Source organism: Pogoniulus pusillus, chromosome 29 (assembly GCF_015220805.1).
Source record: "Pogoniulus pusillus isolate bPogPus1 chromosome 29, bPogPus1.pri, whole genome shotgun sequence".
NCBI classification, from domain to species: domain Eukaryota; kingdom Metazoa; phylum Chordata; class Aves; order Piciformes; family Lybiidae; genus Pogoniulus; species Pogoniulus pusillus.
In genome coordinates, this window is record NC_087292.1 from 10,270,177 (window position 1) to 10,336,443 (window position 66,267).

At 42.1% G+C, this 66,267-nt stretch overlaps 1 protein-coding gene across 4 annotated transcripts; it reads left to right on the forward strand.

Moving 5' to 3' along the window:
* The first annotated feature begins 9,192 nt into the window (after positions 1–9,192).
* On the forward strand, positions 9,193–54,653 carry DOK5 (docking protein 5). 4 transcript variants are annotated; one of them, XM_064167591.1, is made up of 9 exons: positions 9,193–9,395; positions 29,973–30,080; positions 40,660–40,774; positions 40,854–40,994; positions 41,696–41,885; positions 43,261–43,396; positions 50,019–50,081; positions 50,269–50,389; positions 53,999–54,653. In XM_064167591.1, exons 1-9 carry the CDS (start codon positions 9,330–9,332, stop codon positions 54,064–54,066), a joined length of 1,008 nt encoding a protein of 335 aa, XP_064023661.1. In that variant the 5' UTR covers positions 9,193–9,329; the 3' UTR covers positions 54,067–54,653. The 4 variants fall into 4 exon arrangements, with proteins under 4 accessions (XP_064023661.1, XP_064023662.1, XP_064023664.1 ...); XM_064167592.1 differs by having other exon boundaries at positions 40,875–40,994; XM_064167594.1 differs by lacking the exon at positions 50,019–50,081.
* Positions 54,654–66,267: the final 11,614 nt, after the last annotated feature.

Sequence of the window (66,267 nt, forward strand, 5' to 3'; positions counted from 1 at the left end):
GTGGCCAGGGGTTCAGACTGCCCCCCAAGAGCTCACACCAGCCATATGCAGATCCACTTGTTACATCAGAGAAACTGCTTGTGTTTTTATCAAGTGACAAAGGCTCTATTTGCCCTATGTGTAGTTGTAGGATGTTCAGAAGAGGAAACAAGCTGCCAGAAAAATGTCTTAGTTGGTGACACCTAGCCAAATCTGAGGGATTGCTCTACAAGGAAGCTGGTAGGAAATGTGTTGATAGCCAAGAGAATTGCCCTGACAGCCTGCATGAGGTTATTGGTGCCCCTACTTTCTGTATTAAAATCCTACCTCTTAGGTGAACTCCTGCAGTAAAAGATTAATTGTGGACAATTACTTGACATCTTAACTTTGGAGGCTGTGAAGAAAGCTTCCAAGACAAAAGATAAAGACCGACATGTCTGCTACTGCAAACTGGCATCATTCAGCTGAGGGGAATGAAATTCTGCCAGTTTAGATTTACTGAGACTCCAACCAAAAGCTCCTAATAAAGTTACAGTGAGCAGACACCAGTTTCTCCAGAAAGAAAAAAAAAACAACAAACAACCACACCACCAACCCAGTGTTATTGATAGAGAGTTAGAGAGGTCTCAGAATTACTCATCCATCACTCAGGGAATGAGGCCCTGGAACAGCCATCGCCTGAGCACATAGCAAAACTTATTACATGAGTAAGACCATTAATTTATAATGTCACTGTGGAACTGCTTGAAGTTAGGCTCACCATTAAGGCTCTTGATGAGTCAGGGCTGTAGCATTTAGTGCTTGTGGTTAAAAATTACCAAGAAAAGATGTGCAGAAGAGAAATGAGTCCTTCCCCCACATCAAACCTGACCCAAGGCCAGACTCCCCAAGGGAGGCAAGGAAAGGGTGAGGGCACTGAGGCACCTGTTTTAAGGACATTTCAGCTTCTTGGTCAGGTGTGTGCTTTCACTACTGCCAGGTTTGCCTCTTGTCCTGTTGATACAGCCCTGCCTAAAACCTCTTTCAAAATGTGATAAACAGGCTCTCAGAAAAGCCTGACAGAGGTCGACATCCAAACCCCACTGAAAATTCATTAAGAGCTGGGTTTCCTTAAGCTCTTCTGAAAAGCCCAATGCACACAAGTGATTTCTGGAGCATGAAAGCAATGCCCAGTTCTGCAATAGTGCCAGAAGCAAAGGATGCTGCCAGTTTTTCACTCCTGCTTCAAGCTCTTGCAATCAAAAGGGATAGGTAGCAGTGTTATAGCAAGATTAGTTACAATTTAAAAGGTACTTTTCCTCCTAGTCTTTTGGACATAGTTTGTTTTGAAAAAGAAGGCTTTTTAAGCTCAAGTATGTATGTTTAGAACAACTCACCTGGAACGACCACAATTTGAATTTCAATGCTTAAGGACAGATGGCAAGTTTAGTTTGTTCATAAATTGCACATAAAATACTCCTATCCAATTTCCTGTTGTTCTCTAGAACGTATGGAAAAGGATCAATGCAAAGCTGGAAGTTTCAGCAAATGGTTTATTGTAGAGTGTGGAGCACACAGGTTGTGCAGTGTGTTAGTAGTTCTTCAGCACAACGTTTTATGGTAACTTCTAACCTTCTAGCTTAGTGCTTTTGACTATCCAAATTCACAGATTCTTAATATCCATTTAACGTTTTTGATGTGTCATAAACTACTTACTGAAAGAACGTTAACATAAAGTGAGATAGATGTGTCTAGCCACAACGTTAGACTTTAATTAATCTAGCACTTAACTATCAGTGAGGAAACAACAGCACTGCTGACAAGACTTGTTAATGTCGAGCAGTGCATGTTCCTCAAGTTGTCTTTGTTGGTTTTGTTTGTGAATGAGTGCTCTTTATATATTTATGCTGGTGCTTTTCTCTCCCTCTCTGTTCCTGCTAATCAGTGTGTATATCCACCATTTAGGACAACTGATGAGTCCCCAGAGCCAGCTGAGCCTTGGCAAGCAAAGTCACCTGTGTTAATGAATACTCATTTGAAATAATTTACTTGAGAGATGCAATTTACAATATTTTCTGTGTAAATTGCATGAAAATCAAGGATAATTGGGCATTAAGTCATTCTTCTCAGTTCCTCAGGGAAGTAGCTGCATGAGAAAGGTCTGTAAATTCCACCCAGTACAGCCAGATGTTCAATTTATGGCATCCTTGTTAGGAAACTTGTTAAACTTTGGGTAATAGTAAGCAGGCTTGTGGGGGTTTCTTCCTCTTCTTCTTTTTTAAACCTGTACATTCTACAGTCAAAAACCCTAACTTTTGTTTTTTGCATTGCTTTTGAGTAACCTGACATGAAATTGAAATTAACCCTTTGGCAAACCTTTCCTTCTTCCTCAATTAGATAATCTATGCCTGTGCTGAAGTCTGCTCCTCACAATATTGAACAGCAGCAATAATTACATCCCTCAGGAGGTATAAGCATGTGGAATGAATTCTCATGTTATTTCTGACCGGGACCCCAGGAAATCCGACAAATCATTTAGCCTTTGAGAATCCTTTGCCATTTGTGTGCCAGACTTGCTGGCACAGTTGAGTAAGAGACTAGGAAGCACTGTGGCTGAACCCAGACAAGTCCCCTTAAATCTTCATTAAAGACTTTAACTTCATTGTCAGTGCAAATGCAATTCATAAATGATGCCCCACAAAGAAAGGTCACAAGTGACTCAGTTTAAGGTACTTACAGTTGCTGGGCAGTTAGCAGAAGCTTACAAAACTTGTGTTCTACACAGAGCCTTTTGCTGCGTGGTGTTATGGGGTCATGCAAATAGCTCTAATCACTTCTTGAGCAAGTGCTTGTCATCTGCATTTTGCCACTCTGAAAGCATTCATAATATTTTTACTTCTACACTGAAATACAAATTCCAGATCTGTTTGCATGTCATAAAAAGAATGACTTGCTGTTCTGGTGTCTGCCTTATTTGAGTTTATCTTTGTTTTATAATGACTGTTTTGAATTTCCACCTTCAAGGTTAAAGAAGAACATCTGTAAATTTGGGCTGCCTCCTCAGAGAAGTGGCATGCAGGATTTCACACCTGAGCTGAATGTTTCCAATTGGATGTGAAGGAGGGTGACTGATGCGCTCCTTTGTCTCAGCTCTAGTTAAGGAGAGTCAGAAAGTACATCTTTCTAGTTAGCTATCTTTTCTGACACTTTGATGTGAAGATACTGTGATTCGGCCATCATTCTTTCCTGGTAATTTGTCTTGCTTCTAGAGGGAAATAACCTGCTTCAGCCTTTTAGGCTAAAGCACAACAGTTCTTGTACCGCCTCCATGCAAAGGGGTTGGTATATTTGGACTATGACATGGAAAACAAGAGCTACCCTTTATGCCTTCCCTGTTCAATAGGGCACTGTGAGAGCTTTGTTTTTTCCTACCTGAAAGTCATGCTGCAATGGGAAGTGGTGTTTGTGTCCATATTCATTCATTTTATTCAAAGGCCCAGTTCTGGAAAATGTTCATCCAAATTTAACCTTGAAACTGCACAATAAAATGTTAAAACCCAGCTCCCAAATCTACTGATGATATAAAGCAGCACATAATATCAGACTCTGCATTGTAAACTGACACTATTTGATATCTTTTCCAAATGCCATCTGCAAATACTATAATTAGAATATATACTTTTTTCTAACTCATTTAACAGCAACAAAAAAGATCAAAAAAATTGCAGGCATAAATTTTCAGCAGCAATAAATGCTTAAATATGCACTGAGTCAAGATAAGAATTTGCCTTGTAGACATATTGTAACCACAGACATCAAATTAGCTTGACATTGGCTTAGTAATGAGTATTTAGGGCAAAACAACAAAAAATAAATTTCACTGAAATCAATCTGTATTGCAATATCTATAAATATAGACACTGAAGTCCAATTTAGAAACCGCTTCTCACATTTGAAATTGTGATGTAATGTAAGGAAGCTTCTATTTGAATTTTGAAGTGAAAACCTTAACATTTGGGTTTCAGCTGAAACTTAGCTGATGCTTCTCTTGCAGTGCAGTAATAGTGAATTATCTATTTAAATACACCGTAAGAGCAGCCAGCTCTGATGAGGCATACCACATCCTGAGGTTTGGGTTCCTATACAATGTCTTCCTTAAAAAAAATCAGATACCATTATATGCTGGCTCCAGCTTAAATATTTTCCTGGGTGGCATTAATACTTTCCAAGCCCAGTTCCTTTGTGAGCATACAATAGGCAAAACATCCCTTTATGGTATGATTTCTACACTTCTGCCTGTTAACTCTCACAGTTTGGTGTTGGCAGTTTGAGTCTTGAGACATTCTTTAGCAAATTTGCCTTCACTGTCTTGCAAAATGCTGCCTTATCCCAGAACATATTGATTTAGCCATCAGTGGGGATAGGTTTTATTGTGAAGGAATGCCTTGGGAAAATGATGTGGTGCATTGTGGGGTTTGGTTGGGCCAGCTCCAGTGACAACCATGTATGTTGTGCAGTGAAATCTACCCACACTAGCAGAGTAGTTAAATTCAAACAGACAAATGTGAATGAGTTTTTCATGTGCACATGGTGTCATCCAAATTTAACTGTTCTAGGTTTGAGCTTTTAGCACTGTTGCATTGCCTACTCATGGCTCAGTAAAGACTCCAGTCATATTTTGGGACCTACTCTGGGATTAATGCTCTTGAGCTGGCTCAGTCAGGAAATATCAAACAGGCAGGCAGGAAAACTGCAATTGTACAGGCAATATCACAGCCAATAATCAGAGTGAGCTGTCCCAGAGCTGCTCTTTGATACACTGCAGACTCTGATAAATTACCTATAGGAAAAGGCAGGATGGATGGTGACCTTGTGACCCACCACTCAGTGCCGCTTAATCCCTCCAGCCATGTTCTGCAGATGCAGGAAGGTCCCTTGATGTATGTCTTCAGGAGAGCAAGGATGAAAAAGTTGCTTAACTGCTTGTAACTGTCACAGAAATACAAAGCAAGCAAAATGAATGCTGAGTTTTTCAATAGCTAATGTTACCCTGGGTTCATTCTGCTTGCAGATCCAGTCAGCACGTATTTATTTCTGTCTTAACATTCACTGTGTTGACAGTAATTTTGTAAGGGACAAAATATTACAATCGGAATCAGAGTTTCCAGTAAGAGGATGCATTGCATTTGCTGCTCCCCTCCCTCCACTATCTTTTCTGCCTTTCACCACCTTGGCCTACATGAAGGAAAATTACTTGAATGAATTGTACAGAGGCAAGGTAATTTCAGTGCCTGATACTGTAATATTCCTGTGCAAAACGACATGCTATCTCGGTTAATAGATTATTTATTTTCATTAAATATTGATTATCAGTGGCTTATGCTGGCAGGCACTTCCTTGTTTACTGTGCAGGGAGCTCTATGCCTACATTATATGATGGTTAGGCTTTTGGGTTTTTTTAAGTTAACTGTTCAGTCTCATGAATTTTCATGTTTTGGCACTGACTGACATCTGCATAGTGATTCTGCCAATAAGTTATGTGTGCATTTCCCTAATGCAGTTTTATGCCTAATGCATTCCAAAATCCCAGGAGAGAGTGTGGATGTTTTAACCAAAGGTCTTGCCTTCACCAGGTAATTGGCCTCAAAAGACTAGCCCAAATTGTACAAGGTTTCCCAAATTCTGTGACCCCAACACAGTGCTCCTCTGCCTCAAACCTGGCAGTGCTGGCGATTGCGCTGGCGTCTTACTGTCACATTAGAAACAAAGATGTAACAGCAGAGAAAACTATCTGAGAAATCTTAATTTCTGCAGAATTAATTCACTCAGAATCAATTAGCACAATGATATGCAAGTGATGAAGGAAGAGACTTTCTGAGCAGTTTTGTGCAGTGGATCTGGCTTATGGATCTGGCTTATGGTTTTGGGTACAAGAAGCCACAATTACAAAGCAGAACTAACCAAATCTCTGCATGGTGAAAGGAGTAAATTCAGAATAAAATCACATGTTTATTTTTCCAGTATTGACTGGGGCTGGCCCAATGATCCAAGGCAGCACTACGAGCTTGACATTGCAAAAGAAGAATAAGGGATCTCATAGTTTGCAACAGTACAGGAAAACCCCACATTATGTAAATAATGACACTCATATCTTTTTGCTCACTATCTGTTGCATTTCTGTGCAGCTAGAATTACTCCCAATTCAGACTTTCCACTGGAAAAATCACAATGATATGTCAAAAATTTATCTCACACCAAAACAAAATTAGACACAGGAATGCCAAAAAAGCTTTTCATGGAGATACTGTGTCTGCATTACTGCATTCCAGTAACCTCAGAGTACTTGATAAGGTCAGAACACTTCATTGTGACGTTATCATTTCTAAACTACTCTGAAAAAAATCAAAATAATAGTGGGAAAATATTGGCATTTTGACCTTATGGAGACTAAATGTTATGAGTGCTTTTTATTTAAAAAAATAAATATTGATGCATGATATAAATTTCCAGAAAACCAGTTCAGGATGATCAAATGAGAAACTTTTTTTTTTGACAGGAAATGCTTGACTAGTACCAGCTCCATCTGTTCAAGGAAATAACTTCCACAGAAAATATTGCTTCCTTAAAATGGCCTCTGCAGCTTTCTTATTCTTTAACTTGGTGAGTCTCAGGGATGTTTGTCACATTTTGCCTGTAGATTGTGATGAAGTACTATTATGGACACGGGGATAACATACTGCAAATATAATAAGGTGAATGTAATTTCTTTTTAAAATGTCACTATGGCATTTGGGGAAAAAAAAAAGCCATTTTCTGTTAAAATGCTTAACAGGGATTTCTTGTTCCAGAGCCCCAAAAGCAACGAGCTCATTGTAGGGCAATACAATGATAGTTATTAGGAGATTAGAATATAACAATAATCCGCTGAAATTATTAACAGCAGGCTGGTACTTCAAAGTGACCCTTGGCTCTTATCTTAATCAGAAATAATAGAATAACATTGTCATTAAAAGGAAAAGAATTTGAATTTCACTGAAAGCTTATTAAAAGGTTTTACCCATTTTGGAATATAAGTGTGTGCAGCATTTCCTTATAGGGAGCACAAATGGTCGATAGTCCCCTGGGGAAATGAAAGGAGGGTTCCTGTCAAAACAAGGAGCACACATTTGCATCAGTATTGAAAACCTGGTAAGCAGAATTTTTTTTCCTAGTGATAGTATTGGGTTGAAAACCTGAACAATGAGATTTTTCTGGCACATCCTTGAAACATATTGCACACGTGGGAATTAAAATGTTTTCGCTTTGAACCATAGCATGTGTAAGGGATTTATGTTGTTCAAAGTGAAAATGTAAGTGGATGCTAATATCCTAATTCATCAAAGAATAAGCACAGGCTTAAATCCACCTTTACTTAGCAAAGCTCTTAGGAATGTGTTTACCTGCAAGAATATGCTGGTGGCTAATGAAATCAGCAGTGTGTGTTTGCAGGTATTGGAAGGGATTAGAAGAAACGTCTAAACTTGTTGGAAAGACATTTAAAGTGACTCTGTAATTTGTTTCCAGCTACAAATATCTTTGAAACCCTCTCTGGGTTTTTTTTCTGAGTTCAGAATATGCTTGATTCTTCCAGAATTAGTGTATTTATAGTGCTTGAGATTGTGAAACGTGTTTCTGTGACATACGCTTCTCTACAAGATGAAGCAGGCTGGTGTCTGAACTTTTCCAGCTTTCAGGCAGCAGTGAAGTCTCATGAATGGTGCCATGGAACTGGTATTAGTAATGCTCTTGGGTCTGTGTTATGTATTTAGCAAAAAATACATTACTTGGGAATTCTGCGTTTAGGAACCTCTGCTTTCTGATGTGCAACTTCTGTGATGATTTAGGGCCATATTATCCTAGTGGATGGAGTTAAAATATTCTTCTGATTTCTGGAATATTTTGATGTACGGCTGTGAAAGTTTTTGCTGTTTCTAGCCGAAGGTGTTCAATTTTACACATTCTGTAGAACAGCTCAGTGAAAATGAGGGAAGTGTAAAATAATAGACGCTGAGGCAAGGACTGCAGACTTGTCTCCTTCATCCTAAGTGAATTAGCCCTTCAGTCAGAGAGTCTTACACTCTATCTGTGTAATCCACTCCATCAATTAATATTTTGTAAAGCCTTGCAAAGCATAATCACCTCTTCAAGTGGGAACTGAAAGCATCACACTGTTACTACAGCAGAGCAACCATCACCAATTCTGGCTGCTCTGTGAGTGGAGAAGCTGCATATTTAAAGCAGAAAGGGGCCACTTTTACCACAGGTGAGTTTTGTAGTTGTTGAACAACTAAATAAAAACAAGCCTCGCTTCTGCACCCCATATAGTTGTGAGCTGCTCTCCCTTCTATGCCCTTTGATGATCCTGTGCTCTCCCTTTCTCCTTGCTATCCTATGTGTAATTTCCATGGCATGCTAATTCTCAAAGTCACAGACTCTGTCTGGCTGACCTCTCCAGACTGCCTATATTTGTAGTGCTATTAAAAGATCTTATGAAGATATGAACAGTCCCTCTTTCCAGGACGTGGCATTTATAGTGTACCACTAACAGGTAACCCATGTAGAAATAGTGGAGTCCCTGGAACTGCTCTCTCCTGGGCTCGCTAGTGTACTTGGCAATGCTTGCACGTACTTGGAAGAGGACAACTTGGGGGACGCAGAAGGCAACCCCAGGGCTTGGTGCCAGGCAAAGTCTTTCCTTACTGCAACTGCACATTGCGTAGAAAATGAAGCATATGCTGGTGTGACATTTCCACGACATGAAGTGCACCACAGGGCAACAGCTCAGGTTACCAGGCTTTAGAAGGAGATGCCAGAGCTGTGCCACTTGGCAGACTTTCAGGCATCTGAAAGACTTTCTGGGAAACTCACTTTACGGGGGAAAATCTGAGGTCTTGGCCACATCACCTCAGCATGATGTGGCAGATCTGATTGTTCCCAGCTGACCCACCTGCACCTGGAGTGATCTACACACCTGGTACATGGTAGGGCAGCAGAAAGCATTTAAGCAGCCGAAGATGCCGTGTGATGGTGGTGTTTAGAGAGAGGTTTCGGCGTTCTGCTCCTTAGAGCTGAGTTTTGGGAGACAGTATCACAGCCCCCGCGAAGGGACGGCCCAGAGGCGAGTGCGGGGGTTGCTGCGCGGGGGGCGGGGGTATGAGAGGGCGGGCGCGGGGCGGGCGCTGCTGGTGGCCCTTCCCCTGCTCCGGGCCGCCGCAGGGACGGGGCGCTCCGCGGGGTGGTACGGTACGGAACGGGGCGCGGCTGCGGAGACTGCTGCGCGTCATGCGGGCGGGCTGAGCGGCGCCGGCCGCCGCCAACTTTGCCGGGGAAGGATGGCCACCAATTTCAACGACATCGTAAAGCAGGGCTACGTGCGCATCCGGAGCAGGAGGCTGGGGGTGAGTGCTGACCCCGGCCCGGGCTCGCCCGACAAGCACCTGCGTTTAGGCTTCTCTTTTTCATTTTTTTTTTTTCTGTGCTTAATTTTATGGTTTTGTGTTTATTTCCTCCCACTCCTTTGTCTTCTTTTTGTAAACTGAGCTCCTCCTCAGTGGAGCCACGGAGCAAAATAATTGGAGGGAGGGGAGAAGAGTAAAGATTCCTCAATGCGCATAGTGTATATATATATACATTATACATGTGTGCTTGTGTCTGTACCTGTTTTCTTGCCTCCGCTGGAGGATGGGGATGCTGCCCGCCCGGAGGGCTGCGCTGCCTCCACCTCCCGGCTCTGCCCTTCAGACCGTGCTCCTCGCAGCCGCGCATCCGCCGCCAACTTCGGGCCGGAGCGGCTGCCTCGGACGGGAGGAAGATCGGGGCTGGGGCTGCCCGTGCCCTCGGAACTGGGTGTCTAGGAGTCCGGAGAAACTTTGGGTCGGGGTGAGGGCTGAGGGCGGTCCGTAGCTGCTGAAGTACTAGGGTTCGTGGGAGGGGGCTGCTGCAAGGCTTTAAGGTCTAGTGTGGAACTGGTGAAGACCTTATGCTGTCTTTAGGGGGTTTTAAATTCATTTGAGTTGCACAGAATGAAAATGCAGGAAGACCCCTTTAGCTCCGTGTTTAATATTAAACTTATTTTAAAGTTGTTTTACAGCCAGGGTGTGTGCCTAGTCTGGGCTGCGGGCTCCGGATACGCCGTAGTGGCAGGGCAGTTTGCTGTAGTACCTGCTTTGGCATATGCTCTGTTCCTGCGGTCTGTGGGCTGCTGCTACCTGCTCCCCTGAGCGAGCTACCAGAGTTGCTCGGGTAATGAGACTCGTGTGCTCCACACCTCCTGTTCCTCTGAGCGACCCAACATGGCTTAAGTGGGACAAAGACTGGAGGGAGGTTTTTTGTGTATAAAATGCTTTAATTGGTCTGTCTGTCTCTAAGGACCAGAAAAGAGCTCATCTCTTGTCTTTACTGAGAACTGATGGGTTGACAATTCAGAATTGTTCATAGCTTGAGTTTTGCATCAACATTTGCTCTGTGTGTGTGCAGTCATCTGAAAGCTTTTGCTGGCTCATTACAAATATAGCTTAACTCTCCTGCAGTATCCATATTCAATGGCTTTGCTGCACTTTGGTAACTTGCATCTCCCTGACTTTTTTGTTTTGAAATGGGAAAGCATTTTAATGTACTCCAGCAGGTTGTTTTTCCGTATCTGGACTTGCAGGAGTAGTTCATTCTGTAAGATCCATGTGATTCTAGGGCAGATGGAGATAACATCATTATGAGAGAACTTGTAGTAATTTTGGCAGAATTAGTGTATTGTAACTATCCTTTCGTTACTGAACGTGCATTAGTATTCGGTTTGCTCCGGCATAAATGAAGAGTGAGATTAAACTTTGACTCATCATTGCAGGCTGTAACAGTGAAGCCCAGTGAGCATGTGAATAAGGCACATGTACCTTGGAGATGGGTACAAATTATGTTAATGCCTCTGTCTTTCCTTTGTTGAGGCTTTCCAACTTTGAGAGTGGTGGTGAGGCCCTGTTCAGTGCTCTTCCACGTGGAAGTACACTTGACAGCTCAGTGCACAAACATGAGGAGAAATGGAGAACACCACCAAGTCCATGGGAATGCTGTCTTTGGAAAGATAATTTGTTTATTTGATCCTAGTCCTTCTAATTCCAAGTTTGTTTTCTTTTTATTATCAGTGGCTGGAAAGTGCTTTTGTGGAGAAGTTCAAGCAAAGTTCCAGGGAATTCCTATGGCCATAGATTTGTTAAAATGAGAAGTCCTGAGTTTGTAGCCTAAACTGACCTTGATTGTGGGAGTGCTGTCCTAGTGGCTTTCCAGAGCTGTGGAGAATGAGATGGAAAGGTAATAGCTGCTGTGATCTTGCTGCCACTGCTTTAAAGCATGTGATGGAGTCCTGAGCTACCAGAGAGAAGTCTTGCTCCTTTTGTTTGGAAATCAGTAGTTTCCTCAGCAGTAATGCTTTTCTCTCCTGGTAGCTTTCAGTTTAGAGGATTGGCCCAGTACTTAAGAACAGATGGTTGAAGCATGGCTGCAGATTTCTTCCTGTAACTTGCGTTTTCTGTAAGCTGCTTAAAATCCCAGTGCCCTGATTTACAACGTCCAAGTGCAGATGGGTAATTATTATTAACCTAAGTTCTTCAAATTCAGGATGAGTTTGTGTTGCTTGTGGCAGCAGGGTGACTGTCAGGACCCACTTCTAAGTATGCAGTGACAGCTAAAATGTGCCCTTAGTCCTCGGTGCATTTTCCTCTGGTGCAGGTGAAGATGGGCATGGGTGGTACTAAAGCTGGATGAGTAGATCGAGGCTGTGCCTGGCTTCATCAAAAGCTTGACCTGGGTCTTGCTTTGTGGCTAATTGGAACTTGGCTTCTTTAAAGGGGAAGGAACTATGCAAACAGCCTGTTTTCTCGCAGCTGTGCTAGGGGCAGCTTCTGGACATCCAGAAGCTGGAATCATGAAGGAGAAAAAAAGTACTTGAGATCTTAAAATACTAACTTTCAAAGAACTTTCCTATACTGTGAAAGGACTAGGAGTGATAAGCCTACTCTAGCCCCACATAGGACTCCTGTTTAATTGAGAGGATTTCAGTACTCTGTGTGTGGTGACATAGGAGTGGGAGTTATTAAAATACATTCCAATATTATAGTGGCACAGCTGTAATCAGTGCATTGTCTTTTCAGAGTGAATTCAGCTCCTGGGTTTTTCTCTATAATGCTGTGGTAATTTCATCACCAAGGGAACTAGGAGGAGAGCTTGTATCTACAAATTAAGTCAAGAAATGACTTTTCTGAATAACTGAGATGCAGGTGCTATGTTTGGAAAGAAAGGGGTGCCGAGAAGCAGCTCGCTTTAAACCAGACATCTTTGAAAAAAGATAGAGGACAAGTCTGGCCGACCCTACTTTTGTAATTTCAAGATTGAATTTAGGCTAATTAGTTCTGTACCTGGACTGTCTTTACGCACTTTAAATATGCAAATTTAATATTATTTAATAGAATAGTTTCCATAGCAACATTTGTATCACATGTGTCTTCTGCAGAGCCAAATATATTCAGGAGAAAGAAGGCTCTTCCAGATTCTTTTCATCCTCACAGGGAGAAAAATAATTCCCTCAGCAAATGGACTCCCTCTGTTATGTCATTAGCAGTGACACAGAGGAGGTTGTGTGCTAGAAAAATGCTGACAGTGTGAAAATATAACCTTCTAGAGTTCCTTAAAATAACCACAGTAAAAAAATTGGGTTTGCTCAGTGCTTCCACCAGCGACCACTAGTGACCACTGGATCTGGTTTGGGGCAAGAAGATCCCTTGTTGCACTGAGTACTTTTACTGCAGTCACCTTTCATCTTTCATCTGACCAAGAGCTTGGTCAAGTACATATGAAATGGGATCCTTTTGTGGCCTCTCTACCTGAAAAGATGATTTTTTTTCTTTTTCTGCTTATGACTTCCAAATGGTGTCTTGTTCTGCAATGCATACCCCCTCAGAAAGGCCATACCTGTATTGGAGAGATGTTCCCTCTCTGTAATGGAAAGGCTAGTTCATGTGGTTTTATTTAATGGGTGCACGTGCAGTGCTTGTGAACACACTTGGGCTGGCTCAACTGAGTGTTCAAATAACAATTAAAAGCCAAACTAGGAGCATATCTTTGAAATAGAGAGCCTTTGTTACAGTGGTGAGCCTGAGGAACTTTAAAGGAAAGGGGCATTTGACAGGTGTCTTTGAGGTGAAGCCAGCCTCCCTCTCCTCCTAGAAACTCCCAGTGGCACTGCTTGTGGCCTCACACTCATATTTAAGTCCCTGTTGTTAAGGTTTACCTTACCCTTCCCCTGTCCACACCTACACCCAAGTTTCCTGGAACCCAGATTTCAATTTAAGCAAGAATTATGGAGCACTGAATCTGTTCTGAGAGTGTCCTCTACTGTCATTTGCAAGGTGTAGCCAGGAGTACTGGAGGCTCCAAGTGAAAGCAAGTAATGTTCCTGAAGCCTGATCCTCAGGGTACAGGCAGTAGTGTTTTGCTTTGTCCATGGCATGGCACTTGGAGGGTGCTGGCTGCCCTTCTGCATGCAATGCTTTGAAGACAATGCTCTTACCCTCAGAAGACCCTGCAGAGGTTGAAGGCATCTGGCCTGTCCCTGTCTCTTGATGTATGGGAGACTGCTGGAGCAAGATGCCATGGGGTTAGCTGTCAGCCCTTAGTTTCTGGTATGCCAGTAACACACTTGGAGTGTCTTGTTGCATTAAGTGATGAAGTACCATTAGTGTCAGAGGGAAACAATCTCTTCAATGAACAGCAACTGCCTTGAGCTGTCTGCAAAATAATGCTGATGAAACAGAAGTGCCTCCAAGAACCAGCTGAGATGTGCTGGTGGTGAGCAGAGATGTCTCTGTTAAGGAGTTGTATGTACTCACAGCTATGTGAAGTCTTCTAGAGTCTGGCTTGGCTCTTGATTGACTAGAGAATGCTGGTTTCCAAAAACATTCTCTGTGGCTTGCTTGGAAACTAGGAATCTTTTTCCCAATAGAGGATTTTAGCTGTGTTGGCTTAGCTGTTGATGCTTTCCAGGAGGGGTAGAATACCTTTCTGAGCATATCTTAAGATGGCAGCAATATGACTATGCTCTTTCCCCCGAGCTTTATGTACCATGAATGCTCATGTGCAAATATTTCTACTATATCCCTATTTCTCAGAAAGCATCACTTTGAAACTCATTAGCATAGCAGGTATATCTAAATGTGAGCTTCTTTCTGAGTACTGTGACCTGCTATGGTACAAAGCAGATCAAAGCTCTGCATATGCAATGTAAGGAGACTGTTACTGAACAATCTTCCAGGAAAAATCCAGCAGCAAGGATGGACAGCACCTTTTATGTTTTTAAGGCTTTAATATGGATGTGGAGCCATCTACAGTAGTTTGTGTTCTCATGTGTTCTTCCCTCCCATCACAAACTTCCCAATGCTGAGACAATCCTTATCTATCTTACTAATAAAATCCTTAAAATGTCTTTATTCTGGAAGAATTCGGATAAAAGAGGTCTATGTCATAATCTAATGCAAATCCAGGCTGAAATAGGGAGTGAATTATGGTTGGAAAATGGAATGTCATTGTTTGCATACTTATTTCTTTCATTATAAATCAAAAATGTGTTCCCTGGCTACTTCAGGTTGTCTGTCTTTTTTTTCACTGTGAAGATGCAAGAGCTGAAGCTGTAAGGCAGTGTTCGCTTGCACAGATACAGAAGTGGCCTTCCTGAACTTAAATGCATGCTTTCACAAAGGAGACAAGAAAACACTGAAGATCATATGTACTTAAGAGCAGAATGGGATATTCTGAAATAATTTGCATATGAAAAATTAAGGTGACCTACATTCTAGGAGAGGATGAAGGTTTTTTGCCTTTATAAAAGGCAGAGTTGTTAAAATGAGAGAAGTGTGGGACAGCATATGCTGCTGAACTAATAGTCATAGTTTACTGCTTCTGCATGACATAAGTACTTAAAACAAATGTTCCTGGCAATTTGTTTGTTAGAAAAGCCTTGCAAAGTATTTATCTTTGTAGAACATATATTGTTGCTAACTAGGTACACTGGATGTTTACAACCCAGAAAAAAACTATCTGAACTCTAAAAATAATGTGTGGAACTCTCAAAATTGGATGTTATTAACAAGCAGCCTGATTTGTTTTATTATTTCCCTGATTTTATGAAGGTATTTCCTGCATGTGGAGGTCTGGGTGTCTGCTCCACAAGTTTACATTGCTATCAAATTATTACAGGCTATTGAAAAGGCTCATTTGGGAGGATCCATTGACTTTAATGGAGATGTGCAAACTGCTAAGTGTCTGTTCCTAAAAATGCAGTTCTCTCCTGAGACTACCGTGTCTGTTTGTCAGAGAATGAAGCTCACAAGAGAAGAAGAAGGGGATAAAGTGGATTTTTTTTTTTTTTTTAAACCTAGCAATCTGTTTTTTGTACCTCTGTCTGGCAAAGGAAATGCTGCTAACAGATTTTTGCAGCATGCTGTCTCATGAGGTATCTTCCACTTTGCACTTAGGAGGCGAGGCACAGAACTCTTCTTGCAGTCGTATCTGTTTAACAACACCTCTAATTAAATCTGCAGTCTGCACAGCCTGCTCTTGGGGTTGTCTGTAACCCCATCTGTTGGAGGCACCTCCTTGTCATGCAAGGAATGATCAGCCTTATCTATATATTAGAGTAGGCCCTCCATGGAAATTTGGGCTGCATCCAAAAAAAAAGATCTAAGCATCCAGTGTAAGGGTTAGTGAGGTTTAGCTGCTGCAGCCCCAAAGTGCGATTCTGATCCCACTCGTGTTCATCCGTGAGAGTTTCCTAAGGACACAGAGATCAGACATTATCCTACTTTAGTCATGGCAAGCACCAGGTTGTCCAGAATCTGCCATGTTCCTGCAGTCCTGTCTGAGGGGTTTCTGTAGTTATCCTCTGATGTGTCCAGATCTTTTGTGGGAGACATGGAGTTTTAAGTTACTGCTTTCACCACTTGTGTTGAAGATGGAGAAACTTCTGCCTTGTTAGTCTAGTGACAGGGTTAGAAGATGAGCTAAGGTAAATCTAGATCTCTTTCTGTTAACTTCTTTGGCAGGACAATTCCCCAGCTGTGGTGTAGGTAGGGGGAATCATGAGATTCAAGCTTTTCTCCTTGATGTCCTTGTCCTCACTGATTGGGCAGCATAATTTGATTGTTTTCGCCTCTTCAACTTGGGCATAATTAAATGCTGTCTTATTCAAAGAATGGCCTTATGCAAGTGCTGAATGTTACTGGAAATGTGACTACTAAGTTGAACCTGGCTTCTTGCAGCAGAGAGGAGAAAAATCAAAAGCTATGCATGTGAAGGCACCTGGGTTGATAGCATGGATCTCACTGGCGTAAGTATCATATTAATGTATAGTAGAAAATGGTGGCGTGCTTGCTGTTGTTGTGAATGCTGTTTAACACTGATTTGAACTAACTTGACCAAATTCAGTAAGTCTTGTTCATAGTGGTCAAGGAAACTGGAAATTATTAGGTAACGGTAGTTATGCCTCATCTGAAAGATGTGACTGCTGAAATAAGCTGTAGACTAGTTCCCTCTTTGGTATTAACCTTGTGGAGGACAGAAGCTAAATCTGTGCTTGTCAATTTCCCTTACTTGATGGGTCTGACCAGCCCCAAAACTCTTAATCACATCAGTGTGAAGGAATGTGGTTTAAGTGGTGTCCTCCTGCGCAGAACTCGGGCTCTCCCAGCCAACCCCATAGCAGGAATTTGTAGTACTTTAGCCTTCAGTTTGTGACAGAGAAGGGAGCTGACTTCATCACAACTTTGGAACTAGTTGCTTGTTTCTAGGGAACAAAACTCTACTTGCTTAAGTGGAGTAATGTGAACAGTACTCAAATATTTCTGGACTGATTGAAAAACTCAATGCAAAACCATTCTTAGGTTTCTGGACTGAGTGCTTCCTACTTGTAATATTGCCAGTAAACTGTTAACCAACATTCACCTGAAATTGGGAGGATGTTACTTTCTTGTAAGAGAATTTACATGTTGGACAGTGGCCATATGCTAGATTTAAGTGGGAAAATGCAATCATTTTGTGCTACAGACTGTTCCTCAAGAGGTACAGCATTGACACTTACTGCATACATTTGTTTTAGGTCATGCTGGGAAAACTTCTGATTTGTGCTTAGAAGCTTTGAGGAAAAACTTCTATACAAAGGTTTTGGCCTTTTCTACTTCAGCATTTTTTGGTTCTCTTTCTTTTAAACTTTAGTGGAAATTTTTGGTTGTCAAAAACTGAAAAGAGATGAAGCTTTCGGGGTTTTCTGTTCTCAATTTTAATTAAACTGGCTTCTGTAGATAACTTCATTGAGAAGATTGGTGTTGAACATTGAAAATTACATGTACTTTTGCAAGTTTTGCATAGCACTGGCTCTGTGAAGCCCTGTGGGAGGAGAGGTAAAATGGAGGAGAGACAATCTGCAGGACTAGAACCATATGGTTGAAGAGATTGGTGCTTGAAGAAGCGTGCCAGAAAGTTAATGTGGGGATTTTAGAGAATGAGCTGTGAAAACTTGGAACAAGAATGATGTAAGGCTGAGGAGAAGTGTGGGGGGGGGGGGGGGGGGTGGGGTGTTGAAGGAGAAGAAGAAGTTGTTTGCCTGTATCTATGTATGAAACAGCTTTATTAATAAAACTTATGTGTTCACCTAGAGAGCTCTTTTCAGTCTGGAAGCATTGAGACAGAACAAAACTGAACAGATTTCTTAATATACCAACTTCAGCCTGCAAGCTATTAAGCCTACTGGATATTTGTGGTTTTAGAAACCTGTTAAATAAGGTGTTGAAACATATTCACAGATATTAAGAATTCTTGCTGCTTAGAACTTGTCAGTGTCAGTAGAGACAGGATCCATGCTTAGAAAGTTTGAGCTTTTATCCTTGAACTGATAAGAAGAGGAATACCCCCAAATGTCCTTCAGGACCTAATGCAGCTCCATCTGGCTGCTGGCACAGAGCCTATCAGCTCATGAGCAGGTCCCCTTTGAATTTCCTCTGGCACAGAGTTAGTGGGATTTGAGTGCAAGTCAGTAGGTGTTTTGACTGGGTTACCTCTGGAATCAACTCAAAGATCCTCAAAGCAGAGAAGCTCAAGAAAAGTGAGCGGTGCTTGTCTTTGGGGTGCTGCTCACCCTGTGTGATCTAGATGTCAAGGGACCAGGGTGCTTAGCACTGTATTCAGGGTGAGTTAAAAGGAAGCTATCCAACTCGTATGGTAGAATTACATTTTATTTATTCTCTTAAGGTACCTTATTTTTTGCCTTGTGAAAACAGGATGGAGAAATAGGAGCCTGATATCTTTCCCATGGCTCCCACTTCTCACCACACTGCTTTTCCTACCTGAGTTTCATCTGAGGGCAGCATCTGTGTTTTTGTTTTGGGTATCAGTCATAGGCTAAGCTGTTACCTGAATTGAACTGGAAAATCTGGACGCTTGTGTATCTTACAAACAGGCAATTTTCAGAGTTGTGTGAAATGAAAGAGAACCTAATTTGTTTAAAAATACCCACCAAAATCCCTCCAAAAGACTTAAGTTTCACTTTTTCTCCAAGAGATAGAAGATGGGAGATTATGCATCATTTGGAGTATGAAATTCCTGTTTTGCTGGTGGCCCTTTTTAGGAGTAGGAACAGCTTTTCTCCTGCTTTCCAGCATATGTTTTCTGGTAAATTACTTTCCATGTTTTCTGGAAGATGGGTTTAGTTTGTGAAGCAAAACAATGAGATTCTGAATTTGCCTTTTTTTCCCCATAAACTGAATTAACTAATAAACAAGTACTTCTTAACCCTTTTGCCATCTTGCTTTGAAGATGTAGTTTTTATCTTAACAAGTATCATGCGAACACCATTTTTCTTCTGCTATTATTTCAAACCCTTCCCTCATTTCCTGCCAGTTGTGGGTCCCAGTTTTGCATTTTTACCCTTTCTTAAACAGAGCTTTTTACAGTTTCTGGAGCTGTCTGCTCAAGCTACTCTACATACAAGAGGGTATGCCAAGAATTACTGTAAAGGCAGTAAAAGGAAAAGAAAACCCAATTATAAACAAGTGAAATTTAGTCTTTTGTGACTTTGATGCCTTTTCATCATCAATTCATTACATAGTGTGAAGGTAATTCTCCTGTGGTGCATCTGGGCATTGCCCTGAAGTTAGATCAGTGATAAATTAACATTTTGCAGTGTTTGTGGAAACACTTCAAAGAAAGTAACAGATGTAAGGTCTGCACCTGAGACTGACATCTTAATTTGATGTTTGTGTAGTTTTTAGGTATACCGTGGAAGTTGATGGACTGTTCCTATTATCTTCTTGTCTGACTTCATCAAGGTCTGTCAGAAATAGCAGTGAAAGTTCAAGCTATTGGAATGAGTAGTGGCAAGTCTTTTTCCCCTTTACTGAAAATAATGCTTCAATTCAAGGTATCAATATGGTAAAACCAGTGATATTTCTTCCCAATAGCGTTAATGTGGGAGATTAAGTTGTTCCTTTACTTACCAAGTAATATTTATCTGGGGAGCTATCAGTGCTCTGTGACTGGTAAAGGAAAAATTCCTCTTAATGCTCTTACTAATATCTCCTCACCAGTGAGGATGGATGTTAGCTGATTGCACTGAATTAACTGCCTGCTATTGAGTGGTGTGCTCTTGGCACAGTGCTTATGGTGAAATACAAGTGGCTGTTCTCTGGTAAATGAAGTAGTACGAATTAAGGCAGTATTCTGCTAAGCTTTCATAGACATCTTTTTGTGCAGCAGTCATCCTTCCTTGAGGATGGAGTCTGCCTAAGTGTGTATGAACTCTTGAACCCTTTCTTTTTAATGCTATGTATCTGGAACATGAGAAATTAATAGAAGCTGAATTGTCCATTCAAATTAATGCATGGATTAACGTACATGAATGAAAGAGCACTGCAAGAGGCAGTGGAAAGCTGGAGCCTTCCAGGGAAATTCTGTCTCTGGAACCCTAATTTTAACCTGTGTTTCTTAAAACTTGCTGGTAGTCTCTCACTCAACACAAAACAGAAGTTAAAAAAAAGGTGAGTGAAGAAATCCTGCCCCCAGCGTCAATTGCATCTTTACCAGAAAACTGACTGAAATTGTTTTAAGGTATTGGGCAAACTGGTGAACATTTCATTTGGTAGCTTTAAAAGTTCTGGGGGAGTGGTAGAGCTCTTCTCTTCAGTTTATACCCAGAATAGAGTCCTGGGTCCTCTGCTCTGACTTCTATAACTCAGGATTCACTGCAAGTTATCACTCCAAAATCAGGGTGACAAAGTACTTGAAGAGGGAAATATATTTTGACTGCTGTGGACTTCTCCCTGCAGCAGCTTCAGTCCATTTAGCAGTCTAGGCAAATGACTTCCATTCTTTGCTGCAATCCTGTGAGGCAATGCTAAATTGCTTGTTACTATGATTTAACGGGCTGTAATTCTGTCCCTTTTAACAAAGCGCTGTGTTTTGGCGAAGTCCAGCTTTCAGTGACTGACTTGGTGCTATTTGCTTTTGCATGCAGATATGCTTTGATTTTAAAACTGACCCAGGCTCCAGAGATACTGGGGGAATGACTTATGACTGCATGACTGAAAGAAAATTGTGGAAGGGATAAGATGGTTTTACCTTGTGTTGGGACAGCATGATGGACTAACCTTGAGACTCACTTGAGATGTCTGGAGGGATAGGAGGTAATGTATTTGTTACAGGAAATCTGTGATGCTCTCTGAAGCTTGCAGTTAAATTAGTTGGTGAATGGCAAAGAATGACAGCAGGCCAGAAATGGGCACTTATACCCATCTGTTAGTTATGGGCTTGCAGGGCATTTGTCATCCTTGGCTCTCCAAGCAGTGCATAACAAGCATCATTAACTGAATTTAACAGGTGGGCAACTGGCAACAGGTACAGCTGAATTGTTCAAGTCATACACTGAAGATTGAGAAACTCAAACCCTTCTCCCATGTCTGGCTTTGGATGCTGGCAGCTTACCACTGAAGAATTTACTGAGATAAAGGCCTAATTCATATGTGCTTTCTGGGCTTTTTAAATCTTAAATCATTAAATTATATGCAGCCTTGTAGTTACAAGTCCAGTTCTGAAATGCAACTCCTACAAATGGTTGTATGCTTTGTGGGGAGGGCTGAAACAAAGCCTGTTGCTGGGAGTTTGTGAGCAAGTGGTGTTTATCTCCAACCATGGAGCAATTCCCACCTGTGCCTTCTGGCAGCCAAGTTCAGGAGAGCATCCCCCTAGCATGGCTTAGCAGGTGAGCTCATGTTCTTGTTAGAGCTGTGTGCGGCTGTTACCAAGTGCTAGCACGTGTGTGCTCTGCAGCCTCTTTGCATCTGATGTACTAATTAGTGAGCTCTGTGAACTGGTAATGAGCTGTATCAATGCCATTTTCCCCCTATAGCCCATGTAATTAAAATAACCAAATTAGGTACTTAGTGACAAAAAAGGGAATCATTTCAAATCATAATTCATCACAGTCACTTTAAGTTATTTAGCAGTTACCTAATTCTAACACAGTACTAAATTGTGTTAAATCACTGGACCACACTAAGGGCCTGACCCAGCAGAACAACACATCCAACTGCACTCTGCAGAGCTCAGCTAGCAGGAGCTGGCTGCACTGAGTCAGTTTTTAGCCTGCATTGGAGCCCTTTTTTTTCCTCTCTCTTTCTTTAGTAGTTAAGAGTCCTAGGCTGATTTTTCTCCTATCCAGTTTCATGCCTAGAATTAACTGTGCCCATATATAAAGCTGAGCAGATGTTTGAGGAACCAAAGCAGATACTTAGCTCCAGCAGGACTTTTTTTAAATTGCCACTAGCAAGAGAGGGCTTCTGCTGTAAGTGCTTCTTGGCACTTGGAGGCACTCTCCTCTAATGGCCTTACACAGCCCAGAATTAAACCTTTTCTATGTATGATTTGAAAAAAGCCAACAGTTCTACAAAGTAGCAGCTCTCTATGGCCTTCCAGCCTTCAAAGTAAAGAAGGGCCAGAAAGTGGAAAAGTAGTTCAAGTAATGCTGTCTTTCTAATCATACTGCATCCAGCTCAGTGTTTTTTTGCAGGAAGAGTAGACTGAAAGCTTTTAAAACCTTTTGGTTTCTGAAAGTCTAGTCAAGAACTGTATTGTCCTACATCACAACTACTTAGCCCGTGCAGCTCCTCAGCGGTTTGTTACACTGTGTAATCTGTTTACACATTAGTTTATCAACAAGCCTCCTGTGAATTGCATATAAAGTGCACCTGCCAATACAGGTTCAAGGCACCATGCACTGAGTAGAGAAGGGAAAGGACTCCTTTGCAGACCAGTAAATAATACTCTCCTGCTATAAGCAAGCCATAAATTCCAGCCCTTGGTAATCACCTTTTGCTTTTGCAGCTCTTACTACTCTGTTCTACCTACCTCTTGGGTGTCCTGTGTTCCTGGAGCACTTTCCCTACCCCTTGAACTCCAGAATGCTTGTTTTGGGTGGCCTCTCAAGTCTGGTGGTTCTCTGCTCTGTCTGGTCTGAGCTGTAGTGTCCTTCAGACGATTGTATGTCAGGGAGATTTCACTGGTAATGTTCTTAATCATCTGGCCAGGATCTGCAATTAAGATGCCTTTGAACTCTGGACTTCCCAGCTGCTGAGTGCATCAACAATTTGAAGAGGTACATTGCTTCTAAACTACTGTATTGGCAGTTGCAGTGATTCACTGTGAAGGGCTCTCCTAAACTCCCAGGTGTCCCTTTTAATTTTTTCTTTCTTCCATTTTTTTTCTTATTAATTCTTCTACCAGGCTGGAATGTATCAGCAAATTCCTTGTTCTCTTTTAATGAGTCCATTCCCTCTTGAAATCTGCCAGAGGTGACCTGTACCAGGAGCACTATCATTTTTGTCATTTGAGGTTTTTTTGCCCTTTGTCTAAACCAATAACTAGTAGATAGCAGTTGCAAGCAATTTGGAGGCTTTGCCTGTTAGTGTTTCCCTGTCAGCATCCATTGTCATAGAGCATAGCACAGAGATGAAATAAAGGCTCCATTACTGAGCTGTCAGGTTATCTTGGTTAAACCATTTTGGCCTCTGTGCTTAGATGATGGTCCTCACCACCCTGCCATGGCTTGGACAACGTGCTCTAGGTTACAGCTTACAGACTTTTCACTGCTGAGGGTGTTATGGCAGTAAGTAAAAATTTCACCTGTGGAATGAATCCTGTGTAATCATGAAGGACCACAGGGAGAAGAAAAAAAATAGGAGAAAGTTGCCTTCTGCCTAGCGTGCCAAATGGGAATGCATCTGTAGGCTCAAATCCAGCTGTTTGGTGTTTTAAACTGAGGCTGGAAGAGCAGCTTTGAGTTCTGAGCTTGAATCATTAACAAAAATCCCACTTCTGGTTGATGCAATGCCAGTTGGGTGGGAAGGGGTAGAAAGAAAGAGGTTTTGAAGAGGAAAGACTTATTAAAATGCCTCATATTTTAAAGCAGTAGGCATCTGCTGTGACTTGCATTAATGAGCCTCAGTAAAAAGAAGTGTATGGCTTCAAATTATAGCAAGTTCTGGTCGCTGCCAAAGACAGGTTTTGTGACTTGATAGGAAAAAGTCTTGCAATAGTAAGCAATATTGTACATTCTGAACAGGCACAGAGAGAAGATTACAGCTACATTCCTTATTAGCAGCTCTGGATGACTTCTTAGTATAAAATATTGTTTCTGAAGACGTATACTGAATGAGAGGAAGGAGTGAGGTTTATCTCACCACAAATGTATTTCTCAGGGGAAGAAGAAATCTAGATTATTTTCTTTAGTCCCCTAGAGAAGAAGATAGCTTGATGTAAACCAACTTTGATTTATGTAGTCATTACAACCTGATCACAATGAATAATGTTATATCACTTACTCATAACACACATTAAATGGGTATTCTGGGAAAGGGAAATTGTCTTGTTGCCAAGCGCAGCAATCTCTTTACAGGCAACATGCAGACAACTTTGCTGCTTATTTTACAAAGCCAGTGAGCCAGTCTACATTTTTGTGCACTGCTAAAGTCATGCTATACACATTGCAATACAAATTAGAGAAGTTTATAACTATATGTGATGCTTTCTAGCAGTCCATCTACTTGTTTTCTGCTTTGTGTTTTTCAGAAGGAAATAGCACTGAACACCACTGCCAGTATGGGAATGAAGTGGGCAAGGGACAAAACAGGGCTGCAAAAAGTATATTCAAGTCTTAACCTTATGGAAGAAATACATTCACAGTTTGTGAAATCATGGGAAGGTTGTGGAGTCTTCATTACAGCCACACAGTCCCATTCAACATGATACAAAAGGAGCTGTCAAACTTGCTGGTACCTACGCCTGTTTACTAGAAAGCAGTCCTCTAGTTTTTCACAAAGAAGCAGTTATGTAGTGGAGATCTGTCATGTCTGATGGGGAATATAATCAAATGAACGAGCTGCAGCCTGCCTTTCTTGGCAACACTTAGTTTTCTAGATGCAAAGAGAATCGTAGAGCCAGTCCTCACACTGATTTCCTTCAGGCTAAGAATTCTGTTCAGGGCTCTATACCACTTCTTGAAGCTTAAGTGTCATATTAAGGCATTTTGTAAATAGAAGAATTAAGAGCCAAAGACTTAGCATGAACTCCCTCATTTCCTGCATGAGCAACTTCCCATTGGAAGGGACCTTGTACCTGGAGCTACAGTCCACTGGCTCAGCAAAGCACTCATGATTTTCCATGTGTGACTGAGTTATATCAGAGCTGCATACCAGCCTTTGATAAAGTGGCAACCTTTTCTTTTTCTCTACCAAAAAAAAACCCAAACCCAACTTTGGAACATAGTGTGAGAAGTCTTTTGTGATGCTATGCTGTGCCTTTACTAGATTATCTGTTTCTAGAGGTTAGTAGAGTCAGAAAGGGCAGGTTCCTGGCAATAGCTCAGACTTTCTGAAGTATCTGCAGCTACTGCTTTTGAGGAATCAAAGCTGTGTTTATTTGACACCAAGTGCATTGTTCCTGTAAATGCAACTCATTGGAATTCTTTGTTTTAGGGCAGGGAGCAGAAAAACACAACATGGGGAATAAAATAAAGCAGTTTTCCCTGAAGGTTCGCTTGTTCACAAAGGAGAAATTTGCCAGATGAGACTTTGCCCTACTGTCTCTGACTTCTGTGTCCCTTTTAACTAACAAACAGGAGGTGAGATTGTTTGGTCCTGAAGCAAAACAGGCTTTTGCCATGGTGTGGTGGAAGCCACATATTTTTTTGTGTGTGTTTTTAATAGCCAGTGTTTTTTTTGTGTGTGTTTTTAATAGCCAGTGTTAAACCTCCTGCCCAAGGCACGACAAAACAGGCTCACCTCTTCGGTTTCTAAATATTTGGCTATTTCAAGTGTTTTTTAGATCACTTGGTGAACAAAAGTATTGAGGGGTGATGTAAACTTGCTTTGGGCAGAAATGCAAATTTGAGTTTCTAAATCGAAATACTCATTTCTTCTGTGGAATAGTTCATGTTTCATGTATGAGGAATGACATTTCAGGCACTCAAAAATCCAGGGTTTTGTCCTCTTATGTTTCTGGTCAGCTGGGAGGTGGTGCCGGCTGACAGATCTGCCTTTCTACACTGGTTTCCAGAATGGCCCATTGGTTTGGGCTCTCATGTAGAACAGCAAACCTCTGGATTCTGCTTTCCTCTCCACATGAGAGTATTCTCAAACCACAACTGAACCATGAAACCCAGGAAAGTGGAACAAAGTTCATCCATTTAACTCAGCCAGATGCTGTCCAGCTCCAGCTAAGTTCAACAGTTCCTTTGCTACCCAATGTATTTCCAGCATCAGAAAGTGCATGGAGATAGCTGAGCAATCCTGCCTGGTTCCTAAGGCACACAGCACTGAGAATCCAAATGCTCAGATTGCATCATTCCTTTGAAGTCATTCCTTTAACTTCAGTCGTGGTAATGATTTATATCAGCTGATCTTAGGAGCCCAAAATAGTACTGTTGTGACATGACCTTGGACATGCATCTTGGATCACCTCTCTGGGTTTCAGATGATCATCTTCATAAACAGTCACATTATTTCTCTTGAATTTTACACTGCTGCCTGCTCTGTGGGCTGTTAGAAGCTGCAGTTTTCAGGAGAGCACAGAGGAAGTAGAAGCTGATTTTTATTTATTTATTTTTCATACTGGAATTAAATGTTGAGTTTGGCTTTCTCAGAAGATCTCACAGGGAGAGCTGTCTAAGTTTTAGGTGTTATGCAAATGAAGCTATTACTGTTCTCTCAGCACATCAGATCCTGATTTGCTGTTTGGATTATCTAATCACTGTCAGTCCAAGTGTTTGGAAGGGAAGTAATTACGGCAGTACTTTCAACTAATTCCTATTCATAGATAGTAGTGAAAATGTTGAGCTGGGGGATAAGTGAGCTAAATATTCATGAGGCACCTAAGAGCATTTGGGCCTGGTTCTTGTTGCTGCTGTCAAAACTGCTGTAACAAAGTAAACACTTCACCTGCAGTCTTCAACTGGAAGAAACACTGCGTTGCCTCAGACACATGCTAGATCATGATGGCATCAAGGACCCAATTACTTGCTGTGTAATGTAGCTCATAACAAGGTCTCTGATTAGCTGTCTTGGCCACATTATCTCTTCTGTGCGTTGACTGTGGTGAAGGGTTTTCAGTGTGCCTAGGCAGATGCTGCTGCAGTGGGTGTTCGTAGAATGGTTTGGGTTGGAAAGAGCCTTTAAAGGTCATTTAGTCCAATCTCTTCTTTATTTACAGTTGCTAGAAGGTTAGGGTATCATGTACTTTATGCTTAGTTTAGGATGGTGTTGGATGTGTCCCTTGGGAACATAGAAATGAAATTACTTTATTGATAGCTCCATTATCTTGTTTTTTCAAGCTGCTAAGCAGGTCCTTTCGAACCCAAACCATTCTGTCAAATCACTAACATTAATGGGATTCTGAACTGTATATTCAGGCAAAAATAGTGTTTGTTGCCTGTAAACAAAATGCTTTTTGTTCTCCTTTAAAGTACCAGTGCAGTAGAATCTCTACCTAGAGATTCCATGAGGAGAGAGCTGACGGGCTCATACATAAGGAGGAGGAATTTCAGAGGAGGGACCTTTATGACCTGGCAGTTTGCCCATGTTAGCTTCGTGAATGCCGTTTGTTCTTTGCAGGTGGAGTTACTTGGATGATGTTGTTGTCTTGAGACTGGCATAACATATTCTAACCTTGGGACTCTTTTGTTACAGAAATATTATAATATATGAGTGGAACCAAAGCTGAAAGACCAGTGTTTATATTGTAGGCTGATTTGGCTGTTGCATCCTTGGTGATACTTACATGTAATAGTTTCTCAGTTCACTTGTTTGGCTGGGTTGTTCTTTTGTGGTGCTTTTTTTCCCCTTCTACAGCTGTGCTCTGATTCAGATCTAAATTCAAGAGTTAGTCTTGGATTAGTCATTGTTGAACTACAGTAATAAATTCCAGTGGCATCTACTTAAAGCCATCCACCATGCTTGAGTGGAGTTGCTAATAGTACTTACGCTCCTAGTGGCATTTGGAATAGCAATAACCATCCTGGATCTGTGCCCTGTTGGAGGCAGCACGAAACTTTATTTCCTCATTTGTATTACAATGTTCTGCCCCCAATTCTATGTGGTGGTGAGCTCAGTGTTGTAGCTACAGCTTTGTGATGCTTGCTGACTCAGTTGCTTCTGAGTGCAGATGGTCTGAGTAGAACATCACCATGTTGTAGTTGTCCTCATGTGTGTTGTACAATGGCAAGTGCATTGCTAAAGGATTCTGTTCTCTTGTATGGGCTTCTAATTGCTAACTTAAAACTGTAGCCTTTTGAAAAGCAAAAGAACTGAATATTCAAACTCAGGAAAATGTCTTTTGGCTGGGATTTTGGAGAATTTTTCTTGTCAGGTGTAAAGAAGTTATCTGGGCCTGGCAAATGAGATTCTCAAAGCCAAATGTAGAAAGTCTCTTCCAGTGAGAGTACATCTCTGCATTTTTGGTGGTAAGCCCTTATTTTAGTCAGTGTCTAGTAATTCTTAAACAATTCCATTCAAATGGAACAGACTGAGTGGCCAATAAGCTGGAAAATTGGAAGAGAATCTTGATGGGTTCAGCTGGTGCTTGGCATCAGAGCAGCCTGTACATGTGCTAAATGGTTCTGCAGCCAAGTGGACCAGGAGTATGAGTGTCCACATGTGAGGCAGGATAATAAAGCTGAAGAGGAATAATATGGTTCCCTGGACATCTTTGTAGAAGCAGCTAAAACTGGTAAAAGAAGCACAGCTAGGCAACTAACAATTATTTCTGGGCACAGAAATAAAATTACAACTACTTTTTGTGGAAAGGATTGTTTTGTACTGAATACATTATGTAGAAAGCCATCAAGGGTTCAAAGGATGGAGTTCATTTGCTGGTTACCTGTTGGCATTGGGTTAGCTGGAGGCAGTGAGATGTTTTGATGGGTCTTGTTGCCGATCACTCCAGTGAATTTGTGCTGCTCCAGAGCTCTGCTGGAGCTGTGAACTACTTGATAATTGCTGATCAGATATTTTTCCCCGCTTTGAAATGACACTAATTTTAGTGGCAGTTTTATTTCTAACTTACCAGGTGTTACTTTGGAATTACTGATTAAATGTAGGCTGTGAACAGTTGGCAAGGCTTAAATTTTTTTCCCTTCTCTACAGCCAGTATGTTATCTAAGCTGAGAGCTATGGGTTTAAATGTAAGAGGATGGTAGAAAGTGCACCACACTTAAGGAATAGGTGGGAAGATTGCAAGAAATGGAGGCAGGAGTTTTGAGAGATGAAGAGGCTTAATGCCGCAGATGGAAAGGTGTTTTTTCAACTGCTCTACACAGTCTGCTCCATGTGCCTTGAATTTAAATTCAGTTGGACCTTGAAAGCAAAATGCCAATTGCCAGGATGGTCCTGGGTTCTACAGTTAAATGCTCTGTCTTTTCCATTACCTGGTAGTTCAGTTCCTTCTCTCTTATGGATCCTCATTTACCCTTATACATAGAATATACACTTGAGAGTTTTATCTTACTTGTGTGGTAGAAGTTCCATTCCTATCTGTTTGCTCAGGGTTTATTCATGTCTGTCTTAAGCATGCAAGAATGGAAACAGTAACTAATCTACATGGAAAAATATGTCCTTTTTAAAGATGAAAAAAAGCTCTTCTAGAAAGCCCTGCATTTGCAAGCCCTACAGCCCTACACCATCTTTCAGTCAGTGTCTTCAGAAGAATTTCTGATTGTATCAGAGTTCTCTGGGTTTCAACTGGGACAGAGTTAATTTTCCTCCTAATATCTGGTACAGTGCTGTACTTTGAGTTTATTGTGAGAATGTTGTTGATAGCACACTGATGTTTTAGTTGTTGCTAAGTAGTGCTTATCCTGAGTCAAGCACTTTCCAACCTCCCAGGTTTTGCTAGAGTGCAAGAGCACAAGAAGCTGGCAGGGAGCACAGCCAGGACAACTGACCTAGACTAGCCAAAGGCATGGCATAGAATGTCATGCTCAGTATGTAAAATGGGGAGAGTTGGCCAAGAGGTGCTGATTACTGCTTGGGGGCTGGCTGGGCATCAGCCAGTGGGTGGTGTCTCTTTTCTGGGCTTTTATTTCTTTCTTAGTTACCTTCCTATTCATAACAGCAGCTTATTACTTTTTCTTGTTTCTCCTCCCTATGTCACAGAGGTGGAGAGGCAGGAGTGAGCAGGCAGCTATGTGGTGCTTAGTTGCCAGCTAGGGTTAAACTATGACAGTAATTCAAAAGAAGTAGGACATAACTACCCATTACCTGAGTTTTGTTTTTCATCTAAGCTACCAAGAACCATTAATTGTAGCTCCAGAGCAAAAGCTGATTTAAGAATTTAACTTCTATGCAAATACTAGTGATGTTCAAGCAATTGGAGATGCCAAGTTTATTCTCTTGTGTTTCTAGATTTACCAGAGATGCTGGTTAGTATTCAAAAAGGCTTCAAGCAAAGGGCCAAAGAGGCTGGAGAAATTCTCAGATGAACGAGCTGCTTACTTTAGATGCTATCACAAGGTAAGGCTTGGTAATACATTTGTTTCTTAAATTTGTTTCTACATATGTTCAAGAATACAACCTGAAGTTGTTGTATATTAGTGGGCCTGAAAATGAAAACTTTTTAAACTATCAAAGTCCTAAAGCCACTTTTGTCTTCCTTCATTTGGTAAAGCGGAGGCAAAGTAAGCGTTCTGGTTTTCCGCTTTGTAGCAAACATCTTGCTAAGCTAATGGGAAATGACTTTATTTTCAGAGGTGGTGCCCTTTCCTCAGCCCTTTAAAACCAGAGCTGAAATACTTTTCAATAACTGTTGCTTTTCATAGTTCCAGCAGCAAAAACCCAAGGTAATGTGTGAATTAAAAAATGGGTACTTGAAGGTTTCCATTTCACTAGGAATTTGCATCTGTGGGAAACAGACAGCTACAGATACGAAGGACAGCATGTGTGTGTTTTGTGCAGTGGTGATGTGAGAACTGCTAAGTTCACTGGCATTTAAGGAATGAAGTGAGGTTTTCCCCCCCCTAATCACTTCTCAGGAGCTATGTGCACATTTTGTATTCAGCAGAGAATTTACATATGTAATTCTCCTGGGCATGGAGATGGAAATAAGAAACCCTTTAATTTATAATCATTGTTGGCAAAAGCTTAATACATTAGAAGATTAGGAATTATGTGCATAAATTCCTGGGAGTCAGTGAGCACAGCTCAGCTTGAGGCTGATCTGCACTTACTCACTTTGACATACATTTAGGACAAAATCTCGAGGGAATGCTGAATCTGAATTCACACTTGTCTGTCTATATGCCACATAGCTGGTAATTCATTGGCCATGAAATGTGTGGCTAGGTGTAGTAAGTCATGCCCAGAAATAGTTTGTTCCAATTTGTATTTAGCAACTTTGAAAAGTAATGAGAAGTGCATTTTTTGTTTTCTTTTTGGTTTGATGTGTGTGAGCATTGCACTGTGTATGTTTGCAGCTTGGTGTGAAATGTGTTTTCTATTAGTATGGCTCTGGCAATTATTGATGCAAGTTTATAGTCAGATTCAATTGCATTAATGCAATATATCAGCAGCACACGCTGACTTAAGTTCCGATTAGGTAATGGATCCATGAGGAATGTAAATGAGCTGGATTCTTGTGAGTTGTTTGTCTCTTCTGTCAAGAAAATCTCTAGGTTAGCATTTACTTGTCATGTGTGTAACCTAACAGCAGTTTGCTACGTCTGGATCTGCAGACTGAAGCACCATAGAAAGTCCCACTAGTTCTGAGGGATTTTCAGCTTTAGTCTATAGTTAAGTTACTTCTATAAATTTAGTGTCTCGTTCCTCTGGTAGATTATTTGCTAGGAATAAACAATGGTTGAGCTCCACTGTCACTTTTGAGGGGTAAATCAAAGTTGAATTCCCTCCTGAAAGCAGTTTCCATCTGGAGTGAACTGGTAGATTAGATCCTGAGTCTCCTTTTTAGGAAGATGCTGTCTTGAGGTTTGAGTCATGCTTGAGTACACCTGGGATGATCAGTCTGAACTTCTATGGGGTAGTTCTTTTTGGTGGCTTGGACCTGCTGAGTTAGACTGCCAGCTCCAGTGCTCTGAGCTCTTCCCCTAAGCGTATGTCAGCCTCAGGTCCCAGGTATGTGGACTCAGATTATGGGCTGCAGTGCTAATGTTCCTACCAGCAATCTCGCAGTTATTCTGTATAAAGAGATTTCTCATCCCATCATTGCCCCAGCCAGATGTCATGGATGGGCTTTGCATGGCAGATTGCAGACAGGCTTGGACGACTTGGTAGAATTTTTGCTGCCATTAGTGGGAGCCACTGTAGGAGCACTGCCATCAGCATTTGTTCTCCATGTTTCCTGCATGTTTGTCCTTTGCTGCTCTAAGTGTACTGGGGCTAACCAAGCAGAGCAGTTAAATTGCAATTGCCTGGGACAGTGGGTTGTCACTTAGGCATTGTCACACTCTGTCATCTCCCCATTTTTTTTTTTCACTGTGATGATAAATGAGACAATTTTCTAGTTCTAGAGTCATCAGCAATACAAGTTGATGGGTCCTGTTTATTTTTAACAAACCTCACTGAAAAGCCAGTGCATATTAAATACCACTTTCTGGCTAAAATGTGTTAACTTCCAAAGAGAACAGGTGGATGAATATGAGTTTGTTTAAAAAGGTTTTGTAAATGTGTGAAATTGTAAGGGAGAATGATGCAGTTTCTAACAGTACTAAATATGAGGTGTTGAAAAAGGAGACTGTCACTGCTGCTCTATATCCCTCTATAGCTGAACTGATTCTTACAAACCACAGTTAATTATTAATACAGCTCCCCCACAAACAATGCAATATGGCAGTCATCAACTAACAGTTCTTGTCACTTGGATTTGGTATATGATATTAATGGGATCATGGTACTCAAGACAACATCCAGAGGTCTAAGATAGTCGTTGTCTTGAAACACATGCAGCCAGTGAGAGCAGCTGTTGTAGCTAAGGGTGGGAAGAGGCTTTTCTAAGATGATTCTAATTCTGTCACTCCTGGACAGAAGGCTGCTGCTTGCTGTCTGACAATAAAGTTAATCCTACAAACGAGAAACCCAGCCAGTCTTGTTAATGTGTCAAGTGTCACTGTGTCATAAGCTTGTGCTAATGAATCTAAGGCAAATGCATTTCAGTCTGATAGATGATACTGTAGGAGGAAAACCTCACTTACAGATTACCAGTGTTTCAGAAATGTGGTCATTAACTTCTTACCTGGCTTCTGAAGTGATTCTCAAATGCTATTGAAAGCAGCGTCTAATTGAGAAAACTGAGGAGCCCCTCTCACCCCATCAATCTCAGGAAAGGTTTCATCCATCATAAATCTGTAAAGAGTAGAAAAAAGAAAAATGATGAATGGAACTAATTTTTCAGTAGCACCTTCCTCCTTCACTGAAGTATTAAATGGCTTCAGTATTTTGCCTTTTTTTTTCAGTGATGATTTAAAGTGCAAATGTTACTTCAATTTATTAGTGGAAGGAGTCTGTCCCAGAGCACCGTGGTGATACCGGTCACTAGAGCTGACTTTCAGCAGTCTGAGGTCTTACAACATCTCCTTGCCACCTTTTATCCATTCAAGTTCTGTCCTTGATCCATCTGAGGTCTGATAGTTACCAAATAGGATCCACCCACCTGGGGCCACAAACAGTGCTTGGGCGGTGTCTTGGTGGTGCTTCTCTCATCACTGGGGGGTCCAGTTTGCTCACGCTTGGATGTGTGGTGTATGTCTCCTCTGCAGCCCTGTACCAGAGGCTGAGCTTTTATATCCTTGCCACTCAAAGTTTGAAACAACAAAATAAGTTTGTTTGTTTTATTCTTTTTTCTTATAAAGCTAACCTTTAAATGCTTTCTAATCTTTCTGGGTTTTTTTAAACGTGGAAAGGTTAAAGTGTCCTGAAACACAGGTCATCTGAGAGCAATCATTTGTACCTTATGAAGTGAACTGGAAATTTGCATACACAAAGGAAATTGCCCACTTAATTCATCTGGTCCCACAAGGGAGAGAAAATAATTAGGATCCAGGCTACAAAATCTAAGCAGAGAGTTGCCTTTCAGGTAGCTGTCTGTATTTCACTTGCTAAATGTAAATAATCAACCACAAATTACCTTATGCTTTAACAAAATAATATTGGAGGAAGGAAAAATGTAACTCTTATTTCTCCGAGTGACTTTTGATCTTGCAGTGTGCCAGAAGAATCCTTGCTATTCTGATACAGCATAGTGCTGACAGGAATATACCAGTTCCTCGAGGGAATCCAAGTTTTAATCCAATTGTATTAATCTTGCCTTGAAACAGCAGAAGCAATTTAAACAGTCCTTCTGTCTAGTTATGGAATAATCCATTTGGAAAATTGAATTGTGTAATTTGTAATTGTTTTGCCAGGCTTGCTAAAGCAGAGCTGTATCAGTAGCAAAGGAAATGTTTAAAGTATGACCACTCTATTAATAACTGTCTGTTAAACATTTACTTTAATGAATATTATCACTTGCTGTGAATGAAATGACTTGTTGGAGGCTTTGAAAGAACTCAAGTTAACTTGTCAGGATATTGTGGTATTTTCACTCTAATGCCACACAGCAAGGTGCATTGCAAGTCTGTGGGGCAGACATGTGCCTTTCCATATGGAAGGATTTATCTTGTGCATGTGTTTCCTGATCCTGGGAGTGAAAAAGCAGCCTCTGAAACTGATGATGACAATGGAATCTCTAAATTGAGTAGCTCCTGACTGATTTCTTCGACTAAGCCAATGTTGGACTACAGCAGGATTGCGGTCTGTGTATGTGATTCTGTATGTAAGCAAGTAGAAAACCAGAAACTGATGATTATTCTCACTGAAGAGAGAGATATAGACATGGCTGTAGACTTCATTTTTATGCTTATAATTTAAAGAAGTTTTTGAAACTATCTACAATGCTTCTGTGTTCTTAGTAAGGCAGATATGTACAAGCAAATCTTACAAGCAGGACTAGAGTGCAGCATCAGGAGCATTTTCCATTCCCCTGGTGTGGGAAGTGTTCTACCTGTACTCATCATAGAATCAACAAGGTTACAAGAGACCTCCAAGATCATCCAGTCCAACCTAGCACCCAGCCCTGTCCAATCAACCAGACCATGGCACTAAGTGCCTCATCCAGGCTTTGCTTGAACACCTCCAGGGACGGTGACTCCACCACCTCCCTGGGCAGCCCATTCCAATGCAAATCACTCTTTCTGGCAACAACTTCCTCCTAACATCCAGCCTATACCTCCCCTGACACAATTTGAGACTGTGTCCCCTTGTTCTGTTGCTGCTTGCCTGGCAGAAGAGACCAACCCCACCTGTCTACAACCTCCCTTCAGATAGTTGTAGACAGCAAAGAGGTCACCCCTGAGCCTTCTCTTCTCCATTCTAAACACCCCCAGTTCCTTCAGCCTCTGCTCACAGGGCTTCTATTGTGATGTGTTCTGAAAGGTGACCCATATTTGTGAACTATGGACCAATTCAAACAGTAGCTTACATGCTGGAGATAACTTTTACTGAAGTATGTGTTGCATATTTCTGAGGGGAGTGGGAGAGATGGAAGATTTCCCCCCCGCCCCCGAGTGTATCTGGTCAGGGTGAAATTGCTTGTACTGTCAACTGGCAAAATGAATGATTAATCCCTGTTGCTGGCTCATAACTCTCTTTTGCCACACAGCTCTGCAAGTATTTTAATCTGACAAATTGTATTTCAATTATATGGATTGCCATCTTAACAAAAAGGAGGCTTGAAAGTAAAGGTGAGACATATGCAGAAGGAGGTCTTTAACCTCTATCCAAATATGTTTCTCCTTGTGATTTCTGTCAGTCCTGTCTTAGCTCTGATATTTGTGGTTTCCTCACCTTTCTGTTAAAAGTTTATAAATGTACATTGCTTACTAATTACAGGTAAAGAAAGCATGCATGAATTAAACTAACCGTGGAAACACTGGTTTGCAGGAGCCTGACAGAAGGACAGTTACTTTAAAAATGCAAAACCCCAAAAAAAAAGAGAGAACTTCAGCCTCAAATATTTGCAGATGTTTGGTGTCTGCTCCTGACTCCTTTCCAAAAACGTGGCAGAGGGAGATGTTAGCAGCCTGCCACTTCTGCAGTGTGAATTCAGTTCATATGTGCCAGACCATCTGAACCATCTGTTACACAGGGGTGAACAACAGGAAGGCACCTGGGATAATGATGGCATTTTGAAGCTCCTTGCTGGGTGACTCAGCAGGTCAAATATCAAGTGGTCTTTAGACAACTTCTCCTTCGGGAGTGCAGGTGCACAGCTGAGCCTTGGCAGCAGGAATAGCAGCTTGGCTAAAGCTGGGTCATTTTGAAAGGGGCTGCTATCATACTGGAGTATCTCTGAACCTCTGAAAGGTGAGGGCAAATTCAGCAGTTCAGCCCAGAAGAGAGGACAGCTGCTCATGGATTATATTTTTGCCAGCTATAAAAATCAGATGCCATAGGGGTGTGTCCAGAGCAGAAGGCATGCAAGAGTTGGAAGACTGAGTTCAAGTGACTCTCTTGCATTCTCTCATCTGTGCCATTGACCTCAGAAAGCGTCCCAGAGTGCCAGGTTTTGTCCATGATGATCTCCCTGTGTCTGCTAGGTCTGGTGCTGAGGAAGAGCTCTGAACTACCTGGGAGGAGATTAGAGTGTATGCGTATTACAGTAGACATTTGGACCTGGGTCAGAGGCCAGAACTGAGATCTACCTATCTGATTGATTTCAGAGGGAAGTGGTTTGATCTCAGCTTGTGCAACTCAACAGAATCAAATGTCATCAGGAAATCTTCAGATGCATGTGAAGACTTTCAGACCGTGCTCTGTGAAATGTGATTATACAAGAGCTCTCAAGCAGTCAGTGCAGCACAAAATAGCCCAGGAGCTGCCAAATGTTGTAGCTGTATTTCTCCAAATATAAATACCCCTTTTCCTCAGTTCAGAGCTGAAATATGATTTATAAAGGATTTGATGATCAGTGAAATCAATGACACAATACTACTGATTTCATCATTTCTTCAAGATAGCACCTAAGGAGGGGGTAAAAACCCCTTCAATTTCATTTGACCAGGCTGTAAGCCAGGGGTCTTGGTGTATGCTTCTGGTACATGGCTTCTGTCAGCCTACCTTCACACAGGACATGGGTTGATACCTGGAAGAACCTGCACACTGCTGCAAGGTCTCTATTCTCTCCATCCTCCCTTCTCCCAGCACACAACACTGGGAGGTGGAGTGAAGTGATGAGGAAATGACTTAGGACAGAGCTTTATAAACACATTAAAAAAAGAATAATCCTCATATAATGAAGGTATTCATGTTTTTTCCAACTCTGTATCCCTTTTTCCTTCCTTCCTTGTACATCCAACCTGCAGAGACAGGGAGAAGCTCACCGCTTTGAATTGTCCTTGTACTAACAGCCAGGTCAGTGGCACACTTGTGTGCTCACTATCTTCATCCTCTGCTCTTATGTTGACTTAGAGTTTTCACGTAGAAAGATGAATTAACTGCTGGTTGATGGCCCAGAAAAGCAAAATAGATTGCTGTGAATACTGCAAAAGCAGTAAGATAAGAGATAAATAATGTCTTAGGCAGTCTGCATTTTCTTCTTAACACAGTTTGCTTAGGGGGAGCACAGCAATAAAAAGCAGATGTAGGAGAAGGCATATTCAAATGAAAAACTTTTCTGTTCAGAAGGATGAACTTTGGGATTTCAAGCATGAGCTGATTGTTGTAAAATCTCTATTGGAATATATTACTCTGCATTTGAGATTACAGAGAAGCACTTTACTGCAGTAACTAACTGGCTTTTGAGAGGAATTTATGATAAGAAGGAAAAATATTGCTGTTCTCAGCTTCAGAACAACACTGCCATTATATTCATGCTTTTTTCCTGTTTAGCTGCCTTGAAAGCAGAATGCAGGAGTTGCAAGTTATGCTGTTGTGAGGTCAAGTCACCCAGCCACCATACTTCTGGACACCTTGAGTTTTGCATAACTACATAATGGCCCAGCTGAAGTGACTATTGCAAAAGGTGTCTGTCCTCATGTAGCAGGATTGCTCTGCTGGGCTTTAGGATGGAGTGGGAGCTGTTATGTAACTTGGTGAAACAATTCTCAGCTGGGAAACCTAAAGAAAGAAAAATCTTGTTTGTTCTTGGTTTCTGTCCTGCTCCCTGCTGGGTAGATTTTGTAGGAATGACCAACTGCTGCTGATGGGGAGCTCTAGAATGGAAGTAGACCACAGGTATCTAATATACTGGGAGGAGAGAACCCTGCTTCTTGTGGCTGGGTTTGGAGAGATACAGTCCTAGAGCTGCAGTGTGGGTATAACATAGATGCAGCAGTGTGCAAGCCTTGGGTTGGACAGGGGTGAGCTGGAGGTTAGAGTGAGTAGACCGGAAAGTACAGGCTGTCTCTGGTAGTACAGAAATTGGGAGGAAATGGGTGATGGATGCTCTTTGTCAGATGCAGGGACTGCAGGGCCATGTCTAGGTCAATTGGACAGTAGCAGCCTGCAACCCTAATGAGAATAAAACATGATAACTTTGGAGGTGAAGTGCAATCTTGGTCATGCTGGGAATGGTAAAGGCAGGGTGTACAAGGCAAAGGTAAGGTGTGATTTGGAGATAAAGAGAAACAAGTGGTTACAACCTCTCTCCTTTAGTGCAGCGGGAGAAAGAAGTGTTTTAATCTTGTCCTCACCTTCCTAGCAGTGTTAGGAACATCTTCTTCCATCTGGCCTGGAGGTGCATCACTCAGTCTGAGCACAGGGTTATTTGTGATATTGTTTGGGTGGCTTGGTTGGTTTTCTTTCCCAGTTCTGTGCAGTAGCTGGCAGCATCCCGCATAGTGAACTGTCCCTTTCCCCTTTTGCTGTGATGTAGGATGTGCTGCCTGTCATCAGGGGCTGATGGGGAGCATGGGCAGCAGCTGATCAGCTTGTACTTCTGAGCTTCCTGACTGCTGAAAGTGCTTTTGGTTCCCGAGCTGGCATCGAGAGTCAGTGTACCATTTCCTGAGTACCTTTCATGATCACACCAAGCTCTGCCACAGCATCCTCAGGATTCGCCATGCTAGAGACAATTACTGGGATATCCAGCAGCAGGAGTGTGGCATGCCTGATCTCAAGAAATGAGCTTTCTATTAGGACACGTTCTAGACACCTAAATGATTCATTACCAGAATGTATGACTACATTCTACCTCTGCTAACTTTTGTACTTGTAGATCCAAAACTTGATCAGCACGTTCAGTTGCAGAGGGTGCAAATGTGCTCAGCAGAGATGTTGAGGTAGCTGCTGTTCTGAATGGGAAAATCTTACCTCTTTTTAAATGTTGTTTTTTTCTCCTTGCATTTGAATCTTTCCTTGGCATATGAGAAAAACATGTGAGAGTTGAACTTGGCAGCTGGCAGTTTGTGCTTGACCTGTCATGTGCTGAGCAGGATGGGAATAGGTTGTGACAGATTTGTCATACCTAACAATGAGTTTGTCGGTGTCTTGTTAGCACTGGGGGATGTGCTTCCATCACAGGAGTTCCTGGAAGAGTGAAAAATTCTCATGCAAAATTAAGTGGAATTAGGAAGTCTCAGTTTTGACACACTTCAAATTCTCAAACCTGGAGGCTATGAAAACCTGAGTGCTAAATTTTGGCAGCTGTGCAGAGGGTTTGGTAAGTTCCCCATGGACTGTTCTTTCCATTATTTTCTGCTGCTGCTGCCCACAGAACGAATTTCTGGACACTGAATCTGTTCTTTATTTTTATTCTGGGGAGACATTGCTCACCAACTGCTCTTTGTTCCTTCTGTTCACAGAAAGATTACATTTTCAGGGGTCTTGCTTGGAAATGTGATTTTTTTGGGATGTTTGTTCTCCTGTGTTCAAGAGGGAATGGGCAATAAACTGACTTTGAGGGGATGACTTTAGGATTAAGGGCCAGAGAGATAGAATGGTTGTGCTAGTGAACATAAGATGCTCTAGAGGAAGAGTTTCTGTTGCTGAACCCTACAACACTAATAAATCTATTTACTTTCTGAGCCTTATACATAAAATAATTGCTGTGTTTCTCTGTTTGGAGTTGACACAGTTTTGATATGAAACTATTCAACAAAAGTGATGAGACCAAAGTAGAAAACCTGTTAGGTTGTACACATTTAAGATCATTTCTAGTATTCCACCTTTTTTTCTCTCTTCAATCCCTACTGAGTGAAAGAATCAGTGATTTTTTTCTGATAATGACTATTTGAACAGAATTTCCTGTTTCCCTGTCCAGGGCTTAGCCTTTCTATTAAGAGGAATTTAAATAATGAAACAAGTTCTGTACTTATGATTGTAAAGATGAAAAGTGAATGTTATAAATATGAAGAAACTGTAGCATGTATTTACTGAAGCTATACACAAGGTAGCAGATATGTTTATTATTTTGGTTTGAAAGATGTGTTTTTCCAATTGGACTTTGGCAGCCAAGCAACATAATTTTGTGTTTACAAGTCTGAATTTTTACAGCTAAAAAGGTTTTTAGTATATGTAAAACTGTGATTTAAATTTTAAAGTGGATCATTCTAACATATGCTCAAGTCTTCATCAGAGAGCAGCTTTTCACCATTCTTGCAATGTTGTTATCCATGTCCACTGGAGCTGGACATTACCCCAAATGAGTGAATCCTTTGGATTTTGTATCTTCACCTCTCTCTGCTTCTGTTAAATCAGGTTGTTGTTTCTCATGCCCTTTGTGTAGATATTTCACAAGGTAGAGTGAGCTTTAATTCTATCTGCCTCTTGGCTAAAATCCTGTTCAGGTAGTGTTGTGCTGAAGCTCATGTATAGAAGAGAGAACTGGAGGATGTGGCTGCTTCATCCAGGGTCTTCAAGTTGGCTGTCAAAGGTGATTCATGTCAAGGCTGCATTTCTTTAAGAGCAATCATAGACAAGTTCATGCTCTCTCTCTTTCTTGTTCTTTGTCCTTTGTAACATGGTATAATTCCTTTCTCCTCTAGTCAGCAGTGGATATGTAGCTTTTGAAGCTCCTAAATAAAGCTGCAAATGTGTGCTTTTTCAGGTCACAGAGCTCAATAATGTGAAGAATGTATTACGAATGCCTAAGAGCACAAAGAAGCATGCTGTTGGGATTTATTTTAGTGATGACACCTCAAAAACCTTTGCTTGTGAGTCAGGTGGGTAAAACAGCCGTGGATGTTAGAAAACATAAAAGCATTAATTGTGAAATCATCAATGTATTATACCTACACACAGATTTTCTGGGCATTTATACAGAACTTGAGGCAGATGAGTGGTGCAAGGTGCTGCAGATGGAGTGTCTTGGAACCCGAATTAATGACATTAGCCTTGGAGAGCCTGACTTGTTGGCATCTGGAGTAGAGAGGGAGCAGAGTGGTAGGTACATAAATATTGACCTTATAAATTGCTAATTGCATTATGTTAAAGTCTTTAGAATCGTTGATGTTAATATCAGAAAGAAATTGGGGCAGAATTGCTTTTGCAAGCCCTCCTTGCTGTTCTGTGGGTTTGTTTTTAGTTTGGGTTTTTTTGCCTTTGGAGATAAGAAGTAACTGGGATTATTTTGTCATAGCACTTTTCTTTTTCAGACAAATTAGTTGCTCAGAGATGGGGACTATCTTTTGTTGTGTTTACTTGTATGGTGTCTGTACAACTATTTCAATCTGTTCAATTTGGCAGCATTGTAAAGCAAACAATAAATAATGGTAATTGCATGCAAAACCTGAGCCCATGGCTACTTCACTTTCTTATGCAAATTAGCTAATTACATGCACAAATGCAACTGCAATGTATTTATTCATGCACACAATTTAATTAATTGTTTGCAAATATCAGGATTTTGGTGGTGCAGTTCTCTTTGGTGTCTGAATGCATGCACAAAAACGTTTAACACCCTTTAAGAGCAGCATTCTGACTGCCCCAAAGATGGAGTTTATTGAGTTACTTGAAGGAACTGAGTCTTTGAATTAATTGTTGTAAATGGAAATAAGATCTTGTATGGAAAATAGGAAATTCCTTTAATGACTTGCACATTTACTGGGCAGGGATTTTAGACTAACCTTTTGTTTTTCTCCCAGAGAGATTCAATGTGTATTTGATGCCATCCCCTAATTTAGATGTGCATGGGGAATGTACCTTGCAGATAACATTTGAGAATATCTGTCTTTGGGACATCCAGAATCCCAGAGTCAAACTCGTCTCTTGGCCATTAAGTGCCCTCCGACGCTATGGGCGGGATCCCTCTTGGTTCACCTTTGAAGCAGGGAGGTAGGTATTTGGTGACTGCACTGTGTTGCTTTCCTTGGTGCTACTGGGTGGTGCTCTGGGACAATTCTTAAGGTTGCTGAAGGACATAAGAGCTTCTCTTCAGACAGAGGCTCATCTGTACCCTCTCCTTAAAAGAAACTGAAACACATGCATAAATAACCAAGAAACAATCCTTCTCCCTCCCCAAAAAATAATAATTCCCCCCCAAACCAACCAAACCCAAAGTAAAACCAAATACAGACTCCAGATGGCAATTGCCAAATGAAAGTGTTTGAACTGGGACAGCTGAGGTATCTCAGTGGATTGCAGCATAGGGGCTGACAGCACTGCATGTTACTATATAGAGTTGTTCTTAAATAAAGCTGTGTGAGAGCCAGAGCATTGGATGGAGAGATCTAGGAAGAAAGGGGGAACAGAATTCCAGAATCTCTGTGGTGTGGACCTTTAGGCACAGAGTTACAGATTCTGTGCCAGAAGTGGAGCTTGAGGTTGAGAGCAATGAGTGCCAAGTTGTTTCCTGGAAGCAAACTGAAGAAATACAGAAGAGACTCCTGTTTTCCATTGATTATATTCCTGTTTTTATCTTTCTGATAAATAGATTTGTAAGAAATTTGAATGCAATCCCTTTTTTAGAGAGACTGTTCTGCATTGCTTCCTGCAGCTCAGTCTTAATGAACTGAAGTCTTTGTCTGAAGTTGGAGCACTTGTTTATTGAACTAAACCATCAAGTCCTTTCAAAGGGACATTATTTTAGATGAGCACATTAAAGAATTACGATAGTAAAAGAGAAACAGGTCATACAATTAACTTATCTGGAAATGGAAGAGGCATTTAAATGTCCATCCTCCACATTACTGCAGGAATTACTCCTCTTGGGGGAGGGGAAGAACACATTTTTATTGAGCTGATCATGCATTAGCCATGATAGGTCAATGCAATTGGAATGCTGAGCATACGTGTTTGTTGTTTCAAGTGGAAGACAAAACTGCAAACCTCATTACAGGCAGTGTTAAAAGTCTGAAAGGGGAAGACAAATTAATCCTATCTGGCACAGATTCTAGATAGGGTCTAAATATTAAAATCTGAGTTGTGTGCATGGAGTCTCTGGAGCTTAAGCACTTAGAATAGATCAGCAGTGTTTAGCTGAGTCGCTATTTGAAAGCAAAACAAATATAGGGTAAAATCCAGCCTCGGTACAATCTTGCTAGACTCATGCACAAAGGCTTTTAGATAACTTTGTTCCATGATTTAACTTGCCTTTTCTTCCTATTTGTACGACAGTGTTTCTAGAGCAGCATGGTGAAATTTTGCGTCTTCTGGGTGATTTGTGATCTTAGATCTCACACTTGGATCTCATCTGTTGTTGCCCTGGCAGGATGTGTGACACAGGAGAAGGACTATTCATCTTTCAGACCAGAGAAGGGGAAGCAATCTATCAGAAGGTTCATTCAGCTGCTTTGGCCATAGCAGAACAACACGAGCGTCTGCTGCAGAGTGTGAAAAACTCAATGGTAGGCAAGCTGGTGATGCTGGCTCTTTCACGTGGGCTGCTACTAAGTGGTTTTAAGTTTGGATTCGCAGGTAGTAAGCAGTCAAATTATCGCTCTTAGTAAATTCTGCTTCATTATAACATTTAGAGTAATATATATAAACTGAGCTTGCTTTTCAAGTATCAAACCAGGGAAGCTTGCAGTTCTTGATCTTGGTGTTTGCAAAGCTATCAGTAAGTGGGAATTAATACAGAGACGATGAGCTCCTGTAAGCGCACGTTCTCACTGAGTTCCTCTGATTAATCAGCATCGTGAGCTTGTTTGGAAGCATTTCTCATCAACCTATTTGTAGAATGTTGTGGCTCATGCTCAATTTTTCCATTTGCTAATTGATGTGTACACTCTAAGGATGATTTGGAAAGAGTCATATGGTTGAGATTAAACTACGGGGGAGGACTAGATGTTTGTCTGATCTCTCAGAGGATGTCTGTTTTCCACAAGTGCTCTGTGTATCTAAAACTTGGTTTGTGACACACAACTGTTATGAAATATAGAAATGAACGATGCAAAACTAAAATACAGATTGAGAAAAGGTAGACACAATGCTGTTGGAGATTCTATACTAGGCAAGTCAGTTTTATGGCACATGCACCTTATATGTTTTAGGATTGTATTAAGTGTTAGTTTTGGTTGGGGTTTTTTTGGTTATGAAGCTTGTAGAACAAAAAGGGATGTTCTATTTATCCCATATTACAATTGGTCTCTATTCTCCAGGACTCACAGAGTCAGCAAAATTATTATCTTGAAGATAATGGGTTTTCAGAAATGTCTAAAATGCTCAGAAGTGGCAATAGTGGAAGAGCTTGGCTACAAACAACCATTCCTATTCCAGGCAGTAGAAGCTGGTTTTATGTAATCTGCAGCAAGACTTAATGTCTTTCTCTTATTGTAAACATAAGCCCTGCTGTTATCCACATCCATGTCTAATCCTTTCAGTAATTATTAATATTGTGGAGTAAGTTGTAGTGTTTCATCCCAGCTGGGATGAAACAGAAAGTGCTATTACTGCACGTGCAAGTTCATGAAAAGATGAGGGTGGATGTTGAGGGAATGGAGAGGGGAACAATTATCTTAATTACTTATATTTCTTTTATTCTTCCACTTTCTTGGACCTGAGACAGAATGGAATCCAAATGTGACGGGAAAACTATTTTTCTTAACAATCCAGTGAGGAGCGGAGGAACAATAGGAAACTCTTTCCAAGTGTCCCAGCTGATCTCAGGGACTTGGATTGGTTCAGCTGAGCATGCAGGCAAATGGGTGATTCTGTATGTAGAGAGGTGGGATAGATGAAATGGAAAATGGGAAAATTGCACTCTGCTTCTGTGTGGGTCAAGGAAAATTCAAGTCTGTTTCTGTGTGGGTTAAGTACTGTCTTTACTTTCAGCATGAAAGAAACTAGTCAGTGTTTTTTTGTGAGAGAAATACATTTCACACTATACAGTGTGATATGCCAGTGTTTTGCTGATGCTACTCTTATCAGCTTATGGCTGGTGTCATTACAGTGTGATCCTGCTTCCCTCTGGCTGTGAGGGTGAATTCCTGATTGGAGCCTTGTGATAGTCCCTAACCTGTGTCCATTTACAAACACACTGTGTTCCTAGCAGTTCTGGGGTCACTACGAAGAGCTTGACACTTTCCTTGCTTCCTTTCAAAAACGTTAGAGCCAATGGGGAGCTCTGCAGCCAGCAATACTGTTATTTCCCCCCCCCCTTCCCAGAAAAGTTTCTTCTAACATCATCTTCAGTTTTGACTTCTGTTTAAAACCAAGAGCCTTTTAATTCTAGTTTGATGTGGGGAATTCTTGTCCAAAAGTATTCAAAATGATCTGAATTGGGACAGATGGGTAGATGATGCAAGTACTCAACAGTAATTACTTTAAGCAGATTAAAATGAACCTGGGCTAAGTCAGCATAACTGACTGTAGCCCACTAGGATGAGAAGAGATTTATTAACCTGTGGAGAAGGTGAATGATGAAACAACTTTGTTTTCAAAAAGCAGGGTTAAGTTCTGTGGCAGTTGTGATTAGGCTTGCAGGCAATTTTGTGTTTGGTGGTTTTATATATATCTAACAGCATCTTTAATAGTTGATGCCTGATGCTGTACCGTAAAATTTCCATCTTCTGTGTGCCACTAGTCTCAACAGATGCACAGTTGCTGTAGATTTCAATTGAGAGCAGCAGCATAGCCTCTAAAAGCTTTTTCATGGGCACTGTGTCCAGCTATAACCCTTAAATCTAATTTTATAGACCCTAGAGTGCTAAGTGTGGGATAAGAACATATTCCTGGTGAGCTGAAGGGTTTGTAATTTAGTGGCAGAATGTAATTGTTTCAGATGACTCTGTGTGCCCCTGGATACATTTCTGAAGTCACAGGAGCACTGTTGTCTTCCAAAACAGTAAGACTTGGTGGCATCTCTGGAGTTCAAGGATGTTTGGATTGGGAAGTCTAGGCAGAGGATTGTCATATCAGTGTAGAACTCAGGTGACTTACTTTTCTGAGTACAAAATACTTGTTCAGATTCATTTCCCTTGTATTTTCCTTTCCTGGTTTTGAAGGAATTAATTTTGGATGCTTGGATCTCATGCTTGGCTGTCTGTATTGTTTCTATGTCCAAGAATTATGTACCTGTGTGAACTTTGTATTAATGAAGCTGGAGGTATTTCGAGAAAGCATAAATAAAGGAGAGTAGGAGATATGGTGGTGAGAAATGACATTTAATACCCAGTATCTTCTGTTTGCTCTTGTAATTCTGGTGACTCCTGCACCAGTGATGTGATTGTCCAAAACGAAGATGGTATTGAGCAACCTGAGGGCTCTAGGAGCCTGCAGACACACACACAAAAAAGGTGGGGAGGGGAGGAAGAAAATTGAATGCCCCATGCTGACAGAGCAAAATAAATCTGCCAAGTACTGTTGAGAATGTGGGCTATAATGTGTCTGTCACCTCCCTAGCAGTCTCTCTCTTTATATTACAGTATGTTGGTTCAGTTCATGACTATAGCTGTCTCTGGCTCTTGAAATACATGTGGAAGATTGATGTGTTAGTGGTTCCTCAGCTGGGAGCCTCACCCTGACACTTTCTGACAATGTGCTGTTGCTTACTGCTGAGTTTTGAGCAGATGCTGGTCAAAGTCTGGCACAATCAAGTGGGTTTTATTTATTTTCATTTTCAGTGACTTCAAAGAGCTCTCCTTTTTCTCTTTTAAAGGGAAGAGAGAGCTGGCTTTTATCAATGCATGAAGTCATTCTGGGCATCTGGTAACTCATTTCATACAACTGTTTCTTTCCTTTCACTTTTACATTGCCAGACAATGGAAAGAAAATATCTATTCAAGTTACATTTTCCTGAGTATTTGGTTGCCATGAAAACTGACAGGAGCAGTGCTGCCGCTTGACTGCTGTCATTTAGGCCTGCTCTCAGTTCAGGTTGCTTTAAAAAAAAAGACATGACAATTTGACATCTCACTAAGAAGTAGTAACTCTGAGCTTACCACTTTGGGCAGCTGCAACTTAGTGCTTCATGGAAAGGTGTTTATAAGTATGCAAAGGGTGAGTGTCAGGGGGATGGAGCCAGGCTCTTCTTGGTGATGTCCAGTGGTAGGACAAGGGGCAGTGGGTGCAAGCTGAAGTAGATAAGGTCCTACATGAACACAGGGAGAAACTTTTTTACTGAGTGTGACAGAACACTGGAACAAGCTGCTCAGAGAGCTCATGAAGACTCCCAAATTCTGCCTGGACTCATTCCTGTGTGACCTGCTCTTGGTAATCCTGCTCTGGCAGGAGAGTTGGACTTGGTCTTTTGAGGTTCCTTCTAACCCCTAACATTCTGTGATTCTGTGTTATCAGCCAATTCAGCAGCAGCCTTCCCTCACACTTCTCAGTAACCTGAGTGAGCACTTTGCACTGGATCCAGCTGATGTGTGAATGCCTCTGCCCAGGTTGGAGCCTGCTATTACCTCTGGCTGTATCAGATGCCCTGAGAGTGGAAGTGGTGCTCACTAACTTCTGAAATTAGGAGAATAATGATTATTAGTGTAAGATGGATAGCAATCAGAATAGCAGCAATATGTTAGGGCAGCTGTTTAGTCTAACATTCTGTACTTTTGTTCTTTTGAGCTTAACAATTGCAAAGCAGTTGCCTTTCTCACTGGTTTTGAGTGATTACATGAATTTGCTGAACTGGGGAGAAAATTCTGTCAAAAGCAGGGTGAGTGCAATTTTCTCTAATTGGGGATCTGAAAATCCAGTTCACCTAGTGCAGGTTGTTCTGCCAAATCTTTCAAAATTGGATTATCCATGCTGAAGAGACCAGCCAAAACTAACAAATCTTAAATCATCTTTCCCTTTCGGAGCCATGTTCATAGTTAACTCGAGACAATGCTGCTGTGCAGGTGTTTTTAGGGGATTGTGGAGGGCTTGTGGTGGGTTTTGATATGGGTTTTTTTTGGCAGTATTTTTTAAAACTAGTTTGGTCTTTTTAATTTTGCCAATTTGTTAATGTGAGATCCAAAAGAGATGACTTGGGTTGGAAGGGACCTTGAAGATAATCTAGTTGCAACCCCCCTGCCATGGGCAGGGACATCTTCTGCTAGACAAGATTGCTCAAAGCCTCATCCAGCCTGATCCTAAATACCCCCAGAGATGGGGCATCCACAACTTTCCCATGCAGTTCTTTCAGTGTCTCACCACTGGAACAGGTTACCCAGGGAAGCTGTGGACAACCCCTTGCTGGAAATGTTTAAGGCCAGGCTGGAAATGTCCTATTGCCCCCAGACTGCTGTGAGCCCTTGAAAAGTTTTGCATTGGACTACCATATCACACATCATTTTGATAGGCATTGCTTTGGAAACTGGATCTGTTGAAGAGGGAGGTCCTGATCTCCTTTCAGGTTTCAGCATCCTCCTTCCTCCCTGGGCAGAAGAGGGTAAGAAGCTGTGGATGAGGTGCCCTCTGGTTAACAAATCCTTTGTTGTATTAATGATGCATGGAGTCACAGGTCCTGCATGGCTCTCTGCTCCCAGCCTTTGCTCATGCGTGTTCCAGCATATCAATTCTGACTGGTTTCAACCTGCTTTTGGTGCTGGCTGCTTCTGCAGCATAAAGCCAGGTCATTATCAAGTTATTCCTACTCTCTCTGTTGCCACAGAGATACAGTAGGTTAATTGTGAGAATAAAATCAATCATCATTAAAGCTGCCTGCACTCACAGTCTGAGGTGCTGTGATGAAGCTCTGTGTATTCAGGACATGGCACACTCTCATTCTTATCTCTAGCCATGGAGGTTTTGGGTTTTTTTCCCCCTGCTGACTGGGTTCAGGAGAAGCACCCTTTCTTGCCCTTATCTCTGTCTTTAATTTTTCTCTAGTTGTGTTTCTCTTTTCCTTTCAAGATAGCATGTTGTTTCTTTCTACTCCTCCTGACAGCTGAGCTGTTGCTCAAATTCCCTTAGCTTGTTGTCCAACTCAATAAATGGAACCACCAAAACTACAGCAAGAAAGTGCTATCCTCACAATGGTCTGCTGAGTTTTGTGCTCAGTAAAAGATCTGTCATTGTTTGTTTCCATGGTGCTGAGGTGTGTGTGGTGACACCTCAAAGGGTGTCGGGGCTTTAGTGAAGCAGTTGTAATAAATACAGCATATGGTGTAGGTGGAACCTTGCATGGTGCCATGATTCATATCCAGCTGATGTGGAGGTGGGTGTGTTAAGAGCAGGAGTTAATCTGGGTTTGGTTTGGTTTTGTTCTAGCTCTACGTCATAGGCACAGTGTCCACCATACAGAGAGGTGGCTGAAGGTAGATGGAACCTCTAAATAACTTGGAAATGAATGTCTTCAGATACAGCCAACCTCACCTCTCATCTGTGCTTGCTTCACCTGTTTATTTTTGCTCCAGAATATTCTGATCTTCTTTTAAAATGTTCTTTTGCCCCAAGTTTTGTGGAACTAAACCACCTTTTTCTTCTGTAAAAGCCTATCTTTTATCAATTAGAAAAGTCAAGTGCGTTCTTAGCATGTCTGAATTGCTATTTTCCTGAGCTTTGGAAAGAGAATTTTAGCTGTACCGTTAAACTTATGATAAAATCCAACTCTTTGTATCAGCTTGCAAATATATCTTACTGAGTTCTTGGAGGAGAAAAAGCCTTAGAATAATCAGTTCTCATGTATGGTTGAGTTAAATATAGTATAAAGAACAAGGGGCTGCGATTACCTGAGAAAATTCAGATGGAGTTGCTGTATGGAGTGGGTAGTGAGATGGGGCCTCCAGCAATACACTGCAGCTCACATGCTCTCTTCTCTGTGTACCTGGATGTGCTGTTTGTTCAAAGAATGCAGCCAAAGGATGTAGTTATCTCCTGTTGAACTCCTGTGCCATTCAGCTGGCATGTTCCTCACTTGTAGGGGAGAGGAGTTTAATAGAAAATGCTTCAAAAGTAACAAAAACAGCTCATGTGAAACATCTCCTATCAGATTCTGTGTGCTGAGGTTGTATTTAGCTTTGGGAAGACTCTCCGATGGCTTTGCTAAAGGGGGAGCTTGCCATCACTCTCCTGCTGTCTCCTGATGCCTGATTTTTGTTTCAGCTACTTGAGTTAAAACTCCCCTCAGGGGAACCAATGCTAACCCAGGACCGGGGGAGCACCAAGGTGAGCTTTGGTGTGCAGCAGCAGCATGGCCTCCTAACCTGAGTGAACTGTACCTGTGGAGACTAATCCCCAAGTTGCTAGTGGGGGGTGGGAAGATGAAGGGAGGGAGAGGCTGTGCTGGCTATTTCATTAGAAGTTGTTTCAGGCAGCGTTTGTGCTATTCTCACATCAGTTTCCTGCTTTGCAGCTGCAGATGAAAATGAGCGAGCGAGCCGTGTCCCTCAGTGCCATGGTGCCCTTGCCCCGCAGTGCCTACTGGCAGCACATCACCCGACAGCACAGCACCGGCCAGCTCTACGGGCTGCAAGGTAATGGGCTGGGCTGGGAGCAGCCAATGCACAAAGCAGTTCATGATGTTGCTGTGTCGTTTCTGCATCTGCCCGTCTCAGGGAAGGCTGATGTTTGGGCTCAGGCAGTTGCCACTGCTGTCTGATTGATGGAGATGATCCTGCCCCCTAAGATGGGCCACTGGGTATCAGTAGGTACTCTTTGTAGTTCCTGCTAGAGAGATCATTCATCTGACAAGCTTTCTGGCCATTTTTACAGGCTGATCAGTAGTCAAGGTTGCCCAATTCTTTTTGCAACCAAACTCTTCTAGTGGCACCTATTTTTTTTGCTACACTTAGAACTGTTTGTCTCCCCTCTCCTTTGGGTGGATGTCTCACACTAAGTATGATGCAACTTTTGTTACTTATTTTGTGTACTTACTAACATTCAACCAAAACTGCATCCTTAAGCAGCTGAATTTGGGAAAGCAAAGGCTGTGATAAGTAGTTCTTGAAAACAGTTGCTTGAACATCCACACTGATGCCAACGTGAACTGCAGTGTGGCCTGAAGATGGGCAGATGTCTGCTCCAGATCCCTCATGCCTGAAAAGCTGCCCAGACTGCGGACAGGGAGCAACCCGGGGCAGGGGGCGTCTCGGCACCTAGTTGTCCCTGCGTGATCACAAAGGGACATCTAGTGGTTGTGAAGAGCATGGATGGGGAGGTGGTGAGGAGCGCGCAGTACCTGCAGGAGGGTTGCCTGACAGCAGTGCTGACTGAGCCGATTCTGCCAGTGTATTTCAGAGCGTGTTTCAAAACTGTATCTCGGTCTCCTGAGATGGTGAAATCTGCAGCATCTAACATGTACTGCTGTTACCTTGTGCTGCTTTCACTAGAAGCATCTTTGGAGTAGAAGCTGCAGGTGGTACCTCTGTGGAGCTGGTCCAAAGTCAGCATGTGGTAGTTGTGTGTATTTTTAGAATGAAACCCAAACCCAACCAGCACTCCAGCTGTATTTCAAAACACGTTTTTCCACTTTGAGCCACATGGACTGACTGAATTAGTGTTGGTACAGAACCAATTGGTGCTATTGATGAGCTGAGGGCAGGATCAGGGTGTTGCTTGGAAAATCCTGCAGAGGACAGACTGAACACTTGATAGAAGTATGGCAGCCTGGGATATTAAATGGAAGGAGCTAATTTCTGCTATAATCCTGTTTTTGCAATGTATGGGATAAAGACTGAGATTGATGAAACATTTGGATGATAAAGATGGAGTTGCAGCAGTTACCCTTTACCACTAGACAATGAAGCTTAGTTTGGCCATCAGGATACAAGTTATTCTGTGTCACCCCTGAAGGTCAGGGGTGGTGTGTACTGCACCAAGGGGCAGGCCTGTTCTTGAAGCCTTGTCCTGCTGAAAAAAACACCACAATTATAACCTGTTTGGTAAAACACCTCAGGAGCAGGCAGGGCTTTCTTGTACTAATGGGGAGATACCATTTACCAACATCAAGCGTTCAGAAACCGTTAGGCAGATTCACAGATTGCATTGGAATCTGTTGGAAGGGAATCTCAAACATTGTCTTGTCCAACACCCCTGCAGGGAGCAGGGACATCTATTGAATCGGGCTGCCTAGGGCTACATCAAGTCTGATCTTGAATGTCTTCAGGGATGGGGCCTCTACCACATCCCTGGACAGCCTGCTCCAGTATTTCACCACTCTCATTGTAAAGACTTTTCTCCTTATGTCCACCCTAAATCTGCCTTGCTCCAGTTTCAAACCATCACCTCTCATCCTGTTGCTGCAAGCCTTTCTAAACAGTCCCTCCCCAGCCTTCCTGTAGGTCCCCTTCAGACCCTGAAATGTAGCTCTAGGGTCTCCCCAGCGCCTTCTCTTCTCCAGGCTGAGCAGCCCCAGGTCTTTCAGCCTGTGTTCAAAGGGGAGGTATTCCAGCCCACTCATCATCTCTGTGGCCTTCTCTGGTCCCATTCCAGCAGGGGCACATCTCTCCTGTGCTGGAGGCCCCAGAACTTAAAACATCCTGGTTTGGAAAACTTTAAAGTCTCTCTAGTCTCTTGGGTTTTTTTGGGTGTGTGTTTGTTGTTTTATTTGTTTTGTTTCCTTCTTACTTTTTCTTGGTTCCTAGGAGTTTCTCAAAGAACAAATGCTAGATATTGGGTTTACTTTAAAGGTGGAGATTGATAGGTTAGCACCTCCAGGACATTTAATATAACAAGCTGAGATTAAAATTTACAGGCACTGGCAGTCTTGACACACAGAGCCATATTCCATTCTGGTCCCCTGATTTCAGAAATCCTAAAAAAAAGTGGTTTGTGTTGGTTTTTTTTCCCCAATTTTCCCCCTTTTTGAACACTAGAGGGGGCAGGCAGCACATGAAAAGCTCCAGCGAAAACCGTAGACATTCTCGAGGAGGCACGAATAACAAAAGCAGCACTTACACGCCTGTTCAAATTTGTTCAGTGAGTTAGAGCATGGGAAGATGACCTGCTGGTGACAGCCTGTGCCATATGAGAGCAAGGCTGCTTGCAGCATTCTGACTCAAATCAGTGGATTGGTTTTACTGTGCTGTACTGCAGAGCCCTTTATTAAAATGATAATTCAGCATTGAGCTGACACAAGATGAATAGAATGTTTGGGTACAGACTACTTGTTTTATATTTTAAAAAGTAGCTTGCTTGTTAAAACTGGAAAAAAAAGTTATATCCTGGAGGACTGTCATCAGGAGGAGGGGGCAAAAGTCTTTGTAAAGTAGCTATGCAGCCAGCATTGCAATTAGCATACATAGTGAAGTCCTTGTCTTGTTCAGCAGTCAGGGCTACTCCTTCAGAGGCACTCCAAGCACCTCTAGTTAGATGAGGTTGCCAATATCTTGAAATGCTTCACTTATTTCATATTCTTTTTTCCAGAAGTAATTGTTACACTGAGTTGTATACATATGTGAGAGGTGACTGTCAGGAGGATGAAACCAGGCTCTTCTCAGAGATGCCCAGTGACAGGACAAGGGGCAGTGGGTGAAAGCTGAGTCATAGAAGGTTCCATGCGAACAGAAGGCAAAACTTTTTCATTGTGAAGGTGACAAAACACTGGAACAGGCTGCCCAGAGAGGTTGTGGAGTCTCCTTTTCAGAAGACATTCAAAACCTGCCTGAGCATGTTCTAGTGTGACCTACTCTAGGAGATCCTGCCCTGGCAGGAGGGTTGGACTCAATTTTTTTTTTCAGGCCCCTTCCAGCCGCTAATGTTCTGTGATTCCGTGAGATAAATGAAGCTCAGTGGTGGAGGCACCCCAAACCTTTTATCCACCAAAGTTGTGCTTTATGATTTCTAAATTGCCTCTTGTCCTCTTTTCTGATGTACAGAAAAGACCTAATGCTGGTAGTACAAGCTAAGGTGTGCTTTAAATTTAAGATGTAAAGCGAGAACTTCTTAAAAATTCACCTTGTACAACCTTCAGTTCCTAAGGAAATGGAAAATAAAATCCAAGTGGAGGTGTTTCTGAGAGGGAGCAGCAGGTGAAGCAGGGCTAGGTTTAATTAAAAGGCTGTAATCTGCAGCTTTCTCAGTCATTTATGATGTGCCTCTGTCTTACTGAGTGTTGTTCTGTTTTTTTTGCACCTGGCATGAAGATGTTTCTAGCCCAGTGAAGCTCCATCGCACGGACACTTTTCCCACCTACAGGTCAGACCATCGGTAAAAGACTGCAAAGAACTGTACAAACTTTGGCTTCTGCCTGTGCATCCCAGTGGATGACAGATGACAGTAAGCAAGGATGGAAATGTGGAAAAAGTTCAGGTTGGGTGAAAAATTCTTGTGATACAAAAGGTTTTTTAAACTTTGTCAAAAGCTAAAACTGTTCTGTAGACATGGGCGAGGGGAGCAGAACCAACAAACCCTCCAGTGTATCTTTTATAGCCGGACAGAGAAGAAATCACTCCCTACCTATTTCCAACTGGTTTTGTATGATAGGTATGTTGTATATACATGAGCCTTTTCCTGTTGCAGTGTGGTTCCATTTTGTCTGTTACAGCTGTGTGTTCCCTGATGTCAGCTGTGTCATCCTTGTTTGTTGTAATGCTTCCCTTTAGTTATTTACATTATTTGTTCAGCCTAATCCTTGACCTTTAAATGGTGGCCAGTTTTAAGCATCTATTGGATACAATTTTTCCTGTGTGAAGCCTAATGAAGACTTGACTGATTTCTTTTAAAAGCACCCTCTCTATCTTCTATTTTCTGTATTTATTTCCATCTCTGTAAATGTTTAAAATAAAAAGTCCCACTTAACCTGTGGTGTAGTGCTTTTTGTCAGCATCAAGAACAGTGCTATTGTGGAGCATGGTATCATTATGGTATGGGTTGTTCCTTTGGTCAGTTGGAGTCAGCTATCTCCGCTTCTTATGCACCTCCAGCCTACTTGCTGGTGGAGTGGTGTGAGAAGTATGTGTAAGCACTGGAGCAGGTTGCCTAGGGAGGTGGTGGAGGCCCCACCCTTGGAGACATCCAAGGTCAGACTTGATGGGGTTCTGAGCAACCTGATCTAGTTGGGAATGCCCCTGCTTACTTCAGGGTGGGTGGACTAGGTGACCTTTAAAGGTCCCTTCCAACCCAATGCATTCTGTGATTCTTTTTTCCAAGTCAGTTCAGCCTTTCTGGTTTTTACAGTGTGTCCTGAAGTAACCAGTCACTCCACTAAGATCTTTTTTAACTGGTTTGGGTGTAGGATCTCTGTCAGTTCAATAAACATACCATTAATTGTGAAATAAAACACTGGGAAAATGTGAGAATTTTTTGATTTCCACATCCAAAAGTGTGGGAATAGCAGAACTGGAGGTGATGGAGGCTTTCAGGGAAGCAAACTGATGTCTGGTGAAGGCAAATGTGTTTATGAAGGTAAAAAATAATCAATATGCCAACATTGTTTAAGATATACCATAGAGCAAGGATAAACATAATTTATTGTAAATCAGGATTATGTTCACTTTGTTTCCAAGCTGAACTGCTAACATAAATAAGTGATTGAAAGGCATGTTATGACTAATAGGTCTTTATCTTTCAGGTTTATTTCTGCTAATGTATTCCCTTTAGAGCTGACAGCATCTGTTGTTTCATCATGGATATGACAGCTCAGTAAATGCTTTTATTCACCTTTCACTCACGTAGTGATTGATATGCTAAGATTATTTGTGGCTGAATAGATCAATTACAGAGAAAACCAAAAAAGCCACTGTAACCTTGGCCCTTAATTGAAGGATCATGAAATCAGCTAGCTCTGATCTTACTCTTTCTAGGGAAACTGTCTGAGAAGGATGGGAAAAAAGACATAAAAGTAACTTTGAATTGCTGTGTGTATGAGACAGAAAAAAGGTGCTTTGTTTTAGTTTGTGTCACTTAATCTTTGTGTTATTTCTGACTCAGCTGAAGGTTTGCTGTTCTGTAGTTACTGGCTTTATGGTGAGGGAGAGAGCTTCCTTGTACTTGGAGCTGGGGTGTTTAGACTGCACAGCAACCTGCATCTGCACGACTCTGATATGATGCCATTGTGTACCAGTTGGATGCCAGTGATACTTGATACACTGCTGAAAACAGATGCAGAACTGGAGTGAAGATCCTTCAGGTACATGAGATACACTCTGAAGAATTGTATTTCAGGAAATGTGCTGCAAATCCATTTGTAGAGCTATGGGGATCAGGGTTACCGTGGGATTCAAGGATCAGTGTGCTCAGTCCCTGAGCACTATTCTTCTCCAGTGTCTACCCTACATGCAAGCCCTCCATATTAATAGGATTTTTTTTGCGCTTGTCTTGTATGTAAAAAGGATAATAACACTTTTTTATGGGCTAGTTTCAATTCCAGCATAGCCCTTTGTATCCTTCAACCTTCTTTCTTGAATGTCCACAGCTTTTCCTAGGTAACTCTTTCAAAGGCATGGAAATGTTCATGCGGAGTCATCCAAATGAGCAGGTCCTTGGCTCTGTGTAACCTCTCCCATTCATAAGGCTTGAAGTAACACCATGTGATTGCTCAGACAGCTGCTTCTCAAAGACTGGACAGAAATGCTGTGTCCTCTGGTCTCTTTTATCCCACAAAAACCAATGGCCAACCTGCAGGCTGTAACTGTGGAGATGGAATAATGTATTTTAGCAGCAAAAGAAGAAGGAATCAGAAGAGAAAGCGTAGAGCTGTTTACCCCACTTTTCAAATCCCTGCTAAACTCTGTCTTTTGAGGAGGAATGAACCAGCAAACTGGCAAAAGCGCAGCAGGTAGATGGAGAGGGTCCAAGCTGCAGCAGAACTTGGTATGTAATGACCTAAAAAGGCTAATCTTGGAATAGAGTACACATTGCTTTTATTTTTCCTAGATGCTCTTATTACAGGTAACAATGCAAATGCCTTTATCTAAAATAGCATCTAGAGGCCAACAAAAAGGCATGGTGCTGCTGAGAGAAGTGAGACGGTTGACACCCTCTTCATTTCCACTTTATAGAGGGAAGTCAAGCAAGGAGTTGCCAAAAGTCACTCAAGACCTCAAGGTTAGTTTCATCATGCTTCAAACCTTAAAAGAAATATTTAATAAAGAGGATCTTACTTTTTGTTTTTACTTGCCCAACATTTAACAAAACAATTTTTGCTTTAGTGAGGTGAGGTGGGTGGTGGCTAAAAGTGGGTTAAATGAATTATTTGGACTGGATGATCCTGGTGGTCCTTTCCAACCATAGCATTTCATAGTGATTAGATGTTGTGCTGAGGGATTTGGTTTAGTCGAGGACTTGTCAGTGTGAAACTAATGATTGGACTCGATGACCTGGAAGGTCTTTTCCAATCTAAGAAATTCTGTGGGTTGTTTCAGCATCTGAGTAAAACAGTTTTATTTCTTTTGTCCTTGTCCTGTTGGTAATATTTGTTCTTAAAGAACAGTTTATTATTTGGTTTCATTTTATGTTCTCCCACCTTACAGTGGAAATGTATCATTAATATTTGAGCAGGTGAGCATCTCAAAGTTTGTGACTTGCGGCTGGAATGTCTTGAAGTTAAATAATCACACAGATAAAATTAATGTGGTAAGAGTTGTAACTGAATCCTGTTGCTGAGCAATTCTGGTGAGTGCATAATAATACTGCTGCCTCAGGCATTGAGATCAGGGGTCATGATGTGATGTTTCTGTGTATTCATTAACTTTCACAAGGGCAGATTGATCTTCTGTTTCCATGAACACTAATGAACCATTTTCTTATTTTTAGGGAATATTCTATCACTATCACTAGCCACGTAGTGTTTAAAGAAAAGCTGTTTTCAAACAGGAGGCTCTAATTAGATCTCAGGCCTCAGCTGTATTGATTGCTCTGCACTTCCTCAGTGGATTTACAGATGCCAGCAAATAAACTTGCCAGGAAAAAGTTTGTTGTAGTGGTTTCCTCTTTAGTGTTCCGTCTGTGCATGGGTCTGTTTCTTGACAAGCTGAAAAGAAGGAAGTAGGTGCTGGGCCATCCATGAAGATCAGCTTTCTATAGGAATATTTTCCCAGCTCTAAATGCTTTGGAAACTTAGCAACAGAAGGTGTGAGGTGATCCTCTCGCTCTGAACCATCCCAAAAAAGTTAGGCTCTCCCTTAAAAGTTAATCCCTGGTCTGTCAGCCGTACAAAGATGAGGTAGTGTAGAAACGAGTAACCCAGGGCAGCTGGAGCCTGGCTGGCTGCCGGCTGACAGCTCCGCAGCCCGGAATGCCTGCGGCGGGGTCTCGGCAGTGGCGCGATCTTCCCTGCGGCCGCGGGGTGCCAGCCTCTGCCCGGCAACGGGGCCAGGCTGCGGCCCCTCCGCAGCTGCTCTGCCCCTGGGCTATCGCTATGGCCCCGGCACACCTTTTCTTTGTCTGCTTGTGATGCCTACAGCATCCCCTCCGTACCGAGCCTCTTCGCTCTTTCCATAGCCTGCGCTTGTGTATCAACAGAAACCACGGGAAGCGTCTGCGTCATTCCGACCGGGGCCACAGAGAAGCGCAGCTGGCAAGGTGAGTCCGGGGCCGGCTGCTGGGCCGTGCCAGAGGGTCTCTGACTCCTCTGAGAAAGGAGCAAGGGAGAGTGGCTGATGGGTTGGGCAGGAAAACTGAAAAGAAAATTAAAGGAGCTCCAAGCTCATCCAGTCCAACCTAGCACCCAGCCCTAGCCAGTCATCTAGACCATGGCACTAAGTGCTCACCCAGGCTTTGCTTCAACACCTCAAGGGACGGTGCCTCCACCACCTCCCTGGGCAGCCCATTCCAGTGCCAATCACTCTCTCTGCCAACAACTTCGTCCTAGCATCCAGCCTAGACCTCCTCTGGCACAACTTGAGACTGTGTCCCCTTGTTCTGTTGCTGGTTGCCTGGCAGGAGAGACCAACCCCACCTGGCTGCAGCCTCCCTTCAGGCAATGAGGCCTGCCCTGAGCCGCCTCAGCCTCTCCTCACAGGGCTGTGTTCCAGGCCCTTCCCAGCTTCGTCACCCTTCTCTGGACACGTTCCAGTACCTCAACATCTCTCCTGAATTGAGGGGCCCGGAACTGGACACAGCACTCAAGGTGTGGCCTAACCAGTGCTGAGCAGAGGGGCAGATTTACCTCTCTTGTCCTGCTGGCGACACTGCTCCTGATCCAGGCCAGGATGCCACTGCTGGCTCATGTTCAGTTACTATTTACCAGTACCCCCGGGTCCCTTTCTGCTTGGCTGCTCTGCAGACGCTCTGTCTCCAGCCTGCTTGAGGCTGTGGCCAAAGTGTAGAACCCTGCACTTGGCCTTGTTAAATCTCATCCCATTGGCCTCTGCCCACCCATTCAGCCTGTCAAGGTCCCTCTGCAGGGCCCTACTACCCTCCAGCAGTTCAACACCTTCTCCTAACTTGGCGTGATCTGCAAATAAAGCAGGCTTAAAGGCTTGCTTGAAAGGAGGTGGTTCATTTGCTCATTTCGAGCTTCCAAACGTAAAGTTATGGTCACCCAACTGCAGTAGGACCATCTTTAAAGCTTGCAGAAAGCCACCTCCTTGCAAAAGGAGCAGTGTACTCAGAACTAACTCATCACAGCAGAGGAAACTCTGGCGGCAGGTGATTTATCTTGCCCTTGTCTTGCTGCTACAGGTCACAACCTAAGTAAGGAGTTTCATATGCTCAGATGAGAAGAAGCAGTGTTTAGATGGTCTCTTTCTTGGCTTAGGTTTTATTTCCAGTCCAACTGTACTCCCACTTGAGTTTCCAGGCTGAATGTATAGTAATAGTCCTGCCATTTTCAGAAACAATACAGTGAGGACCTCATAAAATAGTATGAAGAAGTCCTCTGGTCCTATTGGACAAATTATCTTTCAAAGGACACATAAACCAGAGACTAATTACCTATGCTTGTTAAGATGCTTTTGCTTTTTTTTTCCTCTAAGAGAACTGCACCCCAGCCACACTTAAACTCTGGCAACTGCCTGAAGTTTTTGTCTCAATTTTCTCAGTTGACTTTCCCTAGCCTCTGTCCTATACTTTTATATTCTGCTGTGACTATAAATAAATCTAACATACCCTACCATGAATGTGGCCATGCTATTTATGTGTAGTATATGAAATCATGCAAGAAACTCTAGCTTCTGATCGGATAGTGTCTGCATTTTGAAATCACTGGGTAAAAAATGACATTACAGAATGACTCAGAGAAATGAATAAGAGAAATTAGCTTATTTAATTTATATCTTTTTGACTGAATGAAGAGTGCTTAATTTTGCATAATGAGATAAACTGTGTACAGAAAACCTGTGTGCTGAAGGCAGTGCATCCTTTTGGGGTTGTATTGTCCATAAACCTGGAGTAAATAGTTGCATAAATACCTGTTTCTCCATAAATGTGTAATGACTCAGCTGAAGGCCAGGCAGTAATGATGTATGATCTCTCTTTTTGGCACGCTCAGTAAAATGAAAGTGTACCTATGCTTTGCTTAAATGAAACACACAAATGTTCTGCAGTGGAGGCAGGGAAATGGTAGCAAGATTCAGTTTATAGCTCCTGTGTCGACTGTCAAAGATTGAGGAGTCAGAGGGACCTATCCCAGCTAGAGCTGCTTGCTACACTGTTCTGGTGTCCCTTGGAGCTCTTGAATCCTTTCCTTCATGTAATTGTCTCCTCAGCAGCTCTGAGGAGAGGGACTTGGGGGTGCAGGTGGATAAGAAGCTCCACATGAGCCAGCAGTGTGCACTTGCAGCCCAGAGGGCCAAGCAGATCCTGGGCTGAATCAGAAGTGTGACCAGCAGGGCAAGGAAGGTGATTTTCCCCTTCTACTCTGCTCTGGTGAGACCCCACCTGGAGTACTGCATCCAGTTTTGGAGCCGCCATTACAAGAAGGCTGTGGTCATGCTGGAGCGTGCCCAGAGAAGGGCCACGAGGATGCTCAGAGGCTGCAGCAGCTCTGCTGTGAGCACAGACTGAAAGTTGCGGCTGTGCAGTCCGGAGAAGAGGAGGCTCTGAGGTAACCTTCTTGTGGCCTTCCAGTATCTGGAGGGGGCCTACAAAGCAGCTGGGTAGGGACTTTTTAGACTCTGAGGGAGTGACAGGACTAGGGGGAATGGAGCAAAGCTGGAGGTGGAGAGATTCATACTGGAGGTGAGGAGGAAGTTCTTCAGCATGAGAGTGGTGAGGGCCTGGAATGCGTTGCCCAGGGAGGTGGTTGAGGCCCTGTCCCTGGAGGTGTTTAAGGCCAGGCTGGATGCGGCTGTGGGCAGCCTGCTCTAGGGTAGGGTGTCCCTGGCCATGGCAGGGGGGTTGAATCTAGGTGATCCTTGTGGCCCCTTCCATCCCTGGCTGATTTTATAATTCCAAGTATTTTCAGGAACAAATGCTTCTATGATGTACCTTTGCTGACCTTTAGCAGCGCGCTGCCAAGGATCGATCCAGGGCCGGGGTCGTCTTAGAGCAGCAACATGCAAAATACAGAATCCATTTGGCTTTGTTTGGGGGCAGTGGGGTGTGGGGGGCTGTTATTTGTAGCATTTGTTTATCCCATGTATTATTCAATTTACCTGCTTACAGAGTGAGACAAAATCAATTCAAAGTGTCTTTTCCTTTGCCATGCTGTCGAATCCTTGTGGGAAATTGCTTAAATTGTGTGATCTATGGTTCAAAGTGAGAACAGAATGCTTAATTAGATTTTAATTATCTTGGAAGTTTTGATGCTCTCTGATTGCTTTTGCTTTATTTCTGTTCTTGCTCAGTGGTCTCTGTTGAAAGGTGTCTTCATGTGCAGCAGAGCCAGGTGCACAGGTCGAAACTCCACAGTTCACCAGCACATAAGAATGTGTTTTCTCTTCAGTTTCCTGCTTTCATGTCTGTGTGTCCCACAGACCTGTGAGTGAGGAAAGCACATTCCACCTGTTAACATGGGCCTGAGCCTTAGAACTGCTGACTAAATACCTAAGCCAACCCCAGATGGGTTTACACCGACCCAGATGTCATGTTCAATTCCAGTCAGTGTTTTAAGGGCAGAAATAGGGTTCACTGAAGAACTATGACTTGACATGGAAATCCACCATTTGTCTACCAGTGCCTGATCTGGTACCAACTGAAGTTTTTTTTCCTGTAGGACAGGCTAAGTACCTGAAACTCAGCTTTCCATCATAAACAGGCTTCTAAGGTGCCAATATGGGCCTGGATATTAAGCATACATCAAACTCAAACCACGCTCGTTTAGGTGTTGGGGAAAGGGAAAGGGAAAGAAAGTGGGGTGGGGAGAGAAGGCTTTGCCTTGATTTAGACTTTTTTTTTCACTTTTAATCTCTTTTCCCTGTCCCAGAGAGAGCCCAAAACTGGTCTGCTTTAAATAACGTTTGAGGTGTATCTGTCTGGGTCTGGCTTGTTGCCTAGATTTATTTAGCTCGCATTAGTTCCCGGGTTTTCTTCACTCTGGGGCTGCTGGCATAGAGAGGGACAAAGCAGAGGCAGGATTAAATAAAAAGGAGAATTTAGGCATTAGTGCAAAGCTGTGCTGGTTTATGGAGATCACTGAGCTGTGGTTTGAAGCCTTGCCTGAATCAGCAGTGACACCAGGGGAAGGCAGGTATGAGAATTTGTGGGCAGATTTTCACACTGAACGTGTTCACCTGGTTCAGTATCAAGAGCACTTTTGGTTCTCAGTTGTATTCAGATGTAAGGTGTTTTTAAAAAATGTTTCACTTGATTTCTGCCAAAGAAAGATTGGATTTTTCGTTGAATTCTAACCTGTTAGGATTCTGCTGTTACGATTGCTGACAAAAGACTTCATTGCAAATGGGGAAGTGTGGCTGGAAACATTTGTTATCTGCAAAACAAAAAAGTAATGAAGAATGCCTTAAGTAGATGCATCTGGGTGAGATTCTGTGTTGCCTTTCTGTAGGGGTCTTCCTGTGACAGCATTTTGTTTTCCTGAGGAGCCATTGTTTAAATAAAAGCAGATAGCAGATTATATAAGAGAAGGCTGCCTCCGGTGTCTGGGTTCCTCCAGGCTCCCGTCTTTAGATGCACAGCCCAAAATAAAAGCTGACATTTGAGCAAGCCCAGGTGATGTTTGTGTTATTTGCAATAGTCACCTCTTATTTCAGCCTTAAGATGGGAAAGTGAACAACTGAGCCACGGAAGGCAGCAGGGATCCTTTTCATTGATATTGCTGGGCTTGGATTGGGCAATCATTTATTAGCACTCTCAGGATGGCAGGAGTCAGTGTTGAATGACAATGGCATTATTGCTGCCTGTCACTGCTAATGTCACAGCAGCCATCTGGTCTGTAACCACGTAAAATGAGTCAACAAATCCAAAGCCAGTGAAAACAAAGCAGGAAAACCTGTTTTTACTATGTTTGGATCTACTAATAGGCTGGCAGCAAGCCTTTGTGCATTAGGTGATTATGTTTCTGTGTTAGCTACTTTGATTATGATTAGGAGATTGAGCAATAATGCTAGCTTTTTCTGCTGTACTAGAGGAGACAAGATTGCTGCATCATTACCCATGGAAGGCTGTGAATGTTCCTTCTGCTTTTGGCCCATGTTTGTTTATCTATCCAGGAATTCAGGAATACAAACCCTGGTACTTCAGAAGGTACTTAGAGATGCAGTTTCCTGTGATTTCCAAAATGTGAGGAGATTTTACAGAGTTAAAACTCAAAATATAACTCCCACTTTTCAGGGAATAATAGATGTATAGCATCTTCTGATTGTATTGTTTCTAGCGTTGGGCTGGGGTGCTACTGTTTCCAGGAGCAATTTCTCATTCAGCTCTGTTGTAAATGAGAAAAGACAAAACCAGACTGGTCAAAAAGAGGGGAGAAATCATTCAAAGTGCATCTAAGCCAGATATGATGGAGGACTGAGACTTAAAGCAGTATGATTAGCTGGAGGAAAGTTGTTTTATGATAGTAAAATACGAACAAGTTGACATTTTTATTCTGTAGCTACTACTATTGTGGCTCTCCAGCTAAGATGCCATATGGATTCTCTAGATGCATCTGTCAGTACCTACTATCTAGGTGTGACCTCTGTGCTTTGATTGCTTGGAGTTATTAGAAGCAGCTGCAGGTTAAATCACCTTCTGGCTTGCTCTAAGTTGGATCAAGAACACTCTTGCTGAAAAAAAAAAAAAGGTGTAGAATAGGAAATTTGGCTGCTGCTTCTGTGAGCAAGAAAGCACCATGCAAACCAGCAGATAATTGCTGAGAGGGAAAGCCAGGAGCTGAAATGCACAGGCAGCATGTGAGAAGCTTAGCCCTCTCTGTCATCCACACAATTTCCTGCAGGCTGTTCCTTCTCCATCTTCCTAGACTTGGTGTCCCATTCACTACAATGTGATCCAAAACACTTTCTAATGAATGTCATTAGGAAGGAGTATTTTTTCAGAGTGGTGTTTAACTGCAAGAAGACCTGAGCCATCACTGTTTTATTATTGTTTTCCCTGCATTTTATTTTTCATCACTTTTGCAGCTTGTCAACAAATCAGTGAGCAGTTTCTGGTCAAAAATCCCAAATACTGTTGTTTCTGACACAGTACAATGAAATGCATTTTCTCAGTGGTTCAGCAAAAAAAAACCATCTTGATGGGAAATAAAGAGCCCCTCTTCTTCCAGACATAGCAGTTTGCTGTCAGATCTGCATGGTTTTATTTTTCCTTTGTGAAAAGCTTGAGTCAAAGAAAGTGGAGAGTTATTCAAACAGATAATTGTGCTGGCTTTCCTACACAGGCGAGTGCGAGGTCTCTTGCTGCTGAGTGAAGCAGAACATACTCTTTGACATTGCAGCACATTTGAACTCTTCTTGTTTTGGCTCTTTGTGCAAGAGAACAAAAAATACACAAAGGTATCAAGATGGCTATTTCCATCTAAAATACTGTAATTTTCCTTGTTCTTTCCAGTTTCCCCCCATGCCTCAAGCATTTTCTACAGAATGCAGTTGTACATACATTGTATTAAAAGAGATTTTTGGATGACAAAACAATGTGCTGGTGGCCACCATCAAAATGAAGGAAAAAGGCATTTATGATGAACTAACACACTTCCAGAGATTGAGGCTTCCTGGACTCAGATGCTTTTGTCACAGTAGTAAAACTAACCTTAATAGCCCTTTGAAAAGTGCTGGCTTCTTAATTGCTTTGTTTTACAAAATTACACTGAATTGTGAAGAGCCTAATCCACTGAAGAGCCTAATCCTTTGAAGTTTCTTGCATTATAAGTATGGCAGATTAGGGTGCAGTTTAAGGGGTGCTGAACTGGAGCAGGGGAGCATCCCAGACCTTCATTTCATTTAGCTGTTGTGTGAAGGAGGAGGACTTGATTGGTGACTTATATGCTTTGTCTTTAATTATGTTACATTTCTGATGTGCAGAGGCTCACAGCAGACTCTTAATAACAAGTGCCAGCTGATGTTCTTACAATCATGTCATACTGTGATGGTTTGGGTGTTCCCCGCCCCCCCCCCCCCCCCCCACTTTAGAAATCACCCAGACTAGACTAAGCCAGCTCTGGAAATATGAATGAAGCTTACTATTTACAGCTAGCACAATATACAAGCAGATATTTACAGTATATACAGTTATATACAGAAATATACAAGGTAAAAAGGGATAAAGAAACACAACTCCCCTCCCAGAAACCTGAGTCTCCAGGAGGGGCTCTCAACCACACCTTCACCTTCCCCCTACCCCTCTCAACCTTACCCCGGTCCCAGAAGGGTAGAGATTCAGGCAGAGGGTTAAGAAGCAAAGTGGATTAGCTCAAAATGGAGGGTGAGGTTAGAGAGTAAGATGCAGCTCAGCCAGTTCCCCAGCAACAGCCCAAGCGACAGTGGTTATCTATGTTTTTATTTCTTGTTCCTATACTTCTCATCAGGCCTATGAGGGAAGTAGGCATCACCACTGTTTTCCTTTTACAGCCTGTAATCTAGTTCTTCTCACCAAAACATTCTAACCTGCTTCAAACTAACACACATACTAACACACATACTCTCCTCAAAATTTCTCTTAGTTACTTTTTCCTCTATTGTTGTCTCCAAAGTTTGCAGCCTGCTCTCCCAGCCGTGACTAGGATGTTTAATGGCCTCACAGTCTGTTGTTTGTTAGGGTTTGTTATTAGTATTAATATGGCCTATTTTTCTAGCTGTCTGTTTCACTGTATTTAATTTTAAAATGCTTCTGAAGTATAGGCTAAAGGAGTGCTCCCAAAGTACTGTTTGCTAAAAGTTTATTTAAAAGCCATTAATATATGCCTCCAGCAAACCCTTGTGTCAGATTGTGCAGCACAGGCTCTAGGATTCAGCTTCTACAGACAATCTGATTGACATCCCACTCAGAAAAAAAGTTTTTAGAACATCTCAGCACTCTTTTATACCAAAATAAAAGATATTTCAGTGCAGAGCACCCCACTCTCCAAACGCACTCTCTG

Bases quoted from the DNA above. Each gene is read 5' to 3' on its own strand.
- DOK5 (XM_064167591.1), top strand. From the start codon at position 9,330: ATGGCCACCAATTTCAACGACATCGTAAAGCAGGGCTACGTGCGCATC. The intron at 41,886-43,260 runs GTAGGTATTTGG...TTGCCCTGGCAG, and splicing joins TTCACCTTTGAAGCAGGGAG to GATGTGTGACACAGGAGAAG. The intron at 50,082-50,268 runs GTGAGCTTTGGT...CCTGCTTTGCAG, and splicing joins AGGACCGGGGGAGCACCAAG to CTGCAGATGAAAATGAGCGA.